This window comes from Echiichthys vipera, assembly GCF_963691815.1.
Source record: "Echiichthys vipera genome assembly, chromosome: 1".
NCBI lineage: Eukaryota > Metazoa > Chordata > Actinopteri > Perciformes > Trachinidae > Echiichthys > Echiichthys vipera.
Window position 1 is genome coordinate 29831590 of NC_139826.1, and position 60948 is coordinate 29892537.

The following is a 60948-nucleotide window of genomic DNA, read 5'->3' on the forward strand; positions in this document are numbered from 1 at the left end:
TAAAGTAAGTGCGGTCATCTATTCTGTGCTACGGCAACGGGCGATGGTGTGTTGCTGTGTGTCCGTGTGTATTTGTAAGAGAGTTGGTGTGTGTGTGTGTGTGTGTGTGTGTGTGTGTGTGTGTGTGTGTGTGCGCGTGTGTGTGTGTGTGTGTGTGTGTGTGTGTGTGTGTGTGTGTGTGTGTGTGTGTGTGTGTGTCTGTGTGTGTGTGTGTGTGTGTGTGTGTGTGTGTGTCTGTGTTGGGGCTGGCTTGAAGGAGAAAAAGTATTGGCTGGTGAGGCCATGATTTTTTTCCTTCAGGTCATAGTTGGTTGAGGTGTAAGTGTAGTAGAGAGAGTTGCTCCGCACTGCTGAAATTATATTTTGATTAGTCATCTCATTGTTTTTCTATGATAATAATAATAATAATAATACGAGACAGCTCACAGGGGCAACGGCGTGTAAATGGGAATGTGTCTCGGGGGGTAATGGGGTTATTGTACGAGAGGTTTTCAAATATTGTGTCCAATTTTTACCTTTGCATGCGCTCTAATGCCTCCTAATAAAAACATACATATTACATCCTGGAGGAGAGCAATTCAGCTGTAACGATGTGTGTGTGTGTTTGTGTGTGTGTGTGTGTGTGTGTGTGTGTGTGTGTGTGTGTGTGTGCGTTTGTGTTTGCATTTGTGTGTGTATTTGTGTGTGTGTATGTACATGCACAGATGTGCAAACATTACATTTTACAATCTGGTGAAAGTGATTGGAAAAGATCTTAATCTATAAATTTGAATTTATTTTCTTTTTTAAAAAGCAAGTAAGTACTAAATGGTAATGAACAATTAAATCTGTTTTTGGTTTAATCATGATCATAGAAAAATACAATATATTTATACAAAAAAATTACTGAAAACCCTGTACATTGTTGAGCATAATTAACATACATATCAAGTGAATTACAGTATACAAAACGAACAAAACCTAAATAATCAATGCAAATCAATGCATGCACCTTTTTTTCTATATACATCTGTATATTTACAATATCCTGGTGTTGTTATTTGGTATTATTACATATTGATTTATTCCACTTATTGCATGTATTATTCAGTAAAATGCATATACTGGTATGTTATACTGTATGGGGGCCCATAGTAATGAAGCAAGTCATTGTGGTGAGGGATAAATAATTGATATCTCAATGAATATGCAAATGAGAAAGAGAGTGAGGGAGAGTCAGAGAGGTTGGAAAGCGCGGCATGTTGCTGGTGCACAGAGCTAAACAAAAGGCCCGTGTGATTTCCATCACCCAATTAAGAAATATTACAGCGGCCATGTTGGGACTGCAACCGTTTAGAGCTGTTTGGAGTCCTGTATTCAAGCTTTGTGTTGTGCTTTTGAGGAAGTCTTTGAAGTAATTGTGTTCTATATTTCCCCAGATAGGGTTTGTATTTTTACATGGTGAGATACAGTTTAACTCAATCGACAATGCGTCAGGGAAGGATGGGAATTCATTAATAATGTTGGTCCTATTAGTATGTAACAAATGGATATTGTATTCAAAAATGTTCAATTTATTTAAATAGCATGTGTAGTTATCAAGATTATATAGTGTAAAGTTTGAATGAATATATTTTGCACCCTGTCTCGTTGTTTTACACAGGCACACACACGTCATATTGTATTGCTTTCCCTGGTTTGCATTAGCCTTATTACCTACAAACTCAGGGAGACGAGAGCTTGTGCAGCAGGAGCATAACAGCCTTTCAGCGCACGACTCTGAGAGAAAAATTAAAATTTGATGTTAATCAAGCTGACTGAGAGCTGGAGATGACAGGTGCTTTCTACTCTACTTACCCCAGTCTCTTTCCATTTGGCATCACCGCTGAGCTTCAACTCAAAGCTGCCCTTTTTAGCCCCATCAAATGGAACTTGCCAATCAGACATTTCATGTTTTAGCAGCATTTATGGTTTTGACCAAAGTGCATGACTGTGACTGATTCTGGCCTTGTAAATAATTTAAGTGATTAATGAGAAAAGCTGTAAGAAAAAAACGCAAGCTGTGGATTTTGAGAGCTGCTGAGATGGAAAATGTTAAATTTGTTTCAGTCTGGTGTATGTAGTGTATGGATAATTTAAATTCTGTGTGACCATTAGATAACCACCATTTCCTGTGTGTTATTTATGTAAATTGACATTTATATACATAAATATGAATGCATCCACATGATAGCCATATGAAAGATATGTCAAACCTTTAAATCTATCATTTCTACCTATATTCCCCTTTTACCTTATTTTCAGATTATGGCGTCAACCCCCCTTGTCCTGACACAGCCACACACACACACACTCATGTCACCCCCAGGGACTGGGCCCTCAGACAGGAGTCACAAGGTTGAGTTGGTCATTATGGAGGTCCTTGACTAAGGCTCAACACAAACTTACAATCCCTAACATCGGCCTCCTACATTCCCCAGTGAATGATACACTACAACAAAGTGTGTGTGTGGGTGGGGGGGGGACTACCTTCCCTGTCAAATCAAATAAGACCAACATGTTGTTCTTACAGCTAACTAGAATACAACTTCAATAAAACAAGAAGCAATTTCCGACACACTCCATCATGCTGTAATCCATATTGTCAGTGTGTTTGTCAGTGATTCATAATGACTGAATACTAGACCAGAAAAAGCTTTAAAAGATGGAGCTACACTGCATTTTAGAGCCATTTTAAATCTTATTTCCCTGCTTCCTGGGTAAGATCTGAAAGAGAGAGGGGGGAAAAAAAAGATTTCTCCTCCACTCTGTCGAGCCCCTGAATTATTAGGGGCATCAATATCTTTAGCATATTGCCAAGGGCTTCCAGACAGTATCTGCTTTCATTATTAGTGTCAGCTCAATTATAGCTCACACCCAACTGTTTCTCAACATCTAATAGCATCAATCGACGAGGATGGTTGACGATCCAGCGCTCGCACACACACACGCACGCACGCACACGTGCTCATTCACATGCACAACCAATACTTTACCCGGCACGTGCTTTCACAGTCACACCTTCCATCCATCCGTGCATTCTGTTGCGTTCTGTCATCTTGCTAATGTACACGGCTGAGAGGAAGCACAGGGCTCATAATGGAGGCCATGTTCTTAGTGGCGATGAGCAGCTGATGCTGCCTGGCCCATTTTCATCAAATATTAATGGGATGGAAAAATACACCCGGACTGAGGCCTCGGCCACAGCCAAACTGGAGAGGCTGGGGGAAAGAGCAATGGGGAGAAAGTGCAGTGAGTGTGTTTAGAACTACTGTCTGATGGCCATAATTAGGGCCGCTCCAATTAAAAATTCAAAAGCCCCAGTTTATTTGAGCGCATGAATCTTCCACTCACTGCAGCATTTATTTCCCTTTTACAAAGTATTTTATTTTACAACATCAATTGGACTGGGCTTTTTCTCCTTCTGCAATCCTTCCTCTTGTCTCATGCTTTCGATTTCTCGCTCACTGCCTCTCACGTAAATGAGTCGTTAAAAGAAGAAGAGGAAAAAAAAGCAGCATTTTAAACCTGCTCAGCGCATTCTTCAGGAAACTCTTGGCAGGTTATGAAAAGGATTGGCAGGCGTTAAAAAGAAAGGAGAGAAAACAGTACATGATGAAGACACAAACAATGAATTATAACTCGGCAGTTAGAGGAGAAATGCCTTTAATTTCCCCCAGATATGCTGCATTTTATGATGATGAAAATGAATTCACAGAGGAACTCATTTTCATGCAGGTTGGTGTTTGACCGGCCCAAACCCAAATTATTCACGAAAACAACCTTTTTCTCTTTTTCCCTCACTTCATTTATGCTCTGTTTAAGCATAAAACCGTCACTGACAGCATTCAGAACAACCTTTGGCATGGAACAAAGCAGATAAAATGTGAGATTTCTAGCCTGTGCTTTGTTTGATTATACAAACAATCGCTTCACCTTTTGTGTCAGCATCACAAGGAGAAATAAGCGATGAAGAGCCGTATGAAAAGATCTAGGCTTTGGGGAAACATTGACTCCCTTCCTTTTTAGTTTTCGCTCCATATTTCCTTCCAGTGCCCTCCTTTTTCCCCTCTCTGTCATCCTCACTCTCACTATCTTTCCTCTCTTTCTTCCTTATATTTCTTCCATCCCTCTCTGTCTCTCAGACACACGTGCACACACACACACAAACACACACACACACACATGACACACATTGGAGCAGTCTATTCCTCTTTTGAATAACACCTCTTTTATTAGTTCGGGTCTTTTCTCTATTGCCCGCTTTAAACAGAGAGGGGAGATGGGATTCTAAAGAGCTGCCAGGGGCTCAGTTTGCACAGCGCTTTGATGTCATTGAGATGCTGTGAGAGCAAACACATACACACACACACACACTCACTAGACACCTCTATATAACCAGACCGCATGCACCCCCCCCCCCCCTCCCCCTTGCACACACACATATAAACATGCATACAGTACAGATGTGCTTTTGGCGGCAGCCCCACACATGGATGCTCACACTTTTCCTTCCTACGCTGTTTCGGTCTCCTTGTTTTCCTCTTTCTGACCCATGACAACATTTCTTTCTTTATCTGTGCTTTCTCATGAAGGAGGTGTAGTATTTAAAGTAAAACACGGTTTAAAATAAACCTCATAGAAGCCTGTTAATGTAGTTATCGTGATAAAACACTTTGTCACAATTTTGGATTTGTCTGGAGAGTTAAATTGGCATAACTTAACTCAGACACACACTGATTCTCATCTGTTATCCTGATGGGTTAAGGAGATGCTATTTATCTTTTCACAGAGAGGTCAAGAGCCCTGGGAAATGGAGGAAATAATCAGAAGTAGGGCCATGTCTTCATTATGTCCAAATGAGGTTGGGAGAGATTGGACAAATACAACATGTGCACATTCAGCACTTCATATTCATGACCCTATTAAAGTTGTCTAGAGTCATTTTCAGAGCAAATTTGATCAGATCTACCCAAGGCATTGAGGCTGATAAGTGTTATTTGAGCTACGACAAAATGAAAGGCATTGCCAAAATTAGCACGTATGGTAATGTACTCAAAGTGACAGACACTGTGATTTTCATGAAAAAATTAGCCTGTATGGATGTGCCTCTTTTTCGTCTTGTTACATAGCTAAGAGTGTCTGCTTCATTACTCTCAAAGTACCAGTGTGAGAAGCAAATTATTGTGTGTGTGTGTGTGTGTGTGTGTGTGTGTGTGTGTGTGTGTGTGTGTGTGTGTGTGTGTGTGTGTGTGTGTGTGTGTGTGTGTGTGTGTGTGTGTGTGTGTGTGTGTGTGTGTGTGTGTGTGTGTGTGTGTGTGTGTGTGTGTGTGTGTGTGTGTGTGTGTGTGTGTGTGTGTGTGTGTGTGTGTGTGTGTGTGTGTGTGCGCGCGCGTGTGTGTGTGTGTGTGTGGGTCGAAGAGCCTCCAACCAACCTTGACTAACAAGCATATGTTAATTATGGAGGAGATCACAGGCAGGTCATCCAGCACTCTGCCACTAAAAAAGGGAGTAAGATGCATTACTGGAGGGCATATATGGGGCTGGGGATGGGTATAACACCACCCTACAACACCATCTCTCTCTCTTCCCAACCTCCTACTTTACCCAACACCCCTGTCCTCATCCTTCTTTTCATTTGTTGTTCCGTAAGAAACTTTCTCCTTTAAAAACATCTCCTCCTGCCTCAAAGTCCTTGTTTCATTAATGATGCCCACTGTCCTCCTCTAATATAAAGTACACATCAAATAAAAGCACAGTAAGTACGGATCTTTATATTACAACTCTCAGATTGTTATACTCAATATTAGGACATCTTATCCCATTTAGCATTAATGCATATTTCCAGTTCACTGTAATTTTAATATCCATAGTTTTAGCAATTGTTTCACTTAGTTATGATAACACTGTTATCACCAAAGTTTATTAATTTTAAAAAACACACTTTAAGTCCAGTGACCTGTCAGATAATCATTAAACAAATAAACAGTTTAGTCAGATTATTAAAGCCCTTTATTTGGAGATAAATCTGAGCACACCCAAAATGTTCACAGGGTTAAATAGAAAGTCATATTTCTTAAGATATCATACAAATTGTTGTCCATAACTTTTCGTAAGATATCATACAAACCAGTTGAAGAGAACACATTGCTTATCTCGACTTGTGTACATAAGTTAACTTGTAAATTCAGTTGCATACCCTAGTTAAGTCACTTAATTTTAACCCAAACTATGATCTTTTGCTTAACATAACCACCTAAACTTAACCAAACTGTGACCGTTTGACAACGTTAACCACGTGTATAAACTGTGACCATTATGTTTAGGAATGATGATTTGTTGTTCTGATGCCAGAGCTAGGGTTGCTAATTTATTTAATTTATGGAACAAACATGTTGGTCTTATTCAAGGGTCGGGGGAAAAATTATGTTGTAGTATGGGGTGTAGGACTTGTTTGATCCTATACTCATGTTGCCCCATTGGGCTTCTTTTAAGCTTGCTCACCATGTACGTTATAACCTGGTGAGTACAATATTATTATTACCAATAGGAATGATGGCCAAAACTTTGAAAACAAGACCCAAGTTGTAATAAACCCGAGTGATCCTTTAACAAGCCTCCAGAAAGCAGTAATCTTGAGTCACACCAACGCCAAGATTCCCCCCTTTTGGTTTGTAAACCCCACCCCACCTTTCCCTGCCCCCCTAAGGCTTCTTCCTGACTCCCCTGCTGCTTCCTCCACTCTACCTCTCTGCTCTCTCTCACACACATACACCCCTCTACTCTATACCCCCTACCTCCTACCCCCACCCTCAGGCCTTGCCCCAGAGCACATTGATTCTGCTGTATACCTAATTACTGCTCATAATCTATTCATTTCACCACTGCCAAAGAGGGCAGCAGCTGTCACACAACACACCACCAGGGGACTGGAGGAGGGACACTGGGGCTGGAAACCGTGATGAGGGTGAGGATTAAAACTTTAAGGAAAGACTGACAGCTTGATGGCAGCAGTGATAACAATCACTTCACTGAGGGCTTCCTGCTGAACATGTTTTGCTCGAATTTAAATAAAAAAATAAAAATAAAGTTTTGATGTGTGATGGAGATGTTTGGGGGTTTTTTGTAACTCTGGGTTGCTCTTCAATTCTTCACTGCTCTCTCAGGCTGCCACTGAGCAGAATTATGCTGGTGGAAGTAAAGTGCATTGTTTTGGCAGGTAGAGGCAAAAGGGCAAACACACTCACACATAGTTTTCTCTTGTTGAATGTGTTTATCACAGTGAGAGTGTTGAGAATGAATAACACAGTGTAGTGGAGTCAGACCCTGCGATGTGCTCTCGCTGCCATTTCACCTTTCAGGTATAGCCCCTGAACTTGTGCAACAGTCATTTGTACAGTTTTATACTTTGTGCATGTACATTATATAAAACAAAGAATGTACAAGATATCAAGAAGACCAACAGGGTTCATGGGGAACACTGCTTAGGTGAAAATCTGGTACACCTTTATCTCTATCTATCACTGTATTAGGGATTCATATTCATAGCCAGATAGCAAACAGCAGTTTACTGTTTCCGACATGCCATATTGGTATGGATCCCTTTAATATAGCAGTTGACATCATGTCAAATCATAGACAGTAATGAGGTGACAATAATAAATTAAAAAAAAATAGAGACCATCCTGTGATGGGATCACACCAGCCTAAACACCAACTCAAGCCAGGGGTGTAAAGTTGTGGAGCATTGCCCCATTCCATACTTTCTACCCCCCTACTTCCAGTACCCTTGCTCAGACCAACCCCATCTTTGAAGTTGGCCTTCATTTTTATCTCAACTACACACCTGTAAAGTTTTGTGACTTTATCTTGCACGGTTCCGATGTTTTCGCGTGACAAAATCTGGTTGCACATAGGTCCTGCTATAGGTGTCGTTTCTGTATTTTTGATTGATAACAGACTTAATGTAAATATATAAGGAGACATAATGTTTAAATCTTTCCAGTGTGGAGCTTAAAAGCAGATGATGTTGTCCAGGTATGCCCTATCATCATACAGGTAGAAAAACTGTACAATTCAACAGACCTCATCTGGAGGTTGACAAGAGGCATTCTGGGAATGGGAACCAAAAATAAATGTAAACATTTCATCACAAAACAAAATGCATTGAACGTCACAGATTTCGGCAGAGTCAGCAGAAAGAGATTGATGAAGTGATGAAGAGGCAAGTGTTGCTTAAAGATTTGGGGTGTTTTTTTTATTACTCGGTCTCTCTATCTATTCAGCAGAGAACCTAAATGTTAGTTTGCTGTCCAATAATACTCAGTCAGTGAGAAAGCATAGATGACTACAACCCTATTACATTCAAAATCTCTCTCTCTTTCTCTCTCTCTCTCTCTCTCTCTCTCTCTCTCTCTCTCTCTCTCTCTCTCTCTCTCTCTCTCTTTCTCTTTCTCTTTCTCTCTCTCTATCTCTCTATCTATCTCTCTCCACCACCAAGTGTTTTTGCCTTGCATATCTAAACATTTATATGTAAAATAAACCCCTTTCAGGTGAAATCTTAGTGGATACAGTTGTTTTGTATGAATTTAAGCTGCTTGTAGTGAAGTTCAGTGACTATGAGTCAGGCGGTATCACCTTTCGACAGGTGTGTGTGCCTGACAGTTTACAGAAAATGTTTGGTATGAGTCTTTTCCCTGTACCTAAAAGGCGCTGCTACATCACATGTCACAGACCTGTAATACTAAGCGTCGCGCCGCAGAAGTTCGACATGGCAAACATACCCAGAGAAATGCACCTCTCAGCCCGCCCAGGGGTAATCAGCATCTGTTTGTTTAATCTGCTTAATCTGCTGGTGAGCTCCACTGGGCGTGCCTAATTAGCAAAATTAATTTGTTAAGACATTAGCGTCGTTAGAGATGGCCAAATGAAGCTGCACTGTTTTATGCAAATGGCCTTGTGGATCTGGCTGGCTGTGTTACCTCAATTAGACCCTTCTTTGATATCTGCCTCTTTTTCTCTCATTCTGTATCCCTCCCCTTTCATCTTTCCTTTCTCCTCATTATCACTGTCAGATTCCGCTAATCATGAAATACTGCTATTGTGTGACAGCAAAGATAGGGCATGTGAGGGGAGGGGAGGGGAGGCAAGGCTCTCAAACTGCTAATCATAACAAGAAAATTCTGGGTTTTCAATTAAGGCCTTCTGTGAAGCTTCCACTACCACTACCACTGTTACCATCACCACCACCGGAACTGTGTGTGGTGTTTGTGTTTGTGTGTCAGAGCCGGAGCATTTCTTCTTGTTGGTGGGGTAATTAGTCTCCCGTACGTCGCACCCCTCAGAAGCCTGTTTAAGGGTTAATGAGGCCCCAGCAGCTTCTCAGCATGGGTTGGGGGGGGTTATGTATGTGGGTTGGGGTTGGTACAGACCTAGCTTCAATAAGAAACCACCCATAGGACTACCCTTTGAAGTGTCAGAGGGTCCCCTCTTGTTCCGGGTGGCTCCTGTTTTATTTGTCTGAGTGGCAACATAAAATATAGATGAGCTGCCAGACGACACAATCTATGCACCCCTCGACCAAAAAAGAAAACCCCTCCCTCGCACATTACTCCACCCTCACCCCTGACATTATTCACAGATTAACCAACGCCTCCCTGTCACCCGATAATGACCTCCCTTTCTCCTCCTAATCTGGCTTTGGAGAGTGACAGTAAAATTAGACACACTAAGCTTTATTTGGGATTTTTTTTCAGCCTCACAGTAACAATAGATGAACCCATTACCACCAAATACAAGTTTTTTCAAAATATTATATATAAGATGACGTAGCCACAGATAAAGCTTATTGTGTGTATTTGCTAGTTTTGCCCTGAGGTAGGGTTTTGTAATGAGTGGTAAAGCAATAGAGATGCGAGTGATACTGCAACCTTGGGGATTTGTAGTTGTGGACTCCATTGTGGCCCCACTGTATTTCATCTTTCCTGGTCCCAGTGGGATGTCCAGTGGTCCATTTGAACACCATGTCTGACGGAGGGGTGAGTCTCCGTCAGCTGCGTCCACGGGACATAGGGGCCTTATTGCACTGTGGTAAATTCTAACTGTGACAACTAACAAAAGAATAGTTAAATTTATTAGCAAGTGTGTTGTTAATATTGTCTGGACTCAAGACATAATGAATGTTGTTTTTGTATTGTGTGAGATAACTCAAAAACACAAAGCTGTTTTATTATCAGATAGAAAAAAGAAATCTGTAGTTGTTTGCTTTATTCCCACATTTTCTATGTTATATAGGCGCTGATGACATCACATGCTCATATTTGTTACCTTGGCAACAACCATTCTACGGGGGTAGAATGGTTGGCGATACGAGGATATGTTAAAAGAAATTATAAAATCATATTTTTTCTACATCGTTTCTACTGTAATGTCAAAAAACAGCGATATTAACGTCATTTGAATGATGCTGTACATTCTAATTCCTTGCACATTATGTTCATTTTGCACTAACTTTCTTTACATAATGGAAAACACTCCATACTTTTAATTTTAATGTATAAATTCACACAGGACTATACAAAAATAGGCTTTACCATATGGTTATTTCATATAGAGATGTTATGTGTTCATTGAAATACAAGAAACCATGCTATATTGATATATATATAGTTATCGAGGTATGAAATTGCCTATATGGGGATAGAGCCTACACCTACACCTGACCAAATTATGGCATAACATCAAAAAGCTCAGGGCATATTAACATTGAATGTAATGTAAAAGTAAAACATATAAATTACAATAAATCTAAATTAATTTGCACATCCATAATGGAGAGAATGTTAAAGAATACAGATCTTTCTAATTTCCTTTACAGTCTTGTTTTACTGTATAATAATGTCTTTCATTGCTTTTTAAAAACATTTGATTCTCAAGATATGACATACAGCAAGCTGTTCCACAGAAATATGGCTCTATACATGTTTTCCCCATGACAAGTCTTATTGTTCTTAGTCCATTTCACACTTTTTTGGATAACAGTCAAATACCATTTAAAGAAACTGTTTCTTGGACTGGGCTTTAACTGATGACAAGTGAAAATCATGAATCCTTCAGTTATTGTCATCAAAAATGTAGTTAACAAGTTGGCTTGTATACATAGTTCAAATAAGTGCAATTCAATATGTTCCACATGTAATAAGAAAGCATCAAGTTTATATATTTTGGCTGTTCATATCATATTTCACGTCTTCAGTACTTTAAACTGAATTGTGCAGCATTATCCAGCTGGAGTCCCTTGATGTTAATGTTTTTGCTTGTCTTTATTACCGAAGGCTGCATCAATCAAGAGAAAGTTAGAGAAGAGCATTAATATGTCCCTGTGATGACAAAATGCATTAGAGTCGGGAGGCACCACATTTCATTACAGACTACAGGGACCTCTAATTTCATTCCAGTCCACTTTGTGGAAACGACAAAATGTTATTACGCTCAGAGGGTGTATCCAACATTACAAAGCCACTATTTATTTTCACTTTATTTGCTTAAGTAACACAGGGGCATCTGCAGGTAATTGGTTTAAGCTTGAGTGAGTCTCTGTACATAAAAAATCATCTTTTTCTCCTGTGATCTCCCGGGAACCTTGACACTGGCAAACTTTAAATGGTTTCCCTGGAACAACTTCACTTTCCTCAAGTCACTCTGTAAAACTTTCTTATCCCAATTATTATTTTTTTGTTGGAGCAGGCTATATGAAAAGCAGGGAGATTGCTTTGACCTCTGTCTTACTTCACATGTTTGCTTCAAAAGTGGAAATAGATAACTGAGTGGCCTGCCTGTCGACAAGGTCCGTTCTAATTACTGGATGCATTCTTCATGTGATACGGGAAAAGGTTTCTTTACAAGATTAAAGACAGCATATAGATATTAGAAATTTAGATAGTCATGCTTGAGAAACAGTGTTTGCTTTATTCTATATAATTTATGACAGCTCTTTAAAGGCAGGTACAACTTATGTTGTCTGGGTATGAAATAATAGGATATGATAGGATGAAATTGAATAAGAATAATTGGAAAATTCAGTCTTTTGAGTGGTGTCTTTTCAGCGGAATGAAGAATAGAAATTAGTCCTGGTAAGGTTGGGTTATCTCTCTTTGACAAATGCTCAGGAAATAGAGATAGACTGAGGCTGCACAGAAGCCAATTGAGCAGCAATTACAAACAAGATAACAATTTTCTTCCTTGCTTGAACTTTGAAGAGGGTATAAGAGCTGACAGGGGATGAGAACGATAAGGAGGCGGAGGAGGGGAGGGGGCATTTTTTTAATCTCGAAATTATTATATCTGGACTAGTGACTCTTCAAGGTTTATCAGATTGCTTTTCCTAATCATTGCACCCTGAGTATGTTTGATCTCCATGATGAACAGATGATTAGTTTTTCATGAAACCATCCAAGCAAAACGCTCCAACATGAGCTGTGGCGAGACGCTGTTGATTTAGCTGTTTGAGAGGCAGCAGGCCCCTCCGTCTACCGCACGCTAGCCTGAGCAGGAGCCCACATGGGAGTAGGGAGGGTTCAGGCAGGGTCAAGTCTATGGGTAATGATATATCACCTGCCATATATTTAAGGTTTTGCTAATTCTCCTCTCAATTATGACCAATCCTTTGACCTGTTGCCCTTGAAAGCAATGAGGCGACACAATCAATTTGAGCAGGGGTATACATTTTTGGCAGGGAAATGACACCGTCCTGATGCTGCAAATCACAGGCGGGTGGCCCAGATGATCCCCCAGTGTTGACTTGCATGTGATAATGTCATTGTCTAACAGAGGAAGGGCATAAAATGAAAACTCAACCAAAGTGACATAGACAAAAACAACAACAACATATATTATTAAAATGAAACATTTGGCTGTTTTTTATTTAAATCCCAGAGAAAATGTAAATCTTGTGGTTGACACTATTACAGTGAGGGACAAAAAAACGAATACCTTTAATATCCCATTTAATCTGATCCGATAGCCCTGCATTAATAATGGCTTACTTCTTTCTTTGTGTGTTGACTCTAGATGATTATTATTATAAATTGTGTGTAATCCACATATTTATCACTGTCGAAATTACGTCCGGAGTAAATAAGGAAAGCAGATGACTTAGTATAAGAGCACTAACTCCAAAATTTTGGATCCCAAAACATAGGACTTTCACCCGGGGGGACCTGTGTTAGTGTCCCGGAAGTACTAAGCCTGACCGAGACATATTTTCTAATCCTTACCAAGTTCTTTTGATGCCTTAACTTAACCGTCACCCTTTCTTTGCTTAAATTTAACTGGTTACTAAGTGTTAGTTTTGGTGCCTAAACATAACTGTCATCTTTAATTCCCTTAGCTTAACTACCACGGTCATCTTCCAGTTGCCATTTCACAGCGTTAAATAGAACATAATATTTCACAAGATATCATACAAACCTGTTAAGAATAAGTTGGTCCGTCCCTAGATGGGCCTTTAAAATAAAACTCAACAATAACGAACAGAATAAAGAACACCACAAGAAACAGATCACTTAGTTGACTGACTGAAAATGAATCTGCAACTTTTTGGAAAAAGTAATTTTAAAGCAGATATTCCAAGCCTTCTCTAGATCTAGTACCTTAGTTGATTTGCTGTTTTGAGTTGTCTTATGTGATGGTTAATTGATAATTTGAGTGGACATATGTCAGCTTGGACTTTAAGAATATGTAATATGTACAGGGCTTTCTATTCCCCTGGTCACTCAGTGTTTGACTTTGGAGAGTAAGTTGACATCTTTTCTCAAATAGAGACACAATGTCATGATGCTGAATTTTATGTCTGCATAAATGGTAAATGGACTTGTACTTATATAGCACCTTTCTAGTCTTCTGACTACTCAAGTGTCTGTCACATTCACCCATTCACACAGACATTCACACTGATGGCAGTGGACATCTACATACCATCTAATCTGATCTAACCATTCACACCACATTTACACACCCATGCGCAGCACGGGGAGCAATTCGGGGTTCAGTGTCTTGCCCAAGGACACTTCGACATGTGGACCGGGGGGAGATGGGGATCGAACCACCAATCTCTCGAACAGAGGACGACCCACTCTGCCACCAAGCCACAGCTGCCTCTCATATTAAATCATTCGTAATGTTAAGGAGAAATAGTAAACCAAAGATTTCCTCAAGCACAGGAAATTTCCATTAGGCCTACACGGTTCAAAACATGCTAAGCAGATGTTGTACAATACTTGAATGATATAAAGCACAATAACTCCCCTCAGATAAACCCCTGTAACCTCTGTACGCAAAGCTCCAACACTCTACATATCCACATAATCGGGTGACAGCTCGTGTGAGCGGAGCAAGGGGGATGAAAAGAAGGTGAAATGGATTATTTAACCAACAGAGAGCAAGGAACTGCAGGGGGGTTCAGTTCTCCATCAGTAACTCTGTTCTGCTTGGATAAAGTAGAGAGGAGACAGGAAGTCGTGCGCTCACCTCTTTGCTCCGTACTGAGCAGTGAGGTACAGGGCACACAGCAGGCTCAGCACAGAGGAAAGATACACCCCCTTTAGTTTTCACACTGATTAACTTCTTACACACACAAACTGCAGAGGCAGCATATCATTTACTCCTGGACCACTTCACTTCGATTTTTTGCTTTTCTCTATAATTTGAACATTTCCAGACAGTTTTTCAATACATGAATAAATATTTACTGGACATTCACTAAACGTGATATTTCACACAGAGAGAATTATTTCAACAACTGGGATAGTTTCTTAGCATGATTCAGCAAAACCATGATGAGCCATTAGAAAAGCTTTAGGGACCTCGTGGAAATTGTTAGGTAAGGAGAGGGGGTGGTAAAGGGAAGGGTTATATATTTTTCTTCACTTTGCTGAAGGGAAGCACGTCTTTGCCTGTCTTAGCTTTTGACTTTGAATCATGTGGTTTGTAACATAAATTTAGCGGACATTTTGACAACAAAGTTACGTAGTTCTATGTGGCCTTGAAGTGGGTTAAGTAGAGGTGTTCTGAAGGACCAAAAAGCAAAAAAGGGTTTTTCTACAGGCAAGCACCTGTGGAGTTGCCATCCATTGCATCATTGCAAAAACTCCCAAGAATACACAGTTGATGTCTGTACTTGAATTGCAAGTACACAAAAATCAGCCAGAAGTACTGTATGTGCAATGGGATGGATTTGTACATCCAAATGTTTAACAGGTTATTTAATGATAATGAGTTTAGTATCTGGGGTTATAAACAGCTTTGTCTATATTGCTGCCACAGCGACTATAAAAGTAAAAACGACATTTCTTCATCCAGGTGCAACTTGTTTAATTGCATTAGAGACAAAACGTTTCTCATTTATCTGTGTTATATTGGCTTTTTTTTAAAGCATTGGTTAGATCTCATATAAAATATATGCAGTGTTTTCTTGTGTTGTTGGGATGATGGCCTCATATCCACCTGATTTTTTTCAATATATACAGTTTTTACTTGTTGTCTCTTTCTGTGAGTTTAGATGCTCTCCAGCTTGTTGTTTTCATAGGAACTCTACTAGAATGAGAAAAAAAAAACTAACAAGCACTTGTCAGTTCTCAGCCATCACTCCTGTGACAAGCCACTCTTGCGGACTTCTCCTCTTATCTCCCCTCTCCCTCACCTTGCAGTCATCTGAGAGGGCACATTTCATTGTATTTGTACGTGTGTATATTTGTGAATGTGCAGGTGCGTGTGTGTGTGTGTGTGTGTGTGGGTGTGTGTACATGCTTTCCTGCATGCATGTGCCTATGTGTATACGTGTGTGCTTACATGTGTCAGAAACTCGACATGATCTTGTCTCCGGTGAAGGCCTTGGATCACCCAGCCCTGCTCACTCCAGACCTGACAGTGCAGCTGAACTAATCAATACCTCTCTGCAGTCAAAGGTGGGTTCTGCCATGAGGCCGCAGGGGTGCACTAATTGATGGAAACTCACCGCCGGCTAGCTCCATGCCCTGCGGCGCTGGAAGATGGAAAGCTAGGGCCTTCCACCGGAATAGAAGGGGAAATGGAGGACAGAAAAGGCCGAGATCATAATCAGGAAGGAGGAAGCTGTTTAGGTTGTGTCATTTTTGTCTGTTTACGTGTGGCACAGTGTGATTTTTCAGACATGGGACATGCTGCTTGTTGGTTGACACATTTTGCACTTTGGCAGTTTTTGGCTGACTTTCGTGTCTTATTCTGAAGGGCAATAGTGTTCAACATAACAATGGCCTTTTGGTATACAGGTGCAAAACCTGTGGTGGAATAAAATTTGTATTTCTTTATTTTATTTTCATTAAATGTCCTCTTGCCTTAAATAACTCCCAACACATAAAACAAATAACAATAGTCTGGTTTTATATGTTTAGATTTAGTTTCACATGAACTATGTAAGACAATTAGTATTTGATTTTTTTCCATAGACTTACCAAGGATTTCAAACCTCATATGTGCTATTTCTTTTCTATTAATAAATGCTATTCATTTTAAATTAGTGAATAGTAATGGTTATGGCAATGTATTTATTATAATACTTTCAGAAGAAAATGTGATTCTTTATATTCAAAATCCTAACCAGTCAATACAGGACAAAACGGTCTTCTGTTATAAAAAAAAAAACTACCTGAGGAATGCACCATATAGCACGTAACCTTTGTTCTGGTGATATAAAAGTGTTATAAGGCAGTCTTTCTTTTCTCTCTTGTTAAAGTGACTTTGTAGCCACATATGTTATCACATGTAGAAGAATCACCACTACCAGAGTTTTCAGTAAAGAGGGGGGAAAAAACAAGCACGTCCCATAAGAAATAAAAGATAATTTGAGAGAATGCCCACTGACTTGCTTCTTGTTAAGAATATATTGTTATGGTGCAGACTAAGCACGCCATGATAATTACCATCAATAATTGAGTGAGGGGAAATGGTAGAAAGAGCTGCATTCAATGCTTGCTAAATGTGCCTGGGAGATGCTGAGATGGACAGTCTGGCTAGCTTGCTAATTTGGCTCCTTTTTATGTGGCACTGAAGATTATCTTTATGTTTCCACCCGCTAAGCCTTGGCTCTTATGAAACCTGGGAAGAGAGCACGTAGTATTTCCTGTCATTGCCATTTATCAATTGTTTGGTGGTACGTATCGATCCCGGAAAGCATCAAAACAACATAAAGTGAAATGCATGTCTCATCCTGTAGGGCATATTAAACTCATCAATGAATAAGAGCCCTTGACTTGCTTCTATAAAGGACACTAATACAAAGCTATAACTATGTCTTAATTGATACCATGTCATAACAGATTTGTGTCTAAAAGTTTACAGAAATTAAAAGCAAGTTATAAAACGGCCTTATCTCATGCTATGGCGTAAGCAAATATAAATCAAATTATTATTATTACAATTAATCAGTTATTTGTTGTTTGATTTTAAAATGCGCATTTACACTTGCACGTTTGTAGTAAACTGTGTCTCTACAAGCAGCATTGTAGGATCAAGGGAAAGTTGCTTCTCCTTTGCTTCTATGTTGTGCTGTGTATATTATGCTGACGATTACCTTTCTAGAAATCTCGAGACTGAGATAACCTTAATGCAGAGCTTGCTGGGGGGCAGTTGTTGGCAAGAGCTGTTGCTCGAGCCTTTGTAAGAGGGAGCTTGCCTCTGCTATAGGCCAGAGATGTGTTGCAGTCCCGTTATGCACATGAACAACATGATCAGCAAAAAAAATTGGCCTGTTCAGAGGGAAAACTAACCTTGAAACTTCCTACTGACTGAAGGAACCTGACAAACATGTTTTCCTGCAATATGTGGGAACATGTGAAAAAATCTGGGTATTGTGATGAAATTGAAAGACCTTATATACGATATACATGTATCACCACCAAGCAAGTATATAAACAACACATTTGTATGTATGGATTTGGACATGGGTTTGCAGCAAAGTAGGGCAATATGGCCAAAATTGATCCCGATAAAGGTGCTTTCATGTCACGATATACTGTATATCCCGATATAGCACTTTTAATTGATTTAGTCTAGACTTTAGTGCAATATGAACACAAGATGCAAGGATCTGAACATAAAGCGTTGTCCAACATCGTAATAGAAACTATACAGAAAAGATATACAATAGACATTGTGATATTGTGTTGATGATCTACTGTATATCATCATATTGCCCAGCCCTAGCAACGTACAAGCTGTAGGAAAATGTGTAGCAGCCATAATGCAGCCTGTGTGTAAAGGACTGGAGAGTCTCCCACAACAAAGAAAGTTCAGAGTCAGTATTGACTGAAAATGATAGGCAAACCCCCCGGGAATAAGGTGCACTTTCCAAAATGTAAATCAGCTTGGCTTCCCTGAGACACACGGTCTTCTCCCTTCCCTGCTGCTCAGAAAGCTTTGCCATTCACCTTTAAACAGCAGAACAATAATCAATGGAGCATTATTAATGCTGAAATCACTCATGTGCACTCCTGTGTTACCCTGCTGAGTGTAAAGCCACTGAAGTCATGTAGCCGTTACAACGGATTGCATTATGTGCATTTTATGATAGGAAAGTACTATCATAGCTGCATACACTAACTAAGATCTGTATTTATTAAGAAAATCATGACAAGAATTATGTTACCTCAAACAAATATCAAGAAATGTATTTTTTTTTTAATCACCCAGAGAACTTATTGTTTGTACTGATCATGAACTCCTCCTGAGGCCTTTGATACCTTCGACTCCCCTTCAGTATATCCTTTTTCTACATTTCTCTTATCCCTAAGGTTTTTGGGCACGGGTATGAAGAATTTCAGTCCTAAGACAGAAAAGAATCATGTATGTATGCTTCAATCTTTAATAAATCATGTTTCCTCGCTGTGTTATGCCCAAGCCCTTACTCCATCCCTCAAAGATCCCGGTGTAAATTTTTCACAAGCCGTGTCTGTGTTTCTTGTTCATGAGCTGTCTCAATGCACAGAGGCCTATTCCTTCCGTGGAGCACAGCCCAGCATATTTATCGGACATTAGAGGAGTGCGAGTGGAGCAGCAGCAGAGCTCTGCAAAAAGGAATAGGAAAGGACTGAGCGCTCTCCTTCATTACAGTGGGCAGATATAAATCAAACTAATTATGGAGCCACTACAGTATCGAACCCATGGAGGGGAAATGAAATGATCAGAGGCAGGTCGCAGCTCAACACAGAGCGAGTTAATGAAAATATTAATTACCTGATGATATACTGGGAATCTGGACCCCCCTCTCTCCCTCTCAAACCCCCTACCACAGAGAGCATTTGTTTTAATTGAGTGATAATAAGACTGTTACATTTGGCTGAGTCACTTGATTTGAGTGCGTAATTGACCAATAAAGGCTCATGATAGCCAATTATAAACCCAATGTAACGCTAATTACTTAGCAACTCTTAAGTGTCTGACTAACACCGAGAACATTACACTTCAGTGCAGATGGTTATTTTAAAAGTCATAAAATAAAAGCCAAGTGAGTTCATTGAGTAAGTTTGATCCACCTGACAGATACTAAATGAGTTGCCTCAGTAACTTCTATCTCTATGACACACACACACACACACGCACACACGCACATAAATGCCACCTCCCATCTACCATTGTGGTGTAATTTGCTGTTAATATCAGATTTTGGCCTCATGATCGATTTCCTCTGTGTTTTCATTCTGAATTATTCAGTGGTACACTTTATCTCCTCACCTTCCCCTCTCTGCGGACTGCTGCCCCTCTTCCCCCTCCACCCCCCACCCTTCCATACCATTTGTCACTCTGGTCAATAAGTGGGGGAAATTTGGATCCTGACAGTGTGGGACACGGTGACCTGTAGGGTGTAGATGGGAGGGGAGGGACCCAGACAGATAATATTGCACAACAGTCAATCATGGTAATTAGAGGAGGTATCAACAGTAGTCTGGCCTACTGAGGTTTGACGCAGAGGATGTGTTGAAGTTCATGCTATTCTTAGGAGCTGGTCATTTATTCTCTTGTATGAATGAGCTCATTTACAGACTTGTGCTGAGCATTTTTGAGTAGGTTCATTCTTTTTTCTCTAATTAAAATATTTACAAAAACAAATATCTGAAAGAGTTAATTCATTGTATTTGTACCAACCGGACAAACCGGACGTTTAATAATAATATCATTTTTGCTTTTATTCACTTATGAATCATTCATTTGGAGGTTTGCTTCATGCTTCACATACGTACAACATTTTAGTAAACTTTTTTTCAAATTTGCAATATATTACTCCCTTATGTTTGAATAACCAGAGCAAGTGATCGAATGCAATTTTTCCCGACCTTTTTGTTTCTTGTGCACCTTTTTAAAACAAAACTGTGCAGGCCTGCTTCCAACCCATTGTCACTGTTTATATCTATTCATGTTTCACTTCGACCATTATGTGATTCTAACTTCTCAGATTGTTTTTTAACAATGCTGTTAGCATCAACACAACCCAATTCTCAGATTGGAAACAACTTGTTTATTGTACAAATAGACCGGGCTATACTGCTGATTTTTTCCTGTTTCAATTTATCTGCCAAGTATTTTGTTTCCCAGAGCCCAAGGTGACTTCTTCAAATGTCTTGTTTTGTCCAATCAACAGTCGAAAACATCTAAATATTCAGTTTATATATATATAAACAATATAAAACAAAGGAAATGAGAAACTCCTCACAGTGAAGGAGTGGGAACAAGCTCATTTTGGATTTTTTGCTTGAAAATTACTCAAAATTACTCATTATTATCAGAATAGTTCCAGATCTAGACAACATGGACATGTGTGAAGCAAATAATGACATTACTTGGCTGAATTATTTATGTATTTGCCCTGTAAAATAGTCACTGACCAACATAAAATCTGTAAATGAGCCAGTTATCCACCACTGCCAATTTGCAAGCCAGATGTTGAAAACTACATTCGAAAAAAATCCACAAACAAATACCAAAAAACACAACACATGAACTTAAACGTACATGTGAGTTTTTATTACTTTTCAAGGTGGAGGTTCGGAGGACAAACTGATAATTCACATTGTTAATTCTTCTAGATAATTACAACCTATTAATTAATAAACTGGCAAGTCATTACTGAAATGCCACCAAAAGCACGCTCTGGAACGTTTGCACAGATGCATCAATGTGACCGTTGCTTATAACTCAAGCATAATTAGTCATCTCAATTTATCTAGTTCGATGAGGTGACGCATTCACTCCGCTACCTATACAGGAAGTCAATCAATAATTTTACATAGTCCATGGCTCTCCTGCATTCAGAGTGACAGGCTAATCAGTACTTTGTCAAAGCCGACTCCAGCTCCACCTGTCAAAGCATAGCAGTCTTCTGTGGAGCCGATGAGGTCCCCCGAGTAATAAAATGGAGAGCTGATTTCACTCTGTGTGACCTGTGAGGTGTGAAGTCAGGACGCTGAGGACATAACAATCAATGTCAGAACATGTGGTATTGATGAGAGGTGTCAGAAATGGCTGGAACTTACATGGGATCCTGCAGGCACTCAATGGGTTTCTCTTGGGCGTTATGATTAATACAAGATGTTTTATGTGGTATAATAGTGATTTAAGGCAGCAGCAACAGCAGCAGCGGCAGCAGCAGGAAGGGTCTATTGTAGTAGAGGCTGTCCTAGTGAGAAACCACAGGATATTGGTGAAGTGCCCTTGAGGAAATCATCAAACTTTTACCTGCTTGCTTTTACTCTGTTTAACTCTGCTAAACTCTCATTTCACACTACGTCCCTGCTTTTAGAAGAGGCTAGAGGGCTTTTCGCAGAGACATGGCGCAGCACTTATCATCTTTTTTGTGTGTGGCTGGTTGATGGGTGACACTCAGGTTGAGGTGCTGCTCTAACAATCGTGTCATGAGGCGGATATTCCAGTAAGGGGATCCAGAGGATGATATTCCAGTCTGAGTAACATGGGGCTAATAAGATCACAGAGAGACGATCAATGGCCAGTAAGCTGAGCTCTCATTTGTCTGTCTCTCTCCCTCTCTTTTAGACACTTGTTTCCTCTCATTGTTGAATGCTGTCTGATTTTCAACAGTTCACATAAACAAGCTCTACAATGCACTGAACGTGTCATAGATGCTTTAAGGAGAAAATGCAGATTATCCAGTTATGTTTTTAAATTCTGGTATAAAAACATAAACACAAACACCAAAATAACTGGTAAGAACATGTGTGAGCATAAGCTTTTGCACTTATATCTTTGTGAGGACCAAAGGTTTGAACAAATTGAGTGAGCTAAGAAATGCTCCTACATGAGGGCGTTTTACTTTGATCCTTACTTTAAGTTGGGTCTATGAGTGTAGGCACTGACATTAATTCAGGTAGACTAATCGATTACAGAAAATGCATCTGCAATTATTTTGATAATTTATTAATCATTGAATCATTTTTCAAGCAAAAATTTGCTTGTTTCTGCTCCTCTAACAAGAGGATTTTTTTATTATACTCTGTTTATTATTGTTTCAAACTGGATATATGTGTGCTTTTAGACTGTTGATCTGACAAAACAAGACATTTGAAGACATCATCTTGGGCTCTGAGACCTGTGTGTCATTTACAGCTTGCCATTTTCTGGCATTTTATTAACCTGACAACTAATAGATTAATCGAGAAAATAATTGTCACTATAATTGATAATGGAAATAATCATTAGCGTAAGGTTTATGGTTAGAGTTTGGGTTTGCATCGGGAAAAGGGTGATGTTTTCAACAGGGTTCAAATCTGAACATAACTTAAATTCTTGATTCATGAAAATCAGAACTTGGCTTGGGTTTAGTATTAACTTTGTCACATGGCATCTGCTAAGGTTTCATTGGAACCTGATGCTGCAAAGCTTATGTGCATGCATGGCTGTATGTTCAAACACAGGAGGGAGCATGCAAAGTGTTTTCTCCCTTTCATGGGAGCAAAAAATCAAATTGCCATCAATCATCCAATTAGACTTCAGTTGTCTTACTAAATGAGCCATGGGACTTTGAAGTTGCACAGTGGAGTTTGCATCTTTTGAGGGATGGAGGAGGGGAGAGACAGAGGGAAGTTTCTCTAGAAAATGTCAAATGCTACTGCTGTACAACTATTTGCATTTGTCACTGAAGGTAACTATTCAGCCAGTAAGGTGTGTGTGTGTGTGTGTGTGTGTGTGTGTGTGTGTGTGTGTGCTTGTATTGCTATCATTATGGGGACATCAATCTGTTTACACAGTCACGTCATGGGGACCTCTGACACCATGGGGACAAAAATTGAGGTCCCCACAAGGTAAAGCCTTTAAATGAATGCAGGAGCCATTCTGAAGGTGCCTGTGAAGTTTTTAGCTTTGGCCCATATATTATGTTTTTCCATCGGGACACACACACACACCTGCCCACTATCCCCCTCTAAAGGTCACCCTCCAGTACTGCACCCAGTTGTCCTCACACACACATCTTCCAAATATGGTAAGTACCGCCCCTTCCGTGTCCCCATTAAGAATGTTTGGAACATTCATAGTGTTAAGGTAACATTTGATAAGATAGATGGATAGATAGATAGATAGATAGATAGATAGATAGATAGATAGATAGATAGATAGATGGATAGGGCAGAACCATTTCATAGAAAGGCTGCACACCAGAAAAACTACAGTGCTTTCTCTTGTTACTGATGTGTTTGTCACACATCCATGCATTGTAGCAAATAATCACACAAGCCTAAATGAAGAATGTAATATTCCACATCATAAACTGACTCAGAGCAAATGAAAGAACAAGGAAGGAACAGCAAAAAGCTCAATACTGAAGGCCAGAATGGAGCACATGGGTGACTGGATCCAGATCCATTCTATAACCCTATGACAACAACTCTATAGAGATCCAGCACAGCAATACTGGATTGCTATTATAATTAATTACAAACATGAATTATCCTGCTGTTTTAAATCTATAACAATATATTGTTCCATTTGAATAAAAATAATAAACATAGTGAATGCACAGACCAGCACAACAAAGGCAGCATAATTATGAATATGCTGTCACTCACCAATACTGGACTGCTGGATCTGTCGAACCAGACCAACACTGCACGCTGGCGCAATTCACTCCTATTCAAGGCATTCAGAACATGTCCTTGGTGCACACCGCAGTCTCGTGTCCGGTAGACTGGCAAACGTGAAATGTGGAGGCTATGACAGCAGGTTTGCTATCCCCATTGTAGACTATTTCAGTAAATGGCCTTGACTCCTACTGCTACAATGCCTACTGCCATGGCATTCCTAATGTATAATAATATAATAATAAACTTTATTTATATAGCGCTTTTTAAAAACAGAGTTTTACAAAGTGCTTTGACAAGATAATGCAAAATTTTTGGAAACAACAGATGTGAAGGAAGTAATGGAATAACATCATTAAAAACAGGAAAAAGAAAAAGAAATGGGTTACATAAAAAAAACAGGAACAACAATGTTGTCAACTCAGACGGTAGGAGCGAAGTAAAAGGAAGACGTCACATAAAAGCAAGCCTATAAAAATGTGTTTTAAGAAGAGATTTAAAAGAGGTTACTGATCCTGCAAGCCTTATCTCCCCAGGCAGGGCGTTCCAAAGCCGAGGGGCCCTGATGGCAAAGGCATGATCACCTTTGGTTTTTAACCTCGACTTTGGAACGGTTAGAAGGGCCCTGCCCGAGGATCTAAGGCTGCGCGCTGTCTCATAAGGAGTTAAAATGTCTGTAATGTAACTCGGGGCCAGTTCGACAAGTGCTTTAAAAGTGATCAGTAAAATCTTAAATTCAATTCTAAAACGGACGGGGAGCCAATGAAGGGAGGCTAGAATAGGGGTAATGTGGTGTCGTCTGTTAAAACTGGTTAGAAGCCTAGCTGCAGAGTTTTGTATTTATTGGAGGCGAGAGAGTGATTTGTGGTTGATACCGGAGGGAAGGGAGTTACAGTAATCAGTAAATTTAAAGATGGCGCCGTGCTAGTGGCAGCCTATCGTAGCAGCTCCCGGTACTTTGTACTTTTTACTAGGTTTTTGTCGTGTTTTTAGTGTGTTTTTTTATTTATTATCTGTACCCTGCGCTGTGGATATACACTGTCCACACATCAAGATGTCTATCATACGGTTTGGATATCTCTTAGTTAGCTTTTTCGTGCTTTGGTCTCTCCTGGTGACTGAAAGCCGTGCCTGCCCTACAGCCGGCATTGTTTACAGTCGCGACCAGCTGATCGCCCCGGGGCCCCAAAACCCCTTTGTCGGGGAGAGACCCACAGTACCGAAGGAGCTAAGGAGGAGACGGCGAGGCTGCAGAGCAGGAGCTAAACGGAGGAGGAAGTTTAAACCCTGCATCCCTGCAGTTATTACTGGAAACGTAAGGTCCCTGGTAAATAAGATGGACGAACTGGAAGCGCTCGTCAGGACGCAGCGGGAATACAGAGAGTCCAGTATCATGTGTTTCACGGAAACGTGGCTACATGACCAGATACCGGACTCAAACGCCACCATCCCCGGCTTCCATACGGTCCGAGCCGACAGAGACACCACCGCGAGCGGCAAGAAGAAAGGAGGAGGACTCGCCGTGCTCGTTAACAACAGGTGGTGTCATCCCGGGCACATCTCCGTGAAAGACCGGTTTTGCAGCCCGGACATCGAGCTCATTGCCATCGGACTGCGTCCTTATTATCTGCCACGTGAGTTTACCAGCCTCATCGCCATTACTGTTTACATTCCGCCGTCTGGAAATGCCGACGCAGCGTGTGACGTAATCAGCACTGCGACCGCTGCATTACAGACGAAACACCCCGGAGCATTCGTCATCATCCATCACAGGTGACTTCAACCACGTCTCTCTCTCTCATCCACTCTCCCAACGTTTCACCAGTTTGTCAAATGCACAACAAGGGACAATAAAACAATAGCTCTGCTGTATGCAAACGTTAAAGAGGCATACAGCTCCACTGCCCTCCCTCCCCTGGGAAGGTCAGACCACAACCTCGTCCTGCTTTCCCCATCATACATGCCTGTGGTTCAGCAGCAACCAGTGACACTAAGAACTGTGAGGAAATGGTCTCCTGAGGCCATAGAGTCACTGCAGGGTGCTCTAGAAGCCACTGACTGGTACGCACTGTACAAACCACACGGTGAGGACATTGATGGCATTACTGATTGCGTCTCTGATTACATTGGGTTCTGCATTGACAACACCATCTCCAGTAAAGAGGTCCGCTGTTACCCAAACAACAAACCATGGGTTACCAGCGACCTGAAGGCCCTACTCAACGAGAAAAAGAGGGCCTTCAGGTCAGGGGACCGTGCAGAGCTCAAGCGTGTACAGAGAGAATTCAAATACAGCATCAAGGAGAGTAAGGAAAACAACAGGAGGAAACACCAGGGACGTATGGAGGGGGATGAGTGAGATCACCGGCTTCCAGAGGAGAGGAGGAGGAACAGCAGAGGGAAATGAACAACGTGCGAACGAGTTTAACCTGTTTTTCAACAGGTTTGACCCCAGCTCCCCCAATAGCCCCCCTGCTGCTCCTCCGAGCAACTACCTCTTCTCACAACCCCCCCACAGCTTTACACCAGCCCCACAACCCCACCCCAACCCCCGCAGCAGACACCAGGTTCCACCACCCCCAGCCCCCCTTACCCCACCCCCCACCTCCCTTCTGGCCCCCACCACAGTCCGTCTCACACCCCCCTCCCCCATGACCCTCGCACATCCCCCACTGCTACCATCCACCCCGCAGTCTGGTCTCAACATCACAGCCAGCCAGGTGAGGAGAGAACTGGAGAAGCTCAGCCAGAGAAAAGCCGCCGGTCCGGACCACATCAGCCCTCGCGTGCTGAAGGCCTGTGCAAGCCAGCTTTGCGGAGTTCTCCAGGAACCCCTTCAACCTGAGCCTCCACCTTCAGAGAGTGCCAGTGCTGTGGAAAACATCCTGCCTTGTTCCAGTGCCCAAAAAAGGACATCCTGTGGCACTGGATGACTACAGGCCGATTGCACTGACCTCTCACATTATGAAGGTCATGGAGAGGCTGGTTCTTGCACACCTCAGACCCCTAGTGTGCCCATCACAGGACCCCCTACAATTTGCATATCAGCCCCATGTTGGGGTTGATGATGCTCTCATCTACCTGCTGCAGGAAGCCTACTCCTCCCTGGATAGACCCAACACTGCTGTCCGCGTCATATTCTTTGACTTCTCCAGCGCCTTTAACACAATCCAGCACAAGCTGTTGAAGGCCAAACTGGAGAACATGCGGGTGGATTCTCCTCTCGTCACATGGGTAAAGGACTATCTGACGGGCCGCAGTATGTGAGATTACGGAACTGTGTGTCTGTCCGCCTGATCAGTAACATTGGTGCCCCCCAGGGAACCGTGCTGTCGCCCTTCCTCTTCACCACCTACACTGCAGATTTTAAGTACTGCACTGAGTCGTGTCATCTGCAGAAATTCTCTGATGACACGGCCATTGTGGGGCGTGTAGAGGGTGGAAGGGAGGACGAGTACAGGGACCTGGTCGGCAATTTTGTCAAGTGGTGTGAGGAGAACCACCTGCAGCTGAACGTGACAAAGACAAAAGACATGGTGGTGGACTTTAGGAGGAACAAGCCCCCGCCCTCTCCAGTCTGCATTGGTGGGATGGACATCAACATTGTGGACTCCTACAAGTACCTGGGTGTGGTGCTGGATAATAAACTGGAGTGGACCACAAACACACAGGCAGTCTACAAGAAGGGCCTGAGCCGGCTTTACTTCCTGAGGAGGCTCAGGTCCTTTAATGTCTGCAACCGGATGCTTCAGATGTTTTATCAGTCTGTTGTCGCGAGCACCATTTTCTTCGCTGTGGTGTCACACTTGGTTGGACACCAAGATTTCGTGCAGTCGGTTTTATGTTTGCGGACAGTGGACCAAGGGCTTGGTGAAGAAGGCTGGTATGGTTTGGGGGGCCGAACAGTATTATTTCAGTTTTTGAGCTGTTAAGCTGTAAGAAATTTAGAGCCATCCAATGTTTGATGTCTGTGAGACAGTCTAAAACAGCAGCTAGGCTTCCAGGGTCACCGGGCCTCAGCGGGAAGTATATTTGTGTGTCGTCAGCATAACAGTGGAATGAAACATTGTGGTTTTGTATGATCTGGCCGAGTGGGAGCATATAAATACCGCAAGGTGATCCGCCCCGAGCGTGGGAGATGGAGGAAAGGAGAGGGCGGATGGACAGGTGTGAGTAATGGCAAATAGTCAATCGTGTGCATAACGCACCGCGTGCTGGAGTTTGGCAGCAAGCATGTTGCATCCCAACATGCTCAGGTGAAGTCCAACTTCTGTCTTTGCCCGTGAAGGGAACCCCTGTACTGTCACAACTGATAATCGGCCCCAGTTTGGATCCTCTGCCTTTGATGATTTACTGAGTGAACGTGGCATTAAGCACATTAAAACAAGCGTACAGTACAGACCAAAAGTTTGGACACACCTTCTAATTCAATGAATTTCCTTTCTTTTCATGACTATTGACATTGTAGATTCACACTGAAGGCATCAAAACTATGAATTAACACATGTGGAAATATGTACTTAACAAAAAAGTGTAAAACAACTGAAAATACGCCTTATATTCTAGTTTCTTCAAAGTAGCCACCTTTTGCTCTGATTACTGCTTTGCACACACATTGCATTCTCTTGATGAGCTTCAAGAGGTAATCACCTGAAATGGTTTTTACTTCACAGGTGTGCCCTGTCAGGTTTAATAAGTTGAATTTCTTGCCTTATAAATGGGGTTCGGACCATCAGTTGTGTTGTGCAGAAGTCAGGTGTATACACAGCTGATAGTCCTACTGATTAGACTGTTAGAAGTTGTATTATGGCAAGAAAAAAGCAGCTAAGTAAAGAAAAACAAGTGGCCATCATCATTTTAAGAAATGAAGGTCAGTCAGTCCGAAAAATTGGGAAAACTTTGAAAGTCACAAAAACCATCAAGCGCTACAAAAGAAACTGGCTCACATAAGGACCGCCCCAGGAAAGGAAGACCAAGAGTCACCTCTGCTGCGGAGGATGAGTTAATCCGAGTCACCAGCCTCAGAAATCGCAGGTTAACAGCAGCTCAGATTAGAGACCAGGTCAATGCCACACAGAGTTCTAGCAGCAGACACATCTCTAAAACAACTGTTAAGAGGAGACTGTGCTTTGGTCTGATGAGTCCAAATTTGATATCTTTGGTACCAAACACCGTGTCTTTGTGCGAAGCAGAAAAGGTGAACGGATGGACTCTACATGCCTGGTTCCCACCGTGAAGCATGGAGGAGGAGGTGTGATGGTGTGGGGGTGCTTTGCTGATGACACTGTTGGGGATTTATTCAAAATTGAAGGCAAACTGAACCAGCATGGCTACCACAGCATCTTGCAGTGGAATGCTACTCCATCCGGTTTGCGTTTAGTTGGACCATCATTTATTTTTTAACAGGACAATGACCCCAAACACACCTCCAGGCTGTGTAAGGGCTATTTGACCAAGAAGGAGAGTGATGGGGTGCTGCGCCAGATGACCTGGCCTCCTAAGTTACTGGACCTGAACCCAATCGAGATGGTTTGAGGTGAGCTGGACCACAGAGTGAAGGCAAAAGGGCCAACAAGTGCTAAGCATCTCTGGGAACTCCTTCAAGACTGTTGGTAGACCATTTCAGGTGACTACCTCTTGAAGCTCATCAAGAGAATGCCAAGAATGTGCGAAGCAGTGATCAAAGCAAAAAGGGGCTACTTGGTTCGTCTGCTTCTTGTTCCTGTACCTGCCTGCCTCTGTGTGTGTCTTGCATTTTGTGAAACAGCATCTGAAACGGCAAGCGTGTTGCGTCATTGCGTCACTTCCTGTTGTTGTGTTACTGACTGATAGCGTAACTTTACTGCTCCGTCTCGTCCGAGCAGATTATTGTTGTATTCCTTTCTGCAGCAACTGAGATCCCGCTTGTGTGATCGGGCACATGCTGGTCCACTAAGGCTTTCAACAATACTCTGTGTTTATAGCTTGGTCGCCAAGCTCGCTGCTGTTTTTAGCTCTCCTAGCTCTGCTGGCTAATCTAGCGTGTCCTAGCTTAGCCACTATCAGCTAGCGATGGCTACTCTCTTTCCCTCTCTTCCCCACTCAGCAACACACCCGCTGAGAAACCAACTCTGGTCATTGGCAGCTCCATATTACGAAACGTGAAGTTAGAGGCACCAGCGGCCAAAGTGAAATGCATCCCAGGGGCCAGAGCGTTCGACATTGAATCAAATTTAAAACTGCTGGCTTAAGCTAAACGTAAATACAGTAAAATCGTGCTACATGTCGACGGTAGTGACTCCCAGCTACGCCAGTCGGAAGTCACTAAGATTAATGTTGAGTCGGTGTGTAACTATGCCAAAACAATGTCGGACTCTTTTCTCTGGGCCCCTGCCAAACCTAACCAGTGATGACATGTTCAGCCGCATGTCATCATTCAACCGCTGGCTGTCAAGGTGGTGTCCAGCAAACGATGTGGGCTTTGTTGATAATTGGCGGACTTTCTGGGGAAAACCTGGTCTCATGAGGAGAGACGGCATCCATCCATGACCTGTAATTTTCTGCTGTTAAATTCAGATAAAAGGCCCATCCTGTCTCAAAAAGATGCAGAAAAGCTAGTCCATGCATTTGTTACTTCCAGACTAGACTATTGTAACTCTCTATTATCAGGCTGTCCTAACAAGTCTCTAAAGGGTCTCCAGCTGGTCCAGAATGCTGCAGCACGTGTACTGACAGGAACTAAGAAAAGAGATCATATGACTCCTGTATTGGCCTCTCTGCACTGGCTCCCTGTAAAATCTAGAATAGAGTTACAGTTATGAGTTTAAAAACCTTCTCCTCACTTACAAAGTTGTTAATGATCAGGCACCATCATATCTCCAGGAGCTCATACTATAACCCAACTAGAGCACTACGCTCCCAGAATGCAGGATTACTTGTAGTTCCTTAAGTCTCCAAAAGCAGAATGGGAGCCAGAGCCTTCAGTTATTAAGCCCCTCTTCTGTGGAACCACTTTCCTGTTTTGGTCCGGGAGGCAGACACTCTCTCTACCTTTAAGAGTAGACTTAATGTAGCACTGCTACATACTATCCTTACCGTTAATCACTGCTGCTGTTGTCACTGGTAGTCACATTTCCATGAGCATTTCATCATTATTGCTGTAATACCTCTTTATGTACTTTAATTCCTGTCAACCATCCATTATGATTGTATACATTGTGATCTCGTTGATCTGCTCTGTACATGCGACATCTATTGCACGTCTGTCCGTCCTGGGAGAGGATCCCTCCTCTGTGGCTCTTCCTGAGGTTTCTTCCGCATTTTTTTTATCCCTGTTAAAAGGGCTATTTTTTGGGGCAAGTTTTTCCTCACTTAAATCGAGGGTCGAAGGACAAAGGGTGTCGTCTCTGTACAGATTGTAAAGCCCCCTGAGGCAAACTGTGATTTGTGATTTGTGTGGCTATACAAATAAAATTTGATTTGATTTGAAGAACCTAGAATATAAGACATATTTTCAGTTGTTTCACACTTTTTTGTTGAGTATATAATTCCACATGTGTTAATTCATAGTTTTGATGCCTTCGGTGTGAATCTACAGTTTTCATAGTCATGAAAATAAAACTCTTTGAATGAGAAGGTGTGTCCAAACTTTTGGTCTGTACTGTATATCACCCTCAGGCAAACAGGTGTGTGGAACACTGTGACAATGTTAAAATATATAATTCAAACAGAACAGGCTCCCTCACAACCTGTGGTGACTGAAATGCTTCACAGCTACTGAGCTACACCCCATGCCACAACTAGAGAATCCCCTTTCCAGCTGCTCAGAGGACGCCAATGAGGACAAAGCTAAACAGCTTATAAGTATATGTTTAATTCTGAGGGTGCAGTATTTACTAAATGTTATAATGGTGACATTAATTCCAGTAAGACTGTTTACAATATTGCAGATATGCTGGAAGTCATATTGTGAGGTGAATATACAAGTTACAAGTTATTGTTACTACTTGCACTCAGTTGACTGAGAAAGGAATGTTATTTGAGGAAAAGGGGAAATGGTTTACACCTTACATTAACTTTTTACAGCATAAGTAAGGAAAAATAAATTGCAGCTATCAATTATTTTAGTAATTGAGTAAACGAACGATCATTCTGGTGATTAATCGAGTAATCAGAAAAAAAATATTGCACGTTCTGCAATTTTTTCAATTTATTTAAGAACAATGGTATATACAAAAGACAAAATAAAATAGGTCTCTTAAATGAACAACTATAAATTGATTAAACTAACTCTACTTTTACTGTACTGTTTTTTTAAATTAATTTATCCCAAATATGGATATAGTACAAAGCTTTCTGATTGCTACTAAACAATTTCTTTGCACAACATAATATAGAAATGAGACTTTGAGTATAAAAACACAGAAAAAGAAATACATGACATATTTGAAAAGGAGTGAGCAGAAGCATAGCTTGCTAGCTCTCACCCCTTTGTCTAAAATGATATATATATATACATACATATACTGTTTAGACTTTACTTTTGCCTTTAACTTGCCTTAAATCCTAACTTCCGCTGGTGGACTTTTATTGTGAAATCGAAGAGGAAGTAGTCTCTACATTCAACCTGAGCTTGACGACTCACTCTCCATACACTACAAGACGAGTGGAAATCATTGGTACCTGGCGTGTTTAGTAAGTATTAAACATTTTACTGAAACGTAGCTATTATATTTGTGTATTTATTCGAACTATAGTCTTTTAAGTTTGAATGCTTTTAGCCAAGTAAAGCTAAAGATAGCATTAATTAGCAACTAACTAACTTTAGCACATTTTTTTTAGCAAGCTAATTAGCAAGGCCCATTGTTTATGTGTAATGATTAACTTTAACTGTGCGTTCATTTTTCATGTAAATCATCTTAATATCAAATAACCAAGCTATATGTTAAGTGCAGGGACCAGTGCTTGAGAAGAGTTGTGTATTTCATCTTAAGTTTGTTCTTATTTATTTCACTAATTAATAGTGCTGTCAATTAAACGTGTTAATAATGGCGTTAAGGCAAACCCACTTTAACTCCGTCATCTTTTTTATCGCGAGATTAACGCTGTGTAGTTTTTGTCACATGCCATTTCAACATCTAGTGACGTTAGAGAACTACAACACCCACCGGATCTAGCTAGACCGGAAACAAAACAATAGCCATGCTGTTTGGGAGCAGCCAGGTAGCAGCCTCCATAGACGCCTCATTGAGTGGGTTGGCCCGCTGCTGCGATACGTCGACGTCGCCGCCATATTGGAGGAGGCAGATTCGCCCCATCAACTAATACAAGTCAAAGGAGGGAACTTTATAAAGCTGCTTCTACAAAGTGCTGTAAGTTAATGTCTCTCATTAGCACATTCACACACTTACGGATATATTCAGGGAACAGAGAGGAACAAAAAACAACGTCTGTAACGTTCTCTGAAGATTATAAACGTGAACTACTCCTCATGTGTTCAGTATACAGGTCCGCACCAAACCATTTTATAATGTTTTTATGAGTGTTTACAGCTGCTAATGTATGTAACGCTTTTACTATGATGATACATGACAGTTAAATATTGAATCTGTGTCTATAATACCCACATCCTGACATGTAAATGTGACATCTGTCTGCCACACTGTCAACTTGTTTCATTACGTTTAAGTTTAAATATGAAAAACTGACTTCGTAATATATGAATCAGAATCAGAAATACTTTATGGATGCCCGACGGGAAATTGCAGCATTACAGAAAATAGTACTACTAGGACTAACGTTACTACTGCAGCTTCTGCTGCTGCTGCTGATGATAATAATAATAATAATAATAATGATGAAAACTATATAGTGCATATTTATAATAGTAGACTGCTGCAACTTTACTTTTTTTAAAACCATGAAATGTTATTGTATACATTATCATATGTTATAGTGTTCTGAAAAAAGCTCACTGCTGATGCAGTTTCTTATCTTGATTTGCAGACTTTAACTTTTTGTCACCATGATTGTTATTATTAGTACGTGGATCATCAAAAAATACTGTATTTATAAAAACGACGTTGGTGTTTTTTATTTACACATATGCCATTTACATGTCAGGATATGGTTATGATAGACACAGATTCAATATTTAACTGTCATGTATCATCATAGTAACAGCGTTACATACATTAGCAGCTGTAAACACTCATACAAACATTATAAAATGGTTTGGTGCGGACCTGTATACTGAACACATGAGGAGTAGTTCACGTTTATAATCTTCAGAGAACGTTACAGACGTTGTTTTTTGTTCCTCTCTGTTCCCTGAATATATTCGTACGTGTGTGAATGTGCTAATGAGAGACATTAACTTACAGTACTTTGTAGAAGCAGCTTTATAAAGTTCCCTCCATTGACTTGTATTAGTTCACGGGGCAAATCTGCCTCCTCCAATATGGCGGCGACGTCGACGTACGGTCCAACGCTCAATGAGGCGACTATGTATATATGTCTATGGCAGCCTCGACACCCGTTTGAGTGTGAAAAGAAAAGCAAACAAAAAACAAAAATGAATGGCAAAGACACGATTTTGAACGGAAAGTTTTAATCGTTTGACAGCACAAGTAATTAACAAAAGTCACCATTTTATATCTTCAGTTTGGGCTTGACTTAACAGAAATTGAGTTGGAATAGCTCAGTTTAAAAGTTTATGTATGTCCTTTTTTATTAATTTCTCTTCAGTTTGACATGCCGCCCAGGCTCAGTCCTCTCGAAGATGCCTGCCAATATGTTGGTTTAAAGACCGACAAAACACAAAAACTGGAGGTGAAATTCATCAATGCAGTGAAAGGTAAGATGATGTCTTGTGTATGAATGAAAAAACACTCTCACATGTCGCAGGTGGTGCTAATTGAATGCTTGAAGAGAAGATTGGATTACTGGTAGGACATAATTTTGGGCTAAATGATGCGATGCAGTTAGGCTTTCTTTTGGTGTCTCTATTTTTATTACACACTAATTAAACTGATGAAATTTTGCAGTGGATAGCTTGAGTAAGTAAGGATGTACCATTTTTATAGAAGCATCTGGTGAGCTCTGCTTCTGTCACCTCCACACTGACTCCACTGAGCATGGGGGGGGGGGGGCGACGGATGAGTTTCTCTCACTTGTGAGCAATGAAGTCGCAGGTGATTAGAGTAATTTGTGGTAAGCAGTACAAGCAGTGCAAATCATTGAAGTAGCCGGCTGGACTTAATTGTGTAGTCAGCTACATGTCAGGCAGCTGGCACTTGTGGAAAGCCCTGCACTCTCTTTGGTCCTTGCTTGAACCTAGAAGTGGTTTGAGCTCCGCCATCTTTACAACTGTTTGATGTCTCGTATTTGTCCATAGAGGAGAGAGGAACAAAGATTGTAGTATATGATTTGCTTTCCTGTTTTGATCTAAATGTCCTTTATTTTTCTGGCAGGACGTGGTTTGTTTGCAGTGGGTTCATTCTGCAAAGGAGACTTTGTGGTTGAATACAGGGGTGATTTGATAGATGGTGCTGAAGCTGACAGGAGGAGAAGAGTTTTCCACCCGTCATTTGCTGCATTTTTCTTTCTCTTCAAGTGGAGAGGGAAAGCATGGTGGTAAGATTTAAAATTGCACCTCATCTCTGGTATATTCTTTTATATACTTTGTATGAATTGTTGAATTTGATATAAGATTGCACAATCAGTATCTACCATTTAATATTGTGACACTGCGAGCTAAAGGAAATACATTGAATGTTTAAATATGGCAAAATGAAAAGAAATGTTATTACTTTTTAAGTAAGATTGTTTTTATTTTCCTCTTTCTCTTGTCCAAGTATTGATGCATCGCTAGAAGATGGTTCATTTTGCCGCCTAGTGAATGATGAACACAGACATCCAAATTGTCGTATGAAAAAAATTGAGGTGGAGGGAAAACCACACTTATGTCTTTTTGCTCTAAAAGACATAAAGGACGGTGAAGAAATAACGTATGACTACGGAGGCGATGACTACCCATGGAGAATGCAAGTATGTCTGATGACTACTATTTAAATGTGTTGAGTTTGAGAATGTCTCAGATTAACATTGTGTGTGAAGGTATCTGAATTTTGGACAGAATATTAGACTCAGACTCACTCATCCCCATTAAGCTTGTTGTATTGAAGATGTGTGACAGCAAACACAGGTTGACTCATTAGTCTAAAGCAAATGAGCTTTATTAAATTAAATAAAACAGTTGAGTCCAATGCCTCAATGAGTCCAAAGATAAAGGAACTTTTAAGATGGATGTGAACCTGTCTGGATAGTTTCCCTTGGCCCAATTCTTACTGTATTCTGGCACATTTACGATGTCCCCACAATGCACTTTTTATGTTACTATTAGTGTTAAATACGATCCAGAGATGCTTTGTCCCCACAAAGGATGAAAACTTGGTGTGTTAAAAGTCCCCATTAAGCTTGTTGTATTGAAGATGTGTGAAAGCAAACACAGGTTGACTCATTAGTCTGAAGTATTACAGTACAATTTTGAGATTTGTTTTCCTCTGAAGTCTGGTGTTTTGACACGTGTTTAAGTTTATAGAACTTTAAGAACATGTATTTTTCTACTTGATTATGCAGTGTTGACATACATTGACCGAGAAATCTTCATATTTACATTGTTTTTTCCTTACAAATCATTGCAGATGACATTGTGTGCCATGGATACACGTCCTTAAATTGTTTTTTCCTTACAAATCATTGCAGATGACATTGTGTGCCATGGATAATCATCCTGCAAAGAGCTCCCATCCTGCTGTCATGTATGAGAAACTGATGGAAGAAGCTTCATGTTCACACAACACACCTCAACAGGTACATTAACCTTCATCACTTGATGTTTACTTTTACAGCCTCTGAAAGTCTGGTTTTGGCATTTATATAAAGCAAATGAGCTCATTGTGAGGTTACTGTATTGTCAATCAGGTCTTCTAACATTTAAGTCCAATGCCTCAACGAGTCCAAAGATAAAGGAACTTTTAAGACGGATGTGAACCTGTCTGGATAGTTTCCCTTGGCCCAATTCTTACTGTATTCTGGCACATTTACGATGTCCCCACAATGCACTTTTTATGTTACTATTAGTGTTAAATACGATCCAGAGATGCTTTGTCCCCACAAAGGATGAAAACTTGGTGTGTTAAATGTCCCCATTAAGCTTGTTGTATTGAAGATGTGTGACAGCAAACACAGGTTGACTCATTAGTCTGAAGTATTACAGTACAATTTTGAGATTTGTTTTCCTCTGAAGTCTGGTGTTTTGGCACATGTTTAAGTTTATAGATCTTTAAGAACATGTATTTTTCTACTTGATTATGCAGTGTTGACATTACATTGACCGAGAGATCTTCATATTTACATTGTTTTTTCCTTACAAATCATTGCAGATGACATTGTGTGCCATGGATACCCATCCTTAAATTGTGTTATCCTTACAAATCATTGCAGATGACAGTGTGTGCCATGGATAATCATCCTGCAATGAGCTCCCATCCTGCTGTCATGTCTGAGAAACTGATGGAAGAAGCTTCATGTTCACACGACACTCCTCAACAGGTACATTAACCTTCATCACTTGATGTTTACTTTTACAGCCTCTGTAAGTCTGGCTTTGGCCATTAAATAAAGCAAATGAGCTCATTGTGAGGTTACTGTATTGTCAATCAGGTCTTCTAACAGTTGAGTCCAATGCCTCAATGAGTCCAAAGATAAAGGAACTTTTAAGATGGATGTGAACCCGTCTGGATAGTTTCCCTTGGTCCAATTCTTACTGTATTCTGGCACATTTACGATGTCCCCACAATGCACTTTTTATGTTACTATTAGTGTTAAATATGATCCAGAGATGCTTTGTCCCCACAAAGGATGAAAACTTGGTGTGTTAAATGTCCCCATTAAGCTTGTTGTATTGAAGATGTGTGACAGCAAACACAGGATGACTCATTGGTCTGAAGTATTACAGTACAATTTTGAGATCTGTTTTCCTCTGAAGTCTGGTGTTTTGGCACATGTTTAAGTTTATAGATCTTTAAGAACATGTATTTTTCTACTTGAATATTATGCAGTGTTGACATGCATTGACCGAGAAATCTTCATATTTACATTGTCTTTTCCTTACAAATCATTGCAGATGACATTGTGTGCCATGGATACACGTCCTTAAATTGTTTTTTCCTTACAAATCATTGCAGATGACAGTGTGTGCCATGGATAATCATCCTGCAAAGAGCTCCCATCCTGCTGTCATGTCTGAGAAACTAATGAAAGAAGCTTCATGTTCACACGACACTCCTCAACAGGTACATTCACCTTCATCACTTGATGTTTACTTTTACAGCCTCTGTAAGTCTGGTTTTAGATATTAAATAAAGCAAATGAGCTCATTGTGAGGTTACTGTATTGTCAATCAGGTCTTCTAACATTTAAGTCCAATGCCTCAATGAGTCCAAAGATAAAGGAACTTTTAAGATGGATGTGAACCTGTCTGGATAGTTTCCCTTGGCCCAATTCTCACTGTATTCTGGCACATTTACGATGTCCCCACAATGCACTTTTTATGTTACTATTAGTGTTAAATACGATCCAGATATGCTTTGTCCCCACAAAGGATGAACATTTAGTGTGTTAAAAGTCCCCATTAAGCTTGTTGTATTGAAGATGTGTGAAAGCAAACACAGGTTGACTCATTAGTCTGAAGTATTACAGTACAATTTTGAGATTTGTTTTCCTCTGAAGTCTGGTGTTTTGGCACGTGTTTAAGTTTATAGATCTACAAGAACATGTATTTTTCTACTTGATTATGCAGTGTTGACATACATTGACCGAGAAATCTTCATATTTACATTGTTTTTTCCTTAAAAATCATTGCAGATGACATTGTGTGCCATGGATACACGTCCTTAAATTGTTTTTTCCTTACAAATCATTGCAGATGACAGTGTGTGCCATGGATAATCATCCTGCAAAGAGCTCCCATCCTGCTGTCATGTCTGAGAAACTGATGGAAGAAGCTTCATGTTCACACAACACACCTCAACAGGTACATTAACCTTCATCACTTGATGTTTACTTTTACAGCCTCTGTAAGTCTGGCTTTGGCCATTAAATAAAGCAAATGAGCTCATTGTAAGGTTACTGTATTGTCAATCAGGTCTTCTAACATTTAAGTCCAATGCCTCAACGAGTCCAAAGATAAAGGAACTTTTAAGATGGATGTGAACCTGTCTGGATAGTTTCCCTTGGCCCAATTCTTACTGTATTCTGGCACATTTACGATGTCCCCACAATGCACTTTTTATGTTACTATTAGTGTTAAATACAATCCAGAGATGCTTTGTCCCCACAAAGGATGAACATTTAGTGTGTTAAATGTCCCCATTAAGCTTGTTGTATTGAAGATGTGTGAAAGCAAACACAGGTTGACTCATTAGTCTGAAGTATAACAGTATAATTTTGAGATTTGTTTTCCTCTGAAGTCTGGTGTTTTGGCACATGTTTAAGTTTATAGATCTTTAAGAACATGTATTTTTGTACTTGATTATGCAGTGTTGACATTACATTGACTGAGAGATCTTCATATTTACATTGTTTTTTCCTTACAAATCATTGCAGATGACATTGTGTGCCATGGATACCCATCCTTAAATTGTGTTTTCCTTACATATCATTGCAGATGACAGTGTGTGCCATGGATAATCATCCTGCAAAGAGCTCCCATCCTGGTGTCATGTCTGAGAAACTGATGGAAGAAGCTTCATGTTCACACAACACTCCTCAACAGGTACATTAACCTTCATCACTTGATGTTTACTTTTACAGCCTCTGTAAGTCTGGCTTTGGCCATTAAATAAAGCAAATGAGCTCATTGTGAGGTTACTGTATTGTCAATCAGGTCTTCTAACAGTTGAGTCCAATGCCTCAACGAGTCCAAAGATAAAGGAACTTTTAAGATGGATGTGAACCTGTCTGGATAGTTTCCCTTGGCCCAATTCTTACTGTATTCTGGCACATTTACGATGTCCCCACAATGCACTTTTTATGTTACTATTAGTGTTAAATACGATCCAGAGATGCTTTGTCCCCACAAAGGATGAAAACTTGGTGTGTTAAATGTCCCCATTAAGCTTGTTGTATTGAAAATGTGTGACAGCAAACACAGGATGACTCATTAGTCTGAAGTATTACAGTACAATTTTGAGATTTGTTTTCCTCTGAAGTCTGGTGTTTTGGCACGTGTTTAAGTTTAGAGATTCTTAAGAACATGTATGTATCTACTTGAATATTATGCAGTGTTGACATTACATTGAACTAGAGATCTTCATATTCATGTTGTTTTTTTCCTCACAAATCATTGCAGATGACATAGTGTGCCATGGATACCCATCCTTAAATTGTTTTTTCCTTACAAATCATTGCAGATGACAGTGTGTGCCATGGATAATCATCCTGCAATGAGCTCCCATCCTGCTGTCATGTCAGAAACTGATGGAAGAAGCTTCATGTTCACACGACACTCCTCAACAGGTACATTAACCTTCATCACTTGATGTTTACTTTTACAGCCTCTGTAAGTCTGGCTTTGGCCATTAAATAAAGCAAATGAGCTCATTGTGAGGTTACTGTATTGTCAATCAGGTCTTTTATGTAGATAGTGTCTGCCTCTCTGATCCATGGAGAGAGCTGGTTCTAAAGTAAAGGAGCCCAGTGACTAAAGGTTCTACCTCCCAGTCTTTTTTTTAGAGATACTGGGAGTCACTAACAGACCTGCATTCTGGGAGCAAATTGCACTGACAGGACAGTAGGGAATGATGAAGTCTTTCAGATAAGGTACAGTATCTCAAAAACTAAAGCACTTTTGAGGGTCTTCCATCTGTCCTAGAATGTCATATGATCACAACTGGTGCCTCGGATGTAGGTTTATGTCAGCTGTAAACGGATAAACTGAGAGCTGAACACTGAACAAATCACTGAGGACAGATGCCTATATCAGCTCTGATTAGCCTCATAATTTAACTTGTACTGTACTGATGCAGGACTTGGAACTTTAGCTTCTCCCTTATACTGTTACTTAAAACTTTATTTTTGTCTCCTTACAGGTAGAGCTCCACAGAAAAGAACACCATGGCAGGTGGCGGAGGTTAGGGCAGTAGAGAGGCAAATGAATCAGTTCATCCGATCTTGTACGGTACCATCAAAGAGAGACTGTGAGAAATGTTTGAGAGCTGAACCTGAAGCTCTCAGTAACAGAAACTGGCAGAACTTAAAATTTTATGTCTACAACAGGATTACAGCCTTAAAAAGGAAAATGCACCCCAAATAGTATGGCGAACACAAAGAAAATGGTTGTGGAGATGTTTCGTTTTTTCTTAGTCTTTTCTTCTGTCTGTGACTGATAACATCCACCCAGTTCCAGCTTTGTGGGAGTTGCCCTGTATTATTTGTTCTGTTCTGTAAAACTTTAAGGAGAAATCTGGTGTTAAATGGACTTGGGGTGTATTAAACATGATAATGAGTACGTGTTTCAATACCCCCAAGTCCATTTAACATTGGATTTCTCCTTTTAAAATGGAATTTCATGAAGCCAATTGTTCAGTCTGGCAGATAGTCTCTTAAAAGCTCAAGCCTTGAGGACACACGCAGAACTTGCGTGTGAATGTTTTTTTTTTTACACATAGTTTAACTGTCATTGCAGAATTATAATTTATGCAATGTAACCTATCGGTCTTTGACCTTGTGTCAATAAAAAAGTATGTTCAAAAAGTATGGTCAGTTGTGCAGATCATGTAACTTGGCAGTTATTTCAGGCCAACGAGACCAAACACTAACTAAATTTATCAGGGTAGAGCAAAAACTTCACTTCCAGTGATCACTGGGACATTAAAGCTGCATATATGGAATCTGTGGTCAATTCTGGTAGTGGAAATGGTGGTAGATGGTGGAAATGTCCAGTAGTTGTGTCCCAATCTTCCCTGCTGTCTTAACCACGTTCTGGAGAGCCTATATGCCATTGAAATATAAAATTATTTAAATATAAATATGTCCCCACTAGTAACATATTAATCTGTGTGAAGTATGCAAATGTATGTTAATGTGGTCCCCTGTAAACAGGTTAACTAGTTTTTCCGGAAGTCCCCATAAAGCACACCAGGGACAGGTCTATACCCTTACTTCGACTTTTCTAAGATTTTAAGGCGTGTTTAGGCTCACTAACTAATGGCTACTTTACCTGATTTTTTTCACACTTGTAGAACCTCCAGAAAGGGTAGTCCCCACAAGTGATGATTGCAAAATTGGTCCCCACGAATTATGGAAACCAGTATGTGTGTGTGTGTGTGTGTGTGTGCGTGCGCGCGCGCGTGTGTGTGTGTGTGTGTGTGTGTGTGTGTGTGTGTGTGTGTGTGTGTGTGTGTGTGTGTGTGTGTGTGTGTGTGTGTGTGTGTGTGTGTGTGTGTGTGTGTGTGTGTGTGTGTGTGTGTGTGCAGGACTGCAGGAACATTTGTTCCCCCTGCATGCTTCTCAGCCCGAGTTCAGCGAACGAGTTGAACCAACCTTCCTGGGCACTCTTTCCTCTCCACTCCAACAACTCATTAAATATTTAACGTGCCTCACAGTAACACCCCCCCCCCCACACACACACACACACACACACACACACACGCACACACACGCTCTCTCTCTCTCTCTCTCTCTCTCTCTCTCTCTCTCTCTCTCTCTATCTCTCTCTATCTCTCTCTCTATCTATCTCTCTCTCAGAGCCAATATCCCTTTCTTTTCTGATGGCCATGGGACGGAAATGTCCGCTTAAGCCCCACTGGATTTTTAGAGTGCAAGTGATATCCCTCTACCCCCACATGCAACCCCCCCCCCCCCCCCTCCCACCCATGCATGCAGACATTTGGTGAACTTCCGCTCGACGCCTCTATATCATTTCGTGGATGATTTCAGTCCAATTTCATTGTATTCAGGCTGGGTGTGTACAGAGGTAGCTGGATACAAATTTGACACCCGGCCGATCGGCAGCTGCCGGCTGTTTAATCAACAGTGATGAATATTTGATGGCGTGGCGGCGGGCAAACGGTGGCCGACACTCTCCTCATTATCGAAGTCCATGTGTACAGAGGAAGATATTCAATATCTACCGATGGGGAACTGGCCTCTCTCAGCCACATGGAATGCCCCCACAGTTCCTCAGTGGAAAACTAGAGGTTTTATGGACTATATGGTGCTAGAAAAAGGTTCATTTATGCACACGCTGTGGGGGGGGTCCTTTATTTATTCCACTAGTTTATAAGAAGCAGTTAATCGTATAGCATTAAATATAGTTGCTGCTAGTTTTGTTTTTCTACGCTAAAAATTATCAAAACTTTTTTTGTCAAAAGTGTAGCTTATTCTGAAGGAGTTTAGGCACTGGGGTAAAGAGGAGCATCCCAACAAATATGTGAAAGGTTTAGTTAACCAATGGAGAAAAAAAGCGTTAAAGTAGATAGAATACACTTTGTAGCACTAAGACGCCGCACAGGGAGTCTAGAGTCCCTCCTACAAAGTGAATAATTAAATAACGTTATTTTCTCTTTAGCGTAACAAAAAATACATTTCCATAGGGTTATATAAGAATTTTCAAACTCTAGAAAAAGTTCAAAGTCAATACGACCATTCTGAAAATAAAAACTTTGAGATTTGCATCAGGGGGACAGTATACAGTGACTGATGTTCAGCACCAAGGCCAGCGACAAAGGAAACACCGAACAGAAGTCCATTCCTAAGAGGTAGGCCTACCCTCTGCTGTAATCCGGTTTTTGTTGTGTTTTTTTGTGAATGGTTCGCACAAAATGTTGACTATTCCAGCACAGTAGAGCATGAAATGATAAACTCTTCTTAAAAGGAGTACATTTTCGGCCTGGCATCGCCAACTGTGAGGCTCATGGAAGCTGCAAACTATTTATGGATGTTGTTATTGGATACATCTGTGGTATCAAAAGCACACAATGAGAGATAAGAAGCCTTGTCATTTAAAAAAATATGAAAGAAACAACATAAAAAACACAGTCTGCTTTCTGTGTTTAATAAAAGTATGCTAACTAGGCTAATAGTTAAAATTAAGTCATAGTCATAGTCAATAGTCAAAATTAAGTTATAAAATCGCACACATAGTCTAAATCAGTCATTGCAAAACATGATATTTTTTTCTAGATGACACGAAATTGCAGGAGTAAAGGCTACTAGAGCCTTTTACGCTTATTTGTTATCAAAAAAATGTTGCCCGGTAACTTTAATCTTTCTCTCGTTTGCTTGAATTTACACTAACGTTGACGTGCAATTCCCTTATATGGTGTTTTCTAGCCTTTTGTTTCCGGTCGCGTGCCCCCCCTCCCTCCCCTTACACCGCGCGCCTTCTGTCTGCAGCACGTGTGGGTAATGATGACAGGAAAATGGGTTCAATACAAGGGTTCAAAGAGCACTTCGCCCGGGGATATGACGGCTCTTAAGAGTCAGGACTTGGGATATAAATGACATTTAGGTAGTAAGGCAGATTTTGCATGAAGTGACATTTAGGTGGCGATACCTTTTTTTTTTTCTTTTTCTTTTTTTTTGAAACGAGGTGGAACATCCCGCGACGAACCAGTGCAGACATTGACGAGTGTTGTGATGTTTTAGTGCAGCACTTTATCAGTATGGATGTCAAACGTTTGGGCCACGCAAGAATGGGGTTCAAACATAATCCGCTTTGTTTGAAGGATGCCCTCGGATTTCCGTCCACACCAGCTCTAAAATATAAACTGATGGTTGAGGAATAGCCACTGTAAACTGCAGAGGCTGTACATATATTATTTTTATTTTTTGTGTACTGCATAGTAAGTCTGAGGCATGAAACACAAACAGCTGCCAATCACAGCGCATCCTCAGAGTGTTCTCATGGCTCTGCAACCAATAATTAAGAGTCATGTTTGTTGTTGGTTTTTTTGCTCCTGTCAAACTGTCAACTGCAGGTCATTTCACCAGTTAGACGTTCTTGGTGGTTGAAGCTGTGTTTAACCGGTTAAATCAACCGTTGCACTCTGGTTGGGTGATGACTGATGTCCTGTAATGATCAGAATGAGAAGAAGTAGAAGTGTTCAAGTCATGCAGTGATCGGAATAAAGCTGCAGAGTAGCAGTGTGGTGGTCTCCAGTTGTGTGTTCATTTGTGTTATAGTTTTGGGCTATCCCTTGGAAACAATTAGGAGCAACAGATGAAATAAGTTTGTTGGCACATCCTGATTTGCATACAAATGAACTTGGACAGTTAATAATAGTGTAAACAACTTTATGGAGGGTTTTCATTTCACAACTTACCATTACGATTACTGCTGGCTAGACTGTGCATGGCAGTTGTAATGAAATAGTACCAATAATGTCAGTTTGGTATTCTAGAGACTTTAGCTGTTCAACTCATTTGGATGATATTGTACTCTGATTAAAGCTGCTATCTCATTGTTTTTGTCTCCAAATTCAAAGCATGTGGCACTGTCCAAACTGCTTGGCAATTGGATTCAACTTCATATTGTGTGTGCATTAACAGTTATAGTCAAAGACTTAAGAGCTACTTATTAACTACAAAGATTCAAGTGAAATAATGACACAGTTGAATCTGGCCTTCGTTATCGCCAAATAATTGTGTTTTTTTTATTGTTTATGCAAACAAAATATCTTAATAGTCACGTTTTGGATGTCTGGAGTGTTTCATCCTCCATTTCTCCTCTAGACTTTCGGTGTTTTTCAGTTGAAGGTGTTTGTTAACAACTGCTACAATAAGAAGATGTGTGCTTGCAGACTTTGATCTGTGTGTGTGTGTGTGTGTGTGTGTGTGTGTGTGTGTGTGTGTGTGTGTGTGTGTGTGTGTGTGTGTGTGTGTGTGTGTGTGTGTGTGTGTGTGTGTGTGTGTGTGTGTGTGTGTGTGTGTGTGTGTGCTCCGTACAAATATGAATCCAAATTGTGTTTTTGGATATGCAGGCTACCTGCATATCCGTGAAGCATACCCATTTTTTATCTGTCAGTAGCTACATGACAAGAGGTCAGCCCCTCAAGATCAAATATTTTTCTTACTAAATGACGGATTTATTAGACAAATAAGTTGTTCGTCTGACTCTGAACCCTCTGTGATTGAAATATACCCCTGTGTCAACAGCATCGCCTCTCAAGCCGGGTCCCGGGCGATGGAGGGCTGCCACAGCGGATTACTGAGCAAATATAAGTGGGAAATGAGTGCAGATCTGGGGGATCTACCCATCCACATCCAGCGTTTGACATTTCCGTTCAAAGGCCAACCTTCCTGCGCATTGTTAGATCAACGAAGCCCCTCGATGGGAGCTCTTATTTTTGTCCTATAGATAGAACAATGTCACAAACAAGGACAAGGACCAGTGCAGTCCATTTCTTTTTACTTTAGCTCGTAGTGTTGTAATGATAATGATCTAATCCATCTTAACCTGGGCGCCTAACAGCTGCGATTAGGGTAGGCCCACTCTCTTCTGCTCAGAGCAAAAAAAAAAAAAAAAAAAAAGTCGTGCGCTCGTAAATCTAAGCGCCTGCGTAACCATAACGTGCGGTGAAATCATTATTTGGCGACGTGGTGTCAGAGACTCTCTCATCTCGTCTGTCAGGAATCCAATTTCCTTTTATTTACATCCACAGTATAGATTAATTACTCCTCCGACTAGTAGCCTGAAGGAATTAAGTTATGAGATCCTTTGGTAGACTCCATGATTAAATCATCGCGGCCTGTGCAAGGATACGGAGGAGGAAGGAGAGGAGGGGATTAATGCAAACACGGTTACATAATACCGTAGTAGTAGTAATAATCATAATAATAATAAAAATAATAATAATATTAATTATAACGATAACGATACTGATGATAATAAGAATACAAATAATTCACATTTAAACTAATTGTTAGAGCAAACGGTTTTTTGTTTTTATGTGATCAATTTGGAATTTAAGGTCGTTTTCATTGCCATAAGGCTCAGATGGGACACTCAAAGCATCACAGAGGAGGGGAGTCACCTAAATGATCTATACATGAATATAGGGGAAAGGCACTTTCGGGCCCAGGCAATAACAATACCTACGACCAGGCGATGCTGCAGCCCACTATTGATAGAGCTTTAAGGGTTATGATATCGGTGAAGTTACTGATGAAATATCCCCCTGATTAATAGAGGACTCTGTCGTAACGGGCTGACATATGGTAGGCGAGGCAGCTGGGGACGGTACCTCAAGCATCCCCTACGGCCATTAACATATTAGAGGCTATTGTGCAGGCAGACAGTCCGACTTCATCCAGAGCCCTTGTGCAGAGAGACAGCACCCCAGAGCTGTTTGATATAGGCTTTCAATAATGCATTACTCTTCAATCCTCCAACGGAGCTGTTCGTGGTGCTGAAATGATTGCCATGTGGCGCGTGTGGTGCAGCGCGTGGAGTGTGTTCAGTGCCAGCGGTGTAGGGTTACTCTCGGTAGGTTGTGTAAGATGGGGAAACTTTGAATTCATTAAAAACAAAAGAAAATAATATACATATTTTAAATTCGCGATGTTAATAACCTAAATAAAGAAACAAAACAAAAAAAAGCAATTTCACCCACTAAGAATAGAAGTTTCTCTCTAAAACTATTTTCTCCAGGTCAGCCTGTGCTACAATTAGTTAAAATAGTCAATAATGACTAATGAATGATCAAATAATCAAATAATATGTGGGGAAAATATTCAGATTTTTTACCGTAACGAGTGTCTTTTCTTTGGAGTTCATTTCATTTTTTTAAAGCCCTGTTTTTCTGTTTTCACACTTCCCTTCTAATAGTATCTACATTAGGATACAAGTAAAAAGTTTTGGCATTATTTCTAACAAATTAAAAATAAAACTTTAAAAAGCGATAATAAAGCGAGATAATTCAGTGTGACAACACCAAGACGCACTGCAATGAACTACAACTTACCGTGGAAAAAAATACAACTAACAAAAGGATATTAGGATCTGAATATGCTTTCCCTAAATCTATGCTAAACATTGGTGATTAACTAAGAAATCAGACTAAAAATATTTTACTCACGTTAAGGAATTGCCCACTCTTCGGTCCATGTAGCCAAAAGCTTAAAAAAAAAAAAGCAATAAGGAGCAGCTTTTTTCAGCGGCTTCCTGCATTCGCCTGCCTCCCTGACACCCCCGAAAGCTGTCTGAAAATATTGCATTTTATATCAGCAAATCGCGATTAAAATTGTATTACCTGCCTTAAAATTCGTTTTTATAAATCCAGTGAAAAGTGAAAAAAAAATCTGTATGGAAATATAGAGTGATTAGAAATATTTGTAGAATATAGGTCATATAGTGGTCGTTTTAGATAAATAAATCTACTATTTAATTCTCTCTCTCTCTCTCTCTCTCTCTCTCTCTCCCTCTCTCTCTCTCTCTCTCTCTCTCTCTCCTTAATGTTGCTGTTGAGTTATTCTGACTGCTGTGAAACTTCATTAAATGTTGATTGTCAGGCCTGTTTCAACACAGCACAAGGCGGTAACTTTATCTCAGTTAAGAATTCCAGACAAACAAGTAATCAATGTTTCATTTAACAGCCTATTCTGCTGTAATTAAGCCCATTATAGGTGCATACATTTAAAATAGATGGGCAACTAAAACAACGACATACTAATGGCCTAACTTCATAACTGATTATTATTATTATTATTTTTAATTATTATTATTATTATTATTATTATTATTATATTATTATTATTATTATTATTATAGTTAAGATAAAAAAATGTGACATTTAAAAATGTAACGTCCCCAACATTTCCTCAAAAGCTTCAGTCATTATTTTTCGTTGATATTATTTACATTATTATTATAATTATTATTATTATTTACGTTATTATTATTCACATTATTTTTAATGTGGTACAAGTGTTAGTCATAAAAAGTAAAAGAGCAAGAAGAAAAAATCAATTTAAGTTTAAAATATGACTATGCCTGCAGTTTTTTTTCATGTGACATTCCTTAATGTTCATGCTCCCAATTTGGCAATTTTACTCAACGATAAATTAGTCAAACTTAGGAAAACATCCGAGCATTATTTCAATTGCTTAACTTTTTTATCTCGATTGTCAAATTTAGCCATTTAAAAGCATAACAAAACTGCAATCTAAAATGAAATAACGACTTAATGTATAGTATCAAGTTGTGGCAACAATATCACGTTAAACCATTCCACCAATATCCACATAAACACCGTAATAATTGCATCCAATGTGGGCCCAATCACCACCAGAAATGCATCGTTTTCTTTCTTCAATTTATTAGAAGATTGCTGGAACACACCTCCCTGTTGAATTTGGCTTACAGGATGAATAGTACCAATGAAAGGAAGAGGACAACAGAGGAGAGTGGAGAAGTTGAGAGAGGGGAAGGAGACAGTGGGACATTTTCCATGATGCACATGTCGCCGCAGTTTTGTAAACATACTTGTGCACAAAAGTAAAATATTACTTACACAACGTTTCCGTAACAATTAACACGACAAACAACGTGGTGATCTTAATGTGAAAACAGGCATTTAACAGTGACTTACACCATCCACAGAAGAAGGTCTATCAGTAGACAGCTCTACTGTACGCAGTGATTCTTTTTCCAATGCATAGAGTGTTTGCACTGCAAACTGAAACACATGAAAGAAACCTTGTTTGTTGTTTTTTTTTTCCATCGCGATATCTCCATGATGAAGCAGACAAGGCTTTCTGGGTCTGTTGGAAACTTCTCATGGCGTCGATAGACCCTACAGTTTATTTCCAAAACACTGGAACTCACCTCTGTTAAGTGACAATGTGATGTCTGTATATACAAAAACCATTTCGACATAACCGATCTATAAACCTAAAGGGTCTTCTGTGCAAATTCAAAATAAATATATCTCTAGATGTGACAGCCTATACAGGCTAAATTACTGCCCGTGAATTAGGATTCCATGCAGGCCTAAAACATTTTTTCCCCCCGTTAGCCATAAAAGTTCGCAACTAAATTTGAGTTTATAGCAGCCTCCAAATAAGAATGAATGAACACATGAATAAATGAACAGATTCATGAATTATTCTATACCAACAACGACAAAATCAGAACCAAAAACACAGTTCAACAATCAATGAGGTAATTCGTAAATGGCTATACTTCAAATAATAGGCCTATTAGGAGAACATAACTCGCTATAGTATCAAGCAAATTACCTCTTTCCACATGTTTTTAAAAGGCAATGTCGACGTCGCTAAACTTTTCCCTCGTAACAACTGAGCGAAACTTGTGTAATCTGTTATTTGCATACTTCACATTCACCGATAACGTGAAAATAAACAAGATATATGAAGCCTCGTAACATGGGTGTCTAGAGCCCATTGTGCACCAACGTGTAAAATCGCTGGAGACAAAAGACTGAAAATGGTGTCTTAGTGTCCCTTGGTCCCCAAATTCAGTCACACAACTTTATTTTTTCTTCCCATTGCCCGTCAGTGAGCAGCGGAAAATTTCAACCTCTTCTGCTTCTGTCTTTGGTTACAAAACCACACTCGCACCACATTTTTTTTCAGGTCCAACTTCTCAGCTATAGCTGCTATTTTCTCGGACGACGGTCGAGGCTGTACGGCGAAGTAAGCCTCCAAAGACCTCTTTTCTGGGGCTGCTATCGAGGTCCTCTTGCGTTTCTTTTCCCCTCCGTTGAAAATGTCAGGTTTGCTCATTTTCTCCCTCTGGGCCCCCTCGGCCTCCTCGAGCCAGGCCTGGAGGATAGGTTTGAGCGCAATCATGTTGTTGTGGGAGAGAGTTAACGACTCGAATCGACAAATTGTACTTTGGCTCAGTGATCCCACGCCGGGGATTTTGAGATTAGCCAGAGCGCCGCCCACGTCCGCCTGGGTCACCCCCAGCTTGATCCTCCGCTGCTTGAAGCGCTCCGCGAAAGCCTCCAGCTCCCTTGGGTCTGTGTCCGAGTCATTGATGGAGGGGAGTCCGTTGTTAGTGAGTCCTGGGCCGCCTTGACTTCCCCCGTGATGGCCCGGTAAGAGCCCGTGGTGGGTGAGAGGCGAATTCATGCTCATAGCCTGGTGGGAGAGGTGACTCAAGCCGTGCATGTGAGAGTGCGGATGGGAGGAGGTGGAGATGAGCCCTCCGCCGCCACCTCCGCCGCCTCCGCCTCCACCGGACCCGTCGTGCGCACCGGACATCAGGGCGAGGGACGGCGAAGTGATGTGGTCCATGATGTCCTGGGACTCCAGGTTCTGATGGTGGTGGTGGTGATGGTGATGATGGTGGTGGGCCAGCGGCACGGTGGAATTCGAGGAGCATGGCACCGTGCTCATCGTGTGGTAGGTGGCGTCGGGCTTGAACGGGTGCGTCTTGCCCTGGGACACGGCGATATCCACAGCTGCCAAAGCCTCAGCCCGGGCCAGCAGGGTCTCATCCAGGCTCGCAAATATGTTACTTTGTAGCTGCAAGGGCGAAGATTGAAATGGAGAGGAGGGGAGGATGAAGGGGTGCGAAATGAGACAGAAAGGGGAAAAGACACGGAGGAGAAAAAAGAAGACGTCAGAGAAAAGAAAAAACATACATAAATGTTTCTGCCAGTCGGGACTTTTTGGCCGTCACACCACAGCCGGAGTATTCCTTTCGAAGCGGCAAGTCATAAAAAAGAATACAAAAACTGTATAGCCGTTTTTTTTGGGTGAACATGCTTTCAAAAAGACTCTTCGAGTGATGTACCGCGGAATACATGAAAAAAAACATTAAGTGCGCGTCTTGACTGAATGTGCCTTGGAGCACCCCTTGTTATTACGCACAGACAGCGTTCCGCGCTACATGCAGCCTAGGCAGGAAAAATGACAAAGTTTAAGTTTTTGGGGTATTATTTACCTGTGGAGTTTGTAGACAGGCTCTCCTTATAGCTTCCGAGCTGGAATGCAAAGTGGTGTACTTGTGCTCGGGTAAAGAGGGATGCATGGCGAAGTGCGGCTGTTTGCTGTTCATGGACATCATCTTGGCGAGCTTCTCCAATTAAAGTGCACGGGAAGAAAGGGGGGGAAACTGCTACAAGAGCAGGAAAATAGTCATAGATACACAGTGATCCTTTGCCTATCCAGTAATGATGCAGTGTAGTTCGCTGTGTAGTGCGCCGAGTGCAGCCTTGAGCCCGGAGATCACAGAGATGCCTGCAGTCTCTCAGACGCACTTATCTGTCTACTGTTTCCCACTGCTGGGGATGAGAGAGGCTCTTACACCTGAGCGCCTCAGATCTCGTCAAGCCTGTGCTCAGCTGCTCTCGCGAGACATAAACTGCTAGAACAGTGAACAGGCTGACAGATAAAAAAAAAATGCTCACAGGGCAGGCTGTAACATCTGGAGACTAGACGCCTGCGTTTTAAGGGCTCATTCCACTCCATCTAGCCTTATCAGGCCTTATACTTTACTTGGAGGCCGGGAACCATTGACTTAACGCTGTTTATTTTTAGCTGCCACACACTTTAGACCGGTCTTTATCCATCTAATTTGAGCAAGTTGTTTTAATGTGAAATTAAAGATGGGGAAGTATCAAAAATATGAGCAGGTATTCAATGATATGTCTTGATACCAAAACTATATAACAACGCACAACATGAAAGTAATGTTTTAGTATATAAGTATTACATTTATGTTATTGGCTTTATCAAGGTTCACACCATTGCAACATATTTAAATGTGTAGGCTACACACTTTGCCAGTGGGCTGTTTTTGGCCCACTGTCCCTCATATTAACCCCTGGCAGTAATGAGACTGCCGCCTTTGTCATTAAAGTCCATCATCACCAGATGAGCACTAAACAAATTGATTTAATACACCAGCGTAACCTTGTACACAGTCTTTACCTAAATGAATTAATCCCGATGAATTAACACTTCATTTATTCAAACCACAATGGTTACCCAATTAAAATTTCATGCAGCGATTAGAGGTATGTGAAATATACATGATATCGTTAAATTTGCATAATAAATAAGGCACTTTCTGCTACAATGGAATTACTGTGTGAGGTCTCTAATGTGTGTCGTTATAGGCTACAACATGCTTTTATCGGCATGAACAGGCTATGCGTATTCGAGGTTTAATAACAGCAGATTAATAATTGTTAACATGTAATGGGAAACATCAGGAAAATTAGCACAAAAAGAAAGGAATGCGACCATGCCCACTAAATATTAATACAGAATTCCACTAGAAATCCCTCAATGGAAAATTCAACACAGAATACTAGCCAGTATAGCCTATTTTAACCCATATGAATCCTCAAGATAGCAATTAATTAGGTGATCTCTATCACGTGATCAAGGCACTGCAAAAATAAAAGGAAACATTCATACATGGTTTCTCCTTGCATTACTATTTTATTTCCTATCTTACTCTTTACATTGCAATATTTATTTCAAAATATCACTTTTTCATGATAGTCGTGTTCATCCGTCTTCAGTTTTGCATGTCATAAAAAGATTATCATGAAAGGAGCGTGTTAACAGAATAACTTTGAATGACAAACACATACACGTAGGATGAAAGTATGTTTGAAAAATGTCTCGCACCAAAACTAGTGAGCTACAGTGTAGCAAAGAACAGCGCAGAAATGTTTGACAGATTACAACAGATCGGATTTCAAACGCTACAGGCTGACCTTAAAAGCATTTGACTCCAAGTTGACTACACACAAAAAAACTGACAAACCTGTCATATTCTGTCTTAATTCATACCAACAGACAAAATGGTAATAACTTACACCGGAGCATCACATGCACTAATTTATTCTGAAGCAACATGGACTTAATGTCTCCAGCTGTGTCAGCCTGACCGAAACACAGTACAGTGAAGCCACACGGGTTCTGTTTTTAAATCCTTCACATGAGCTTTGAAAGTTTTGTGGGACTGCTTGTGTTAAAGGGACTGTGAGATTTTCTCTTTGTTGGCTGGCCGATATTCAGTGCGTGTCTGTCTCTTGTGTTCACAGGCTTACTACTGCAGCTGGGGGAGGAGGAAGGGTTTACATGATCGTGATCATGGTTTTGGCCTGCTGGACTGATAGAGCCAGAGGGACCGGCTTTATTCTCTTCCAGTGAATCAAACAGCAAATCAAAAGACAGTTCGTCAGTCTGAGTGGGCCCTTGGTGCCCTGCACAGTCAGGGACACTGGTACTGTTTTCTGTACCTGCCGCCAGTGTAGCGAAACCTTCATCTGCAGAGCCTTTTGGAGCCTCTATGTCATTCAAGGTACCACCCATGTTGACACATGGTGGGCGAGTCTTCTGGTCACACTGTATAACAGTTTTGGCACCATGACTTGACGGGACATCGGGGCAGGTTTGCGGTTCTGGGACGAGAGTGCTGTCCAAGCCTCCGGGGGGGGAGGAAGCCAGGGAGAGCTGTGATTCTCGGCTACTGGAGCTCTCTCCGTCCAACATCATGGAGTCCAACTCTGAGATTTTGTCCAGGTAAGCTGCATCCATGGAGGCCTCGCTGGACATCGGGAAACCACCAGGCTCATCACCTACGAGAGGAGTGGTGGATGTGGAGCCTTTAACTGAGCTTTCTTTACTCTGACCCGGACATGACTCTTCACTAGATTTAGATCTCTGCCAACCACTCCAGAAGACAGACTTTGAGGGTTCCACAACAGTTTTTGGACTCACGCCTTCAGGGAATTTGTCAAGGCTGCTGAATTGGTTTTCCATGATGCTGCTACTGCTGCCAGGATTAGGAAACTCTTCAAAATCAAGCCTCCTCAGATAAGAAGCAGGTTTAAATGCAACTCTTTTTTCACGGACGCCAGGGCTTCTCAGAGTCAGGGAGCGGAAGGCAGAGGACGGAGTGGTTGGCAAAAGGTCAATGGAAGTGCATCCCAAGACATCATTTTTCTTCTCTCCAGTCATATTCTCATTAGGCTCTTCATGATCATCAGATGACACGAACATTAAACTCTGACTTCTCAAAAATGCTTGACTTTCTGCCCTTGGATTGCTGCAGATTGACTCCCTCTCATTGTCACTCAAGCTTCTCATCATCATGTTGATTTTGTGTTGCTGTGTGGGAGCTTCTGATTCAGCCTCGCTGTTGTCGCATGCATCTAGCCCTTCGAGACGTCCCTTCTCAGACTTTCTGATCTGAGACTCCAAGTCTTCGATGTATTGGTCACTGCGCTCCAGAGCTTTCTTCAAGTGGTCCATGTCACGCTCATGCTGCTGGATTTTAGCTTCCAGTGCTGCCACTGTATAACGGCCAAACCTGGGGACAGATCATTTTGCGTCTTTAAATTGTTTAAGGATCATCATGACAGATAAGCCAAATAACATGTATGTTTGTCTGTGCGCTTGACCAAGCAAATTAACCCTTATTTGAAAAGAAAGGAAAACCAAGATATAAATAAAATCAACTTTCTTTCAATTTAGAGAGTGGTCTGTAACTGTTTTCAATTTGACAGAGAAAGGGACAATAAAAAAACAGGAATTACTAACTTCAGCAGCAAGTGGGGCCTGACCAATATGGAAATCTTGAAAACCAATTTTAGAGGGGGATAATCAGTTCATTACCAATATGGCAGCTGATATAATGTATAGTGATTTGTGGTTTGTGCATCTATCTACATAACTATGCAAAGGTATTGAGAAGGCTGCTTTCCTAAACAAATAACTTTATTAAAGCAATATTTACCATTATTATACATACAATGTATTACATTGTCAACCAATTCTAGAAATGAACCAAACAAACAAATGAATGAAAATAAATAGAAAATAAAATAAACCAATAAACATCATGTTCAGTATCATTCAACTGCTAACCAATATAACTGAATAATAATAAATAAAATAAATGTCACTTGCCCACATTTAGGTAAAGACTAAATAATAAAACAAGTAGCTAGATGACACCATTTTTAAATCATCCCAAGCATTGTCTTATGTATTACATGTTCTGTAAAAAAGGGTTTTCAAATGGGGGCAGTTCAGAAAACATATGGCAATACCAATTGATACTGATATGTCAGTAATAAAACATGATTCAAATTAAATGAACCAATATATTGTTACAGTTTTGTCTGTACCTTTACCAAAGACATTGACTTAGAAGCATGTGTTCCTTTTTAACTGAATTAAAGTATATAAAAAAAGAGTCAAATGCATGTATGTTTCATTACAACAAGAAAGATACTTACTTCTGAGGAGATCTGCTCACCACTTCTGCTTTCAATCTCATGTTCTCTTGTACAAGGTCGACATTTTGAGAACGTAATGCCTTATTCGCCTAAGGATGGTAAAGGAAGACATTTGCAGTATGTTACAAATCATTCCACAAAGGCAGCACCAACAAATAAAACATTTTTAAAAATCAGTCAAGCACTGTATTTATGCTGCAGACTAGGGCTGCACCCGACCAAGGACTTTCTTGGTCGACTAGCGACCGCCATTTAGAGCGATTAGGCGACGCATAATAAGAATAAGAAGAATAAGTACAATAACACGCATAACAACCATTATTTTACAAGTACGCACAGCAGCACGCTATAAGTCTGCCGCCTGTTAATAACACCCATATCCCATATTTTAGACTTTTTCCCCGACATGATTGGCTATTAATAGTTACCTGTCTAAAGAAAGGAGCTGGACCTGACATGTTAAAAAAACAAAACAAACACTGACAGTAGGTAAGTGTCACGACTTCCTGTATCTGGCCCTTCAAATCTTTGACAAGACATGGCTCCAAATGTTGTTGTTTTTCCTGCGACCAATGACCTAATGGAATTTTGGTCTGCTAATTATTTTTTAGTCGACTATTTGGGGGCAGCCCTACTGCAGACGGAAGCATCAAGTAAGCTTGTTTTTCCACTGAAAGATGGTCATGTCCATAATGGTTTCCTTATTACTTCATATAATATGAGGTATCAGAATGACAACTGTGTTTAAGGATCAATATAGTTGATATCAATACATTATGATAATTATAAGTGACATACCTCCTTCAGCTTATCCATGTCCTGCTTTACTTTATCACAAACATCGGTGGCAGCTCGCAGCTTGTTTGTCAATTCTTCCAAGACCTGGGGGTCAACTTTTCTGTCATCTGCTTGTACGGTGTTCATGCTGCAGGGATCCAGGGCAGTCTTCAGTTGTGACTCCAGACTTTGATTTTTTGTTGCCATCTCCTTGTTTTCTCTGACCAGCCCTTCAATTTCCTCCTGTTACAGACAACAGTGTGAAACTTAAAACTCTGTTTTACAAACGCATCGCAGCGCCATTATGATACTTAAAGGCTGACCACAAAGTTGGAAAGTTAGTGCAACTACAATTACGACACTGATTCTCCTTTTTGGTAACCTGAAAGCTGGAGAGTGTGTAATCTGAGACAATAATTAACTGTTTTCGCATTACGTAGGGACACAAGTCAATTAGCTAATCTGCATCAGTGGATGGTGGCTGCAGTTGAACCCCCTCCCTCCATAGCCTATGCTTATGTTTTTAGTGATAAACCCCTTGAGAAGTCTGTTCAAGAGCATCAACCTGCTTGTTAGTGCTGTATAAAAACATGGCATGATAAACCCATACCTCATACTCCCGCAAAAGCAGTTCTCCTCTGGTTTTTCTTAGACATTTCCTCGTAGAGGGACTATCATTGTGATCACTCTCATTTGTGCCTCCTATAACAGAAATACATGAGTACAGTAACAGATAAACTTGACATCGGAACACATAAGTAATGTTACCAAATCAGTCAGCTTTGATGAAGGTGCAATGATGCATTAGTTCTGTTACTATAGAGCTGCTACCCTAAAACAACTATGAAAGGCTGAGGTGCTGCCTCTTAAACTCAATCAATCATTCAGTTATACTTTATTCATCCCCAAGGGGTAATTCTGAGGGTAAAGTTATCTCAGATTCCCAAAAGCCCAGAACAGAACTGTGGTAGTATATTTATTAAGTATTAAAGCCCTGTCCTTGTAGCTTTTCACTTAAGTTATTCACATTATTTCACATTTGGAGAAATTTGCTTGTTGGATGTTTAACCCAGAGTTGGATGAATGTATTAATATCAATGTAATCTCCTTAATTAGAAGATTAAAGCAGCAAGCGTGAGTCAAAGTAAAAAAGAAAGTGCCTTCCAGCAGCTCTGTGTTGCATCGTGTTTGCCAGTAAGATACCAATACACCAAAGAGTCATATGGGTTTTGTTTACAATAAAAGGTAAAGAGGTTTTTTTGAAATCTCATTATATAACCTGATGTATCACTGATTTGCATTGCTCTATTCACAATGACAGTAAACATCTATTGTACTGAGTACTGAACATGTGTGCATTTAAGTGTAGAACGTTTTCATTTTTGCAACATGATCCAAAATCATCATAAAAAACATTGCACCCAGGAACAAAAAGTCAATGAATGTAACTCTCCTCTCTATTTATCTCTCACTAACCTCCTTCGGTCTCTGTCATTGTTCTGCGATGTCCTAAAGGTTGATTATAACAACAAATTATTTTGCAAAAATTCCTCTCACATCAGACATTTCCAAACAACAACTTGGCAACTGAAACCTTGATTGAAGCTGGCTGGAGCTCCACACTGTCAAAGGTTTATATATGATTTTTAGACTTTTTTGGTTCGGTCAAAAAACTGCATCAGCAACCAGAGGAGCCTGTTCAGTGGAAGGCTGCTCCCGCCCAAGTGTAGGACCGACAGACTCAAAAACTCCTTTGTCCCTCAGGCAATCACACTCACAACACCTCACTCGGGGGGACGAGAAAATGAAGAGGACAGAAGGGAAGGAGTTGGAGCCACTCACTGTGTAATTAATCTACTCATACATACCTGGACACTTATCTTTTTCTTTTTTGTGCATTAACTTAATCCACCACTTAAGTGCAATAACTTAATTGTACTGCTCATATCTGCCATATAGTCATACATATTGTATCTTGTACGCTTTATTTACACTTAACTTATCCGATTTAATTTTCCGTGAATTTTATTTGACCTGTGTTCATATCTCTACTCTATATATATTTAACTAAAAGTTTATTGCTTACTGTTTGTTTTAATTTCTATATTTATTTAGCTAAGAGTTTATTGTTTATCTATACTGTATTTTTTATACCTCCCTTGTGTTTTTGTAAGCTGCTGGAAACTAAATTTTCTCGCGGGGGTCATCCCAAAGAGATCAATAAAGAGAAGTCTAAGTCTAAGCAAACTAAACATTAAATTAATCTGAAGTCTACTACACCGCAAATGATACAGTCCACAATTAAGTATGTAGAAATAATGTCCCAAACCGCTGTCAAAAGACAAACTCATTCACTCTTCACTCATAATCCAATACGAACTGCTATTTGCACTTCACTGCACTACCTCACTTTAATGAACAATACCGCTCTACCTCAATTCAACAAATGTCATTGCACTGTTACTGTCTATTTATTATTATTATTATCTTATTCTGATAAGTCACTTTACAATCCACTGCCACTTTACATTTTTTACTCTTTGTATATTTTTATTATTTTCATTATGTTGTATATATATATGCCGATTGCACTGGGTCTGAGAGGACTGTAATTTCATTTTTTGCATTTTGTATGTCATGCATATTGCAATTTTTGACAATAAAACTGACTTGACTTGAATACAACAGTATTTTGGAAATACTGACTCATCAAAACAAACATTAAAACGTCCTAAACTTGAATGCAACTTTAACAAAACGCCTTATGATGCCACCACGACTCAACTGTGAGATGCTGCAGGCACATGAAGCCTCACATTAGCTCTCCTCTCCTGCCTTGTGTCTGTTTATGTGGAGCTATAACGTTACTCACCGATGATTTCTCTGCAGGGGTTGTCTGCTGTGATGGGGACTCTGCAGGTGGGACACTGGCTGGCTTTCTTTAACCACATTTCCATGCAGGGTGAGCAGAACACGTGGTGGTTGGCACAAATGACCGGCTGCCTCACCTGCACGGACGGGAAAACACGAGCAGATTTAATATAACAGTAAGGCACATTAACGCCATGAAAACATATCTCGAGCTAGCTTATGTCAGCTTCACGAACTACTTGTTTATGTTTAACTCGCAGCGTTACCGTAACAACGCAAGGCAGCAGTCTGTCTCGTGTAAACAGCATCTTTGTTTAACGGCTTTTCTCAGACGTTAAGGATTTAGAAACGTTACCTTTCCGAGACATATCTGGCACGAAATCGGCAAAGTCAGATAAAGGGTGGATGTCTGAAAGTTGAGAGCCATGCTGTGTTGAAGGAGTAACGTTACACACAGGACACACAGCAAGAGATACAAATTTCCCACCAGTACCCGCTGCACCGCGCCGAATCTCCAAACTACGGAAAGCCAAAAGGGCCTAAAGGCTGCGCATTCGCAAACTTTTAAAACCGTAGCAACAGCAACAGTGCGTTTTGTGTTATTATTTAAACTTGTCTTACATTTCCAGTATGATAAACACAATGGAAAAAATATATTTCTAAATGTAAAAGTGGAAAAAGAATGAAGAATAACAAACAAAAATGTATAGGGTCTGCTAAACTAAGGGAGTAAATTTGAAATGCCTAAATAATCTAATAGTTTTTGTAGTGTATTATGTAATGTATTCGTACCTGTTTTAGACGTAATAAGCTGTAATGGCTTATTTTGTTTTTTGTTTGTTTTGTTATTCATCAAAAATGACAATCATAGTCAGACATACAAATACACA

At 40.5% G+C, this 60948-nt stretch overlaps 2 protein-coding genes across 2 annotated transcripts; both read right to left on the minus strand.

The window, feature by feature from the left end:
* Positions 1–50693: 50693 nt before the first annotated feature.
* On the minus strand, positions 50694–52215 carry pou4f1 (POU class 4 homeobox 1; the record flags this gene model as incomplete). The annotated part of the gene is made up of 2 exons (XM_083911284.1): positions 50694–51671; positions 52093–52215. The coding sequence occupies 2 exons, from the start codon at positions 52213–52215 to the stop codon at positions 50694–50696; spliced, it is 1101 nt and encodes a 366-aa protein (XP_083767410.1).
* A 1883-nt stretch (positions 52216–54098) lies between these two features.
* obi1 (ORC ubiquitin ligase 1) lies at positions 54099–60485 on the minus strand (the record flags this gene model as incomplete). The annotated part of the gene is made up of 6 exons (XM_083911232.1): positions 54099–55479; positions 56411–56499; positions 57209–57430; positions 57798–57889; positions 60060–60195; positions 60414–60485. The coding sequence occupies 6 exons, from the start codon at positions 60483–60485 to the stop codon at positions 54099–54101; spliced, it is 1992 nt and encodes a 663-aa protein (XP_083767358.1).
* Between the last annotated feature and the right edge of the window lie 463 nt (positions 60486–60948).